Raw genomic sequence first — 50,815 nt, 5'->3', positions numbered from 1 at the left:
TTTGTTTATATTTGGCCCGGCCATCTTTCTAGCCTCACAGTGTTCTGGGGATCTTATTTTCCCCTAAGAAGAGTTTGTTTATTCAGTTATGGAAAAATATAAATATTTCTTGAGTTTGTATTATTATCTCATTAATGTTGTAAATATTAAAATTCTGGAGTTTTCTTACTAAAAACTACATTTAACCTCATTCATTACATGGATTAACATGAAGACATGCAGTATAGCTTCAGCTTATGCTCCAGAAATCTCCCCCATATGGCCATGAAGTCATCCTGCTGCTCTTTTTTTTTTTTTTTTTTTTTTTTTGCATATCCTGTAAGCAACTGAAGGAGACCCACTGGAGCGTGACAGGAATCGATTTTCCTGCATGCATATTTGCATCTGAACAGAACACTTGTGCATGAAAGCCAAAGAGGGCGTTCAGCACAGAAGGTTCCTATGAGTCACCGATGCAATTCATCACCCACTTAGCCCTCATCCATTTAACACACTGCTCGCTATGCAGGGAAGAGTACGACAATTCTTTCTACTAATACTGTAAGTCAAAGATGAGCTTTTCTTTTTTTTTTAACAAGCATCTGAATAAAAATTATGTCAGGAGTTAAAGGAAAGATCTGCTTAATCAGCTCTTTTTGAGCACAATATAACAGAAAGTGGACATTTATTATCAGCTGTGGTAATATTAATAATTACCACAGCTGATCTCACATACTCTAATATACAGCCCTTTAAAGCGGCACTGTGTAGTTTTGGAGAATAAATTCAAACTCAGAATTTGAATATTTACAATATCAATGAGGCAAGAATACAAACTATAATAAGGTAATAAGGTCCCGAGAACACTGTTTGAACTTAGAAAAGTGGCAGGGTCCGCCAAATGTCAACAATTGTGTTGTACTTTAAGGTCAGTTTGTTTATTCACTTTATTCAGTCATGAAAAAGAATAGTGTTTGTTTAAAATGTCTGATTAAAATGTCTTCCCTAAAACTACCCAGTGCACCTTTAACAATATTTGAACCAGTTATGAACCACTCCATCCTCTTGGCTCTTCTGTGAGCCTAAATCCTTACATCAACAGCCATCAATAACACTTCCCATTAGTTTTATGCAAAGCCCAGAGTATTGATTTTCAATGAATGACGCCAAATGCACATTGCATTTGCACTTTTAGTAGCTGACAGGAGCATAAATGACATTTGAGGGCGCTCTGACACAGGTAGGCTGCAGTGTTGGGAGTTAATTGCTGAAAGCTGTGGGGCAGCAGCTCAGCTGGTGTCCTGCCCTCTTCATTTTAACACAGATAACATCTCTTCAGGGACCACAGATGATGATGAATGTGCTTTGCCTCTATTAAACAAACAAATAAACAATCAAGTCAACAAATAAATAATGAAAATGAGCGGAATATATGATTAGAAGTGAAATCCAACTGGACAACTGTCTGCAGAATATGATGTTTATTAAATGAATTGTATTAAATGTCTAAAATAAATGAAAGCGGGCTCAGTGGAAAGTGTGACAAACAGACTGCAGCGTGTGATTTTAAAGTCCTCAGCTCTGCGCTTGACGGTGGGAAACGATGACCCTGAGAGACAGACGCTGCGCGCCATGAGCGGAGCGGTCCTCGCAGATCACGCACGACGTTGAGGAGTTCCCTCGCCTCCACCGTGAAAACGCCCCTCTACTCTCCTCCTAGCCCTTCCCCGACCGTGAGCCATCCCTGCCGGCTCGTAGCCCGTCTGCTGTCCCCCCCCAGCCTGCAGGGCTGCATCTCCCGCGGCAAAGGCGCTCTTGGGGCGGTGGCGGCGTCCGTCTTCCAGCTTCCCCTGCGATCTCAATGGTCACAATCTGGACCGAAGCTTGACACCCGGGACCTGACAGGACAGGTATGCGTTTTCATTTGTTCGTCGGTGACAGCGGAACAGGTGCATGCTGCGTTCGCCGGTTGTTGTGGGATGACATTGTGGGGAGGGATCGGGGAGCATCTTCACACCGGCGACACACACACACAAAAAAACCCAACGCTGCTTTTCTCTGCATGCTCTGCAAAAGACAGCGCTTTGTGCTTCAAGTGTCATGGACGGATGGAGAGGGTGTTGCCACAGATCTTTAATCCGACCAATATGGTCGGCATGCTGCTTTAATGAGCTGCACAGAATCAGGGCATCGTTTATTTCATGCATATCGAGGCCCTGTAGGCAGAGGGAGTCAGCAGGTGCACCTTTCTTATCGTCTTACTGAGCAACGCAGCCCGATCAGCTCCTCTGCAGCCTCCTGCAATTGTTCAGACCTATTCTTGGACATGCCAGCGTGCATGAGGGTTGTGCTTTCTCTATGTGGAGCTGTAGGCTAACAGCTGATGCTCGAGATAATGAGCTAATTGAAGACGGAGGAGTGTGTTGTCGCGGGTGTGGCAGAGGGGGCAGGCGTGGGCGACTCATGCAGTCGCCGGGTCTCTGTGTGAATGTGTGAACTGCACTGTGAGAGAAGTGGGCTTTCAGCGTGGAGCTGCCCCCCCAGGCTCAGAGTCCACAGATTTCACCTCCGTGAGAAAACTTCGTGTTCATGTCAGCAGACAAAGAGAAGGAGCAGCCTGGCTATAAACCAGTTGATCAGATTCATTCTCATGGATTTGACTGTGCTTTCAAAAGAGATGTAAAACATTATGTTGAATGTGTCTGCGGAGGGTTTGAAATGTCTTCAATTTTAAACACCGCAGGTCATTTTAGGATGTATTCCTCTGTTCTCACAGTGCAACACGATCCTCTGCCCTCCACATTCAACAGTGTATGCCTAAGATGACAGACAGAGTTCAAATACAATGAATTTCACATTGGATCCTGACAGGAAATGTAAACTAGAATGGCACCCAGTAGAGCGCATACCTCCGCCAAGTCCCAATAGTCCCCTTTCATTTAGTCGAACCTAATCTTATATCAAACCTGACAGCCCTGTATCACTCTTAAATTTTAAAGCGACCACAACTGCTTAACTACAGGCAACCACAAGGACGACAAAATGCAGACGCAACCACATTCGCCATTGTGTTGCAGAACGAGAAACAAAGTTACGCTAAACACGTCAAACAAATAAAACAATATGTAATTGTACTCATCCATACCAGCCGCCTGATTTTTTTTTTATTGAGATCCATGCATTACTCCCTGAGAAATCAGGGTTAAATGTCAAAAAATGGCCTATCTCACAAAGAATCTCCAATCCGCACTTAGAGGTAACGGGGTCTATTCTGGGACGAGACCCGTCCTCCAGCCAAGCTTTGTAGAAATCCGTTCAGGAATTTTTGTGAAATCCTGCTGACAAACCAACCAGCCAAGAAACGGACACGGGTGAAACCACTACCTCCTTGACGGAGATAATAACACAGCAGAGACAAAAGTGTGCCAAAAAAAGAAACAACAAAGACAGCTGACTAACAATAAAATGCAATATAAGAAAAGTCTACATAATTGCACCTTTCAGCAAGTTTTATAGCAACACCTCCAGACTCTGTCAGACGGTAAAAGTTAGCATTATCAGCAGTGTATCCTTCTGTTCACCCTCCTCCTACTCACACAGACTGTCAGTGTATCTGTCTCCTTTGCTGCCACAGGCTATACAGTAACTCCAGACTCTGGGTTTGTGGGGGCAGAGCCAGGGAGCGAGCAAATTAGACCTAAAACCATCCATCTGTCACTCCATGCATCCTCCAGTCCCATTTTCCTTTCTTTCACCTGCTCCACTTCCAGCATCCCTCGTGTGTGTTACACTGGTGCAACTATATGAGCAGTGCTGTCACACCCCTCGGCTTGTTCACATTAAAAGGCGAGTTGTGGGTGGTGTTGTGTTAAACGCCTATGGGAAAAATTATTGAATATCTGTTTTTGAGGCCGTTGTCAAGGTGGTTCAAGGAGTTTCACTGCACGTAAAACAGTAATGGAGCTACATGCTGCATTTCCCACAGAGCCATTTGCTCTTATCTATGACAGGGAAGATGTAACAGGCATTCAGGCAAACTCCTCAGTTAAAACGAGGCGACTCGCGACTAGCAAGGTTAAGGCGGATGTGCTCACAGGCGGGGCACTCCATTATTTTCCGGTCAGCGTGTAACCTCGGTGCAATCTGTCACCCTACACGTGTCATAAGGGTAAAGGTTAGGTCACGTGTAGGAGGATGCATTCTTGAATGTGTGTGTGTTTCTGCAGCTGTTAGTCCAACGTGCGTGCTTGTTTAAGGTAGCGCACTTCAACACAATTCTCCCACGAGTCCTATTTCAAGTCATCCTGTGATCGATTTGTAATAGCTCATTGAAGCGGGGCCAGTGGTCTGTTCGCAGCCAAATTGGAATTCTCCACAAGACAAACTCACATCGCTGAGAAGCGAGAGAAGCTTTCAAAGGCATATTAAAGATAACAACATGTAATAAAATGTCACTTTTTTACATTATCATCACAAATGATGAGTTGCAGGAAACAATGCCCAACTCAGCAAGACATCCCATTTTCTGTCGCGCCCGCCTCAGACATCATGTTAAAGTTATGTTTGAAGGTTCCTTCTGTTGCCGTCATTAAATGCTAAACTACAAATCAAATGCTATCTTGAGATGGGCCTGACGGTGTTTCAATTTAGAAACTAAAAGAGTGGATTTCCTGGAGAAAATGGGTCGGATTGCTGACAGCTCAACGTTATTACTTGAGAATATATAAATGTGTTGAGGCTGAAAACAACGCTGAGGGTTGTTTGAGGCATACAGCAGCTTGAACGTTCAGTTGTGATGACCTGTGTAGTTTGAATGACTGAATGAAATGAATGAACGTATATGCTGAAGTACTTGAAGCTCAAGGATGAGTAGTTCTTAACAATTGTAACAGTTCTTCCAAAGACTGTCACGGCAAAAGAAAAAGGTTAAAATAAATCTGAATATTTCTTCACCTATCGCCCTTCCATTTTCAATAATAATATAATGTTAATGGCAAGATTCAGAAATATTCTGACTGGTTGACGGTGTACTGTTGCCCACAGCAACAACACGACTTCAGGTGTGTGTTTGGTTGTTTGGTTATTACAGCTCAGATATACAAAACCATGGTAATAAGAACAAAAAGGGGCAAGCCAGCAGACTTAGTTTACCACCGTACCAGTTGAGCCAAAAATCCTACGAGCAGAGCTAAACAGCTATTGTCAGTTCTAAAACAAGCAGTTGGCTCAGCTTAGCATCGGCAAGTCTTTGGCAAGTTGCACTCTGTTGCACACTATAAAGAAATTACTGAAGCCATCACATTTTCTTTTGCTAAATATGTCTTTCCACGCAGCTGAGAAGGAAGGTTTCCAACAGCTGCTGTTGTTTACAAAGGAAAGAACCAAGAAATCATTTTTCCATCCCGCCATACAAACCCCTAACACTTCTTTTGTTGCAACTGTATGTTCCAGGCATGAATAATTCAATATTTTTCACATGGTCAGGAATATCAATACCTGAGAAACATTGTGATAGTATTTTAAAGGTGCATTAGCAATTTGCCATGTTCCTGTCGAGGTTAAATGAAGTGTGTTGAGTTAACAAGGCAACTGAGCATCTTAGTCTCAGTTCAGTGATGAAGAAAAACGTGAATTCACTTTTGGTAGAATTTTTTTAATGCTTTAGACTTAAATTCTTACACATTGCACCTTTAATACCAGCAGAGACAGACTCTTATTTTAAGTTATGAGCAGAGAGTGAATAGCTTTTGTTCCATTTACAAGGTCGTTTGGCATAACTTCACATTAGATATCAGCGTAGTAAAGGTTATAAGATTGATCTCTCTCATAAAAGAGAATCCACCCTACCATTTCTCTTGAACATCTATAGTATACATCACATATTGCATATTTAATATGGACAGTCTGACCAGATTTGTGAGCGACAGATTTTCTGCCCAAAGGGTGTACGACTAACACGATTAAAATCTTACATAACCTTCCTCCTCCACAGTGACACACATATCGTAGATCGGCGTCTTGTTTCACTGACCTTTTTGTGTTCATTGCAAACCATTTAAATGCAGACTACAAGCTGACAGTCTACTGTACATGAAGCTGTTGGGCGTCGTCTTCCACCCACCACAGCTGTCTCCTCTGTCACTTGGGCGCCTCCACCTCTACTTGAACTGTCACATTCTTCAGTACAACGCCATGTGATTGTTCACCTCTTCTTCCCTCTTACGAGTGTGTACGTGTCAACTAGCAAAATAATTTCTCGAGGCTGCTCCCTCTCTCTCCTGCTTTCTTCTTTTTCTTTATCTTATTTTGATGTGCTTGACAGGCTGTGTTAGGCAAGGGTTCCCATGGTAACTGCATGTTAAACAGGCATGCCTGATGTCGGCGTGTTAACCATCGTCAGTGGCGGCACTCTCCTCTTTGGTCAGACAGACAAAAAACTGAACTGCGCTGCAGGCACAGAGTGCTGCCTGTCGTTTTCATGTCACTGTGGTGACGAGTGGGGAGATGTTGTGGGTTTTCTTTTTGACTCTCCGAGGAAAAACCCTTAAAAATGCACCGAGGGAAGTGAGGAATCATCCATGCAGAAGAGGTTTGACTGTAGAGAGATGGTTGTCTTCAGTTTAATTGAGTGTGACTGTTGTGATAAAGTGGAATATAATCTGGGACTTGGAGGGCTTATCTCTTCATGGGTAAATTGCAGATGATGTTGATTTTTCTAGGTAATTCATTATCACATAAATTCAAAAACAATTACCAAAAGTGCATCCGAATTTACTTATTTCATTGTGTTCATAACATGTAATTAGAGACCTGGATGGTGTACATTCAATGGAGGCACTTCCTACACTCTGTTCTTACTTACTCTGTCCAGTCTACTCTGCCCAGCCGACCGTGACCCCATGACACCCCCTCATTTGCATAATGAAGCGGAAATGCATAAAGAAATGTAAAAATTAAATACATAAATACATTTGTGAAAAAAAATAGATGGGAAAGTGCAAAGGGCGTAAAACAGAAAGAAATGAATACATTTAAAAATGAATAAAATGGAAAATTAATTGAAAAAGTAAATAAAAAGGGGAATTACAACAATAAATGGATACAGAAGCAGTTCACACGGAAATATCAATTTATGTTACATTTCATAAAACATTTATTTAAGTAGTATTAATGCCGTATTTCATGGCATATTAATTCATTTATTTAAAGGTGCGATATGTAAGAATTTTAATTGAAAACCCCACCCATTCGGGACCAACACTGTTCACCACACTGTCCTAGCTGCACGGCTAACTGAGCTAACTAGCTAACGGCAGCTACAGTTAGCAGCAATTAGAGGTAACTCGACGGGTGGCCATTTCTGATATACTGTACCGGCAGTGAAATAACAGCAATACCAATGTGATGTTACGCAATCAGTTACATAGCACTGCAAGAAATATATTATATAGAAATATAATATTGTACTTATTATTTGTGAAGCTCATAATGTTCCACTTCTATCCCGGCTGTCTCAAGGAGGTGCTGATTCCGTTTTAATGGGGTAGTTTGAGCCGATGTGTTAAACTGCAGGATTTTACACACTGTAGACGGCTGTATGAATAGAGCTATACTGTATGTAGAGTCCGCAGTCTGCCTTGCTCCGTCTCATCGTATATGTGAGCTGCTGCAGTGTGTTTGTCACTGTGGACTGTGTTTGTCAGTGAGTGTATCAACAGTATGTCGACGTGTCCGACGATCAGTGTCACCCACACAAGTGTCTGCACGGTGGTGGTTCTTAAAATAATCTGGTTGTTTTGATAGAAAAATCTGAATCGGTTAGCAGCCCGAGAATCATGTCATATGAATTCAAATCGCTGTTGACCTTTAATGTAATATTCCCATGCCTTGTTACATATCCTGACATGACCTCCTTCACTAAATGGATGTAAGATTACTTTGTGGTGCAGAATGGAAGATGTGGGATCTTCAACTCATGTAAACTGATTAATTTTTAAGATATTCATCTCATAAATCAAACCATGCGTTTTGACAGCTTATTTTGAGAGATTTCACTTCCTGATTGGTTTTAATCAGTGCGGATTAACTTTACAATGACACCACTCCCCCCTCACTCTAATAATCTACGAATTCTGACACGCACATTTACCACCTTCTGAAACTCCGAGCGATAACAAAGCAGACACAGATAAGTTTGCAATCACGCAATCTGTCTTTTCGTATCAGCTCAAAAGGGGAACTTAGCTCCTCAGATGTAGAAACTTTACTAACCCCTGACATTTCCCCTGCGGTACTGAAGAACCATCCCCATGAGAGAGTGCTTGTACTGTTGATACAGGTAGCACCACCTCCCTCTGGGCTCGCTTTCTCTCGGGGAGGATGAACTTGCAGCCTCATTGGTTCGTAAGTCGCATCATTTATCTCTGTTGTGGTGTGACATGATTTGCAGCAGACTTAACGGTCCTGCTATGCAATCTGCGCCCGAGACTGCTGAGTGCCAAAGGTTTGGAGAATGTGTGTATGTGGTTTCCACTGAACAAGGACATCTTGCCACTCCCACTTCCCCAACCCCCATCACCGTCCCGTACCTGGTTTCACAGAGCCAGCCTCCGCCCGGTGAGGATTGATGGACTGGCTGTGTATGCTATTAGAAGGGAAGAACTGATTACAAAGCTGAGATGTGGAGGGAGCTGCATGATCAAATGGCAAGGCTCATTGAGGAATGTTCTGCGATTGGCTGATACAGTGGGTGGCCTCTGTGGATGTCAGTGTAGATATGCCTACTGTCATTACAGTGCATGTAACACTGCCTTTCTGAAACAGCAGCTGCTTTAGAAATGCCTGCCTACACATTTAAAAGATTGAATTAATTGCTATTTATGCTAATAGTTTTGGTAACTATTATAGTCTGACAGTGCGTTCATAATATTGTAGGCAACATTTAAAGTTTTGGTGATGCTATGACTCAGTTCAAACAGTAAGAACAGTTTACAAGAGGTGAAATAACTACTATTAATCAGGGTCTACAGCCATGCTATGACTCTTTGTGGCTGTAGTTTGTGCTAAATGCTAACAATGACCATGCTAACATGCTGATGTTTAGCAGCTATAATGTTAACCATGTTCACCATCTTAATTTTGGCCGTTAGCATGCTAACATTAGCACTAAACACACAGAAGTACCACTGAGGTTGATGGGAATGTCATTAGTTTTTCAGGTAGCTGTCATGGTTTGGGTTTGTTTTTGGTTTGGTTGTTTTCCTGTTTTATTTTGTAGATCACATCCTAGTGTGTCATGTTTTACTTTCCACCTTATTTCTTTGTCTTCTTCCTGCCCTTTGTCTTTGGACACCTGTGGTTCAGGCACCGTGTGTTAAAGCCTGCTTTATTCCTCACTCTTTGTTGGTCCGTCTTTGTCTTCTGTGATCCCGTTTCTGTTCCCTGATCCCCACGCCTCCTCTGTGTTCCTGATGTGTGTAAGCCATGAGGCTTTAATGGTTTGTCTTTAGCTTTCTTTGATTCTCCTTGTTTCCTTTTTGTCACCTGTCTTTATGTTGTTTGCATCTTGTATTTAGGACTTTGGGACCAGCCGACTGGCATTGCAAAGTTCTGTGATTACAATTACAACAATATCCCAGAAATGTTAAAATTACATTTTACAAGTACGTACTTTAAGATCTTTTCAGAGAAACATTTAAACTTTTATTTACTGAAAGGCCAAATTAGACCTTCTGAGTTTTACTGCAAAAAGCTCATAGATACTGGGTAGATAAAAAATGAAATAAAGCTAATCACATAAATTTGGAACTGATTATTAAAAATCACATTTAGCTTTGCAACCTGTTATGTCGTTAGTGTCATCTGGAAGGCAAACATTTGCCCCGTGCTCGCGAATACTGTGCCTCAGTGACAGTTTTCAGATGCAGGCAGAATGAAAAGTCTCCCGTTTTCTCAATGTCTGACAACTAATGAGACGTCATGTAAAAAGGTCCTGAAAACGACAAAGGTAGAGTTTTTTTTTTTCATTTGACTCTTTGTTGAAAACTGGCGTGTTGCCATTGCAGATCACCAGTCCCTCTGCACTGAACATTTATAATGATAAACACTAAGATTGTTGTTTGTTGTGTCAGTGGCACCATGGGGAGGAATTAACCCCCAGAATGTGCCAGAAATCCATTAGGGCGGCCAACCTGTCCAATTAACTTCCTGGAAAAAAACACAACAAGGTTACTTTTACACTTGGCAGAAGAAGAAGAGACCTGGATCCATTTTTACAGTCGATTAGAATTATCTCTTTAAACGTCCTGAAAACAGACAGGTGGCTCGGTTGGAGCAAACTGTCTTTGTTTCCAAGTGAAAGAGATATCCCTTTAAATCTCCAAATTGACAAATCCTAATTAACAGGAGTAGAGATTGGGGCATGCTTTGTTCACTTTAGTAAAGGATGTAGTCACAAAAAATGTTCTGGCAAAGGAAGAAGACAGCCTGGAGATCACAGTAGGCAAATTATCTACAGGCTTCCCTCTACACCCCATTATACATGACTTAACTGTTGTCACTTCTACTAATGCTACTCCCACTTCTATTCATACTTGTACCAAGATTAATTATTCAGCAATATTTAAACTTAATAAAAGGCTTGCATTGTGATAAGCAAAGAGCAATGATAAAAGGCCTAACCCTTCTATAGAAATGAGAATTAAAGGTTGTAATTTTTATTATAACTCACATCATAATCTTGTAAGTGAGGATGGTCATAAACTGATGCACCCTTATGTGACAAGGCCTTTTTTAGTCAAAATATCCGTTAAATGGGCCATTGTGGGATGATGATAATAACCTCTGCCAAGCTGAGGTAATGTTTCTGCCATTAGTTGGTTTGTCGGCACGGTTACGCAAAAACTACTAAACAGATTTTCATGATAACTTGGATGGAGGATGTGTCTCAGCTCAGAATAAACCCCATTCACATTTGGTGTGGATCTGGTTAAAGTGACAGATCCAGGATTTTTTTCTCACTTTCTTTAACATTGCGAGGCATTTTTCAATTCCCCAGGGAATAATGCATGGATCTTCACGAAGTATATGATTTTCAGGTGGCTGATATCTACGAATGAGTGCAATTTGATGTGAATCCTGATAAAGATCTGGATCTAGCGGATTTAAAAATATGTTTTATTTGATATTTGATATTTGATTAGGCTTAAAGGTGTAATATGTAAGAATTAGCCACCTGGCGAATTCATAATCAAAACAAGTGCATATAGGTGTCTACCGCTGTTGCCCCACAGCAAGAAAGACCTGGGTTCGAGACTGGACAGGGCCTTTCTGTGCGGAGTTTGCATGTTCTGTGCATTATTCTAGTTATTTTTTGTATGTTTTCAACTAAAACTCTTACATATAGCACATTTCATTGAATTGAATGGAACTGTTGGGCCATGGCAGAGGTATACGTTCTACTCAGTGCAATTTTAGTTTAAAATTTTAGTTTATAAATATGTATTAAGCTAAATCAGTTTTTTTCACTTACCCCTTATGGTTTTTCATCACTATTAAGTGGTGTTGAGCACCACAAATTTAACTTGTCCACATCTAGTCCGTGTGTCAGACATTGCTCCACGTGTCTCTGAGTGGGGACATTTTTTTTTGTAATTTAAGTGAGCTGATCCTTTGAGCATCTTATAATAAAAGCACTGTGACAACGGGGGGAAGCTGCTGGAATCACTGGTTTGTTATATGGAAACACGTATTGCGTTTGCGAATAAGGTGACCAAGTGGAAACAAGTAATAATGAGATGCACTATGGGGTCTAAAACTCATGGGGAGATGATGTGAGAAATGCTTGTGAAGAGGATGATGCAGCTGTCAAAAAAAAAAAATAGTGCAAATTTGGCTCGTTCAAGCTTGGAAGGTCGGATCTGCAGAGTTAAATGCTGCACTTTGAGCTAAAAGCTGTAAAATAGAGCAATCAACGGCATCCACAGCGAGAGGGAGGCAGCTCTGTTGTGCTTATGAGAGCCCTAAAACCTGACAGATGTTTTTTTTTTTTAAATCTAAGTGGATTATTGTTTAGAAATATTGGAGGTTATCTACCTAGAATTTGATATACAGCTTAAAACCTTTTTTAAATTGGTTTAAAACACCTCTTGAGTCTGGCACTTTCCTGATCTTACAACACATTTCCTGCAAAGCTTTGATCTTGTGACCTGAAGAGGTGCTGATGACATTGTGACTCCTGCTTTCGTCACATTTTACTCTCCCGCTGAGCACCAGGCTCCCTTTTATTTTCAGTATACTCTGGAGGAAAGCAACACTTGACGCTGTTAGCACATGCACAGTTTCCTGACAGCATGATGTGTTTGAGGAGCGAGAGGAATCCACAATCTGTGTTTCCCCTGCTCCACTGTGACATATTTTTGAGATGCTATATTTGACAGATTTCTCCTGCCCACCTGCTGATGAATGACGGCCCTTTGGCCAACTGACACCTGCCTGACGACGCATCAATTTTTAGGGGCCACTAAATTGACAGACTCTTTGTTTGAGAGATGGCATGAAGACAAATGGGCCCCGGCAGGCGGCGGTGAACGGTGCATCATGGACATCATTCTGCCCTAGATGATCAGCGATCATGTCCGTTACTATCTGGCAATTTATCTGAGCTGCCCCGCTGCAGACATTGAGTGTTTCAGGGCGTCACATTGCCTCCAATTCGCTACCTTTTCTTTGAGAGGAGTTGACGTTGTGCAGTTTGAGACGTCTTTCCTCTTCAGTGAGTGCGGTTTCAAAGTCTTGCCGTTGATTCCAGCTTACATCAGGAGAGCCTCGCTGCTGCTTGGTAATGATCACTGTGTATCTTGACTGACTCTGAAATGTAGAGCGCAGAGGAGGTCATCTCCAGAGATAGACTGACATGGCGACGCTGATAGAGACCTGAATGTGAGGACTCAATGATAGGGAAGTCTGTGTGCTGTGTGCCTAGGAGGATAATGTGCAGGAACGAGGCCGAATCTTGCTTATCTGAGTCTTATCTTGAAAGATTTTTGATGCCTGCAGTGTTTTGTAACACACTTGAAAAGGCGACACTTCTTGTGGCAACAAAGCATATTCATTTGAAGATATTATCTGTTCTTTTTGTCAGTCTTAGACATCACAGACACTGGATTTATCATTTTTAGTGTTGACCTAAAAAGACAGTCAATATTTCCAACAAAGTGTAATGTGATGAGAAATGTTTGAAATGTGTCGGCAAGCAATTTGCCGCAGAAAAATGAAAGTTTAAAGGTGTCATATTTCAATAGTCTTCTCTGGTGTAACAGTCAGCCGACGAGGTGTAAATGACTCGCGGCTCCCTCCCATCCAGAAAGAACTGTGAGTTTTTTTCACAGGTGAATGTGCTGAGTGTTGGTGCATCCTGTGTACCACCATTGGCCAACACGATCAGGTCATGTTCTCTTCATTTTAGGGGGAAATTGTGAGGTTTTAACAACCAGGGGTGGCTGTGGCTTCATTCTGCAGTTTAAAGTGACACATGGTGTGCTGAATTTCATTTCTCGCAGTGAAGAAAACGCTTTTAAAAAAGCAATTTATGTAGGGAAAATGATATTTACAGAAAATATAATTGAACAGTTCACTCAGTGAGCTTTTATGTCTGGTCAGAATGGGACTAGCGCTAATTATTTGGTACATGAACTGAAACATGATGAATTCCAGACTAAACATTCTGTACTGAATGTTTAAGAAAGAAAATGTGTATCTGTGAAGCCGATACAGTGTTGAGACTGTTAATGAGATATTAGGAGGATCGACACCTAACTCAGTCAAGATAAATTAAGGTAGAAGCTTCAAAAGTACTATTGATTGCATGAATATTGCAATTGGCTGCATTTATATTTTATATTATATGATATTTTGGTAGAGTCAAGGTGTCCATCTTGAAGCAGCAGTTTCACAGTTAGAAGATTAAAGCACCTGAAAACTAGTTTTGAATCTTAAGCAGCTATGGTCAATATGTCTTAGAATACCAATGGCTAAATTCATGATTTGTAATGTAAAAGGGTGAGGCTCATGGTGAACTACAAACAAACTCAGCTCTACAAAGCTTTATTGTGTTGTTCAGGTCATTGTTTTTGGTTTTCCAGTCCCCTTGCTTCACTCCCACCACTCTCATATACACTTTGTCCACCTAATTAGCTCTGGTTCTTGAACCAATCAGTTCAAGACTCTTTGAACATTTATCCGATCCAGCGAAATTGCTTGTGTTTCTACTAGTTTTGAGCATTAACTGAGGGCATTGCACAATTTTAGAGTGACGCCGAGATTGAAAAGTGGCCAAAGGTATGTCGATTGCTGCTCAGCGGCTTATACCGATGCCTAGAGCCTTATACCGTTCCTCGGAGTGGTGGCCAAAGGTATGTCGATTGCTGCTCAGCGGCTTATACCGATCCTTAGACTCTTATACCGTTCCTCGGAGTGGTATGCCGCTGTTATGCTGCTGATATGCGGCTGATATTCTACCGACACATGACGGTGTGTGCTGCTAGAGACTGTTATGCTTCTGAATGACTCACTGTGTTCACTGTACATTGAGGTATTTTCTATATGATATTTATACACACACACACACACACACACACACACACACATTGATTGACAGGCATTGGTATAAGCCGCTGAGCAGCAATCGACATACCTTTGGCCACTTTTCGATCTCGGCGCTACTGCAATGTTAACAACATCCTAAATATGACTATATATGTGAACTTTTCGGTTCACACTTCAGGTCAAAGACAACCTGCCAGCTATCTCTTGAACCTGTTGGAAACCACTGTAACTACTGTACGCAACCTGCCCAGCACCAAATGGCAGACAGGAACAATTCGCAACTAGCTGGTGAGCTGTAGTGTTTAGCTGCTGAACAGCCAGATATTTTCTTCAGGAGTTAACGGAGCTAAAAGGAGAATGAATACTGGATGTTTAACAGTAAATGTTAATTAATATTCATCATAAACACCTTAATTATTATTTATTAACACTCAGAAAGTTAGCTAATGTGCTTTGTTAGGACTGTGTCGGTGTCGCTTGCTCAGATTTGACTTTTGACCTATTTTGCTTTGGATTCTAATCTTGCCCAATTATTCTGATTGGTTCATCCAAAATCGTGACATCACCTCTTTCCAACAGTGCCCCGCCCACTTGTAATGAGGCAGAAGAGAACAGACGGCAAAACAACGAAAGAAATGTGAAACAACCAAAATGTTATTACGTTCAGTGAAATAGACTCTAAGATAGTGAGTGGTGTTCATTCAGCAGCGACAATAAACAGTGAAAATGGGCTGCAAAGCTTCCCCTTTTGTTCTATCAATACCACATCGACTTCTGTCTCCTGGTGTCTCCTGCAATTACTATCAGATGTGGTCTGGGACTGCTGCGACCTTTAGTTCGTTATAGGTGCAATCGGTTTTCATCAGGCCAAAAACCCCCCGACACATGCATGCACAGTACAGTGCCCACACAGTTTGAGTTTAATAGACAAGAACAGAAGTAGAGAAGAAGCCGTCTGGGATTGTTTAGGTCTGCTATGACTCAACCAAGTGTTTGAACCTGAAGTACAGTATCACAGTGGTGTGTGAGTGAAATGATATCCATCAGTTAGATAACTGTTCTTATATAAGCATTCTTCCACATCTAGTCTGGCAAGGTTTTTAATTTGATCACTTCTGAAGTAAAAATAAAAAAGTATTTCTGTCTTATTCAAGTAAAGAAAAGTCAACTCAGGTAATGCAACTATTTTTGGAGGCCTCCACAATGTTTCCCGAGCTTCACCTACCCAGACGCTGTCATACTTCACAGAGACTGTCCTTGACATGTGCTCTTTGAAGTTGATGAACCAAATGGCCCCAGAAGGTTTTGTGGAGAAAGACCTGTAATGGGAGTCTGTTTGAAGACAATGACTGTTATAGGAGTTTTGAGTCTAAGCAGCCGCAGCACCTCACAAACCTCAGTCTCCATCATCTCCCTCACACAGATGATTAGTTGTGCGGAGACCAGAACTGATGCGGCGTCGGAGTGATTGAATCACAAAGTGGCCCAAATGAAAGAATTGATTGGCCTCGCGATCATGATGTGTGTGAAACGAGCGCCCTAAAGTCTCTGACACTGATCTATTAAAATTCATCTCAAGTTTGCGCGTGATTCGCTGATACATTGTTCTGACAGCTGCTTCATGGGGGCTGACATTGGCACCGAGTGAGGGTATTACATTGGGCAGATGTGATTGGCTCACATGAGCAGAGTTCGGGAGAAATGAGATCAGATTAGAGATGTCAAGGTAGAAGAATGGAATCTGAATCATATTTGCTGTGTTCTTTAGTGACAGCATAAAATGAGTTTTTGAAGGGTCCAAGAATCATTTCATGTAACCACAGTGCCCCGGATTTGAGTCCAGACAGGGTCCTCTTACAAACATCGGCACTTTACAATTGATCAAGCCTAACAGGATGGCTGCGTTGAACATATAATGTATGCGGACTGTTTGCAACACTACACACCAGGCGTGAGAGCAATGTGTTAGTGATGCCTGTTTGCCGTCGAGATCTGCTTTATAAGCGTAAAAATAGGCCAGTCTTCTATTTATATTTTTACCTGAGGTGTGGACGACCCTTTTATACAGAAATGGGTCATGAAGTGTTGATATTTTATTAAAAGAAACTATTTGTATACAGGAAATGACTCTAGCTGGCTTCCACTTTGGGGTCTTTATCACCCTGCTGGCATTTGACTAGAAGCTGGTGGTTGCGTCGTCACTTTATTTAGCTCACTGTAGTCGGTAGATGTTTACTTACCCATATTACACAAACTTGCTGAAAAGTTTCACAGTGCTTTGCAATCCCATAAATGAAAGCTCCCCATCTTGTTTTGCTGGTGACTCACACAACACTACGCCGTATGAGCACTGCAGGTCTAGACGGTAAGAAAAAAAGACAAAAATTCTGCTGCATCAGCTCCGTTCACGGTCTTCATAAAAAGTGTTCAGTGTCGCCAGTGTAAAAGTCTGAAATGTCTTTAGTTGTGGCCATAAACCAAATGATATGCTGATGGAAGAATGGACCCAAACACAAAACACACAGAGGCAGGCAGGTGAAGGAACAAAAAGCAAGTCTTAATGCTGAAGTCCAAAATCCAGGTAACAAAAGGACAGACAAAGGAAATTCCCCAAAAACTTAAGACAAATGCACTAAACATGATATGACAATTTAAAATATGTCAATATATAATGATGAATTAATCCCCAAATTCTAATAAAATGTGCTATATAAATATAAATAGAGTTGAATTATTGTTCCCACTGAACTCGTGAATCTACACTATGACTTTGAGATCTTTTTTAGACATTTTTTTGATGAGATACTCATCAGTAAGCTCCATGGGATGTTTTGTTTCCCAGCTATTCTGCTTCTTCATAGAGCACTGTACTATATATAGGATGCATTCATGAAAAGTGGCTGCTTCCCTTGTCTCACTTTGACATTGTTTCACTGCATAAACATGAGTCATACAGACAAATCTAGACAACATCTGTCTTGGAGTATATGTAACTTTACCACTCTAATCTGACCCACAAAGAAAAAGAGAACATCCTCTAAAATCTATTATATTATTATTCAACAATTAGAGAAATCAAACACCTCAGGCCCTTCAAAGCTGTGAAGGAACACTGCACGGTGTGAGTGTGACATCTGCCGTCCTCGCCGAGCCAGACTGCACTCCCCTTTGATCCGGCTTCATTATGCAGAGGGAGGCTGACCTACCATGAAAGCTGAGACATGCTGCGTTCCAGCCTCCCAAATTGTACACACAGAGATGTACTCAGACAGCTGTTTGAGGAAAAACTTGTTAATTAGAGCCTTATCGTTGGGTGGAATACTACTATCTCTTTTTCCTGGTTTACAAACACTTTGTTATTATTGCACCACGTTATTAGACCAAATTAAGCTTCTGTTTTGCTCCTCCCTAATGACAGTTTTCCCTGGAAGCTTTGTACTTTTTATCAGCACTACCCATGTCCCCTCCTCACTAATCCCTTCCTCTCATTAACCTCTTGCTTCACTTAAGCTTTTTTTTTTTCAGGATGTGTTTGATAAGGTACAAATTTAGAGCAGGTGATATTTCTCATGTTCGACATAACAAGTGATGACAGTTTGCTCTAAAGTGAAAAGCATGTGTTATATTTTATAGGTTGTCATTAAAGGTGCTCTTTGCAAGAAAAAAATCAAAGACTCAAAAATCTGCTTTTCTTTTACAAAGTGCACATTTAAAGGGTAATTCCACCAATTTAAGAATTGGCCACCAGTCAAAGTCACACTCAAAGCGAAAAAGGAGCAGCATGTCACCTGAGTAACCACTAAATGTTAGCTCAGTTAGCCGAGGAGCTAGCGGTGCTGACTGGGAGCTCGGGGACCAGATGTGTGTTGGTGTTGACGCCACTAGCGCAGGAGCTTTACAGCAGGACGGACTGGGGCTAGCTGGTTAGCATGCTCAACTCTCTGCAACACATAAATGGACGTCATAATGTCAAAACTGTCATTTCTTTACATTCTTTTGATCATTTTAGTTAATTTTTGAATGTTTTTAACTAAATTCTTACATATTGCCCCTTTTAAGTGTGTTTACAGGTCCTTGGGACTAACTGCAGAATCAGAATCAGAATTCCTTTATTTGTCCCGCAAATGGGGACATTTCTTTGTCACAGCAGCCAAAGGACAGTAATTACAATAAACAATAATAAACATTAAAAAATAAACAATATAATAAGAAGATAAGAAATAGAATTGACTCGTATATACAAAATATTTACAATATGAACACTGTAGTAATATTTACAATATGAACAGTGAAATTATAAACAGTGTGAGCAGTGTATTTTTATTTACAAATAATAAATATGGGTATTAAAAATTGTCCAGTTAGTGCAAACCAAAATGTATATGTGGATAAAAGTAGCATAAAGCCTCTTGTGGTTCCCAAGGAAGCTGCAGGTAATCTGATAAACTGCCCCCAAGTTGCATTATGGGTAATGCACTACGCACCATGTTTCCACTGGTCTAGCATTGCACTCCTATAACACTGTCAAATCGATACAGCAGGACCAGCTATACCAGCTTTTTTATTCCCTGATTCTTCTTCTTTTTCAAAATCTGTAGCCTACATTACCCATGATACACTTCACCTGGAGCCATGAAAGGCTTTATACTACTTTTTCACATATGTAGTAGTACTCCCCAAGACCTGTAAACACACATTAATGTGTAAAAATGGCGGAGTTACCCTTTAAGTTGGAGCTCTTCTGCTTTTGAGCAACATTACACATGCCTTAGGCTAACACATTTCCTGGAGTTACTTTGGGAGAAACTGCTACATTATACAGTAGAGTTTACATTTCCAGCACAGAGCCTCTCTTCTCTTAAGGCTGAAAAATGGCGATGTTCTAAGATAAACAATATACTCGAGCAATTGCCACCCATGCTTCTGCAGCGGGACTACTGCACATAAAGCTCTGCATTACTATCTCATCAAATTCCAGTCCGTCTAGAAAAAAATGGCTTAAGTGGAGAATTTAACATGCTGTCTCATGTTTGCAATTTCAGCTGACACATGAGGAATATTAAACCCGTCACCCCGTGCTCACTTTCCATACAAAAGCTACAGATTGACTCTGGGCTTTATCTCGGATAATTCGCTCCTCTTAGCTGAACTACACTTTATCTTAATATCAGCTATTGTTACTGTGTGTATGAGCGCTGTGCAAGAGTCCAGCTCCAGTATAGCAGTGGTCACCTTCACATGACAGGCCTCATCTGTCTCCAGCTCGCCTGAATATTACATCAGCATTGCTATACGTCTCACTCTCCAACGTGACCCTCCCCGGGTCTCTCTCCTCATAACCTCTGCCTTTTATTCCGTGCCACCTCTTCCTTCCTCCTGTCTCATCCTTAGATTGTTGTCACATTCCCGGCGCCCTCTCCTTGTCGTCTCCCTCCCTCTCTTCCTCTTCCTCTCATTCTCTATCTCAGTGTGTCGGCTGTCTTGTGCTGTGCCGCAGGGCTCTCTGGCTGATGTAATTTATGCTATCTCCTTTGCTAGTGTGAGAAGAGAGCGTCCTGAAGCCAACGCTCTTCATGCAGAGTGCTCCTGTGGGAGGCTGTGAGCCAGCACTGCCTGAGCTCACCCTCTTTCGGCATCTCTCTGTGCACAACGCGATGACCATGCATGTGACAAAAGAGGCTCAATCTGCACGGTAGTGCGGGGTAATTAAAAACATACCACGTAGAAGCTGTGCATAGGAGATTGATGTGTTGTCACTACAGGTATCTCTTCTGCAGCCATCCATTACACTAAAATGTCAGTTGAGCTGCGTAGAGATAGGAAAGTGCTTTTCTTAAGTCTCATGAGTCAAATCCAACCCCAGTCCATAGGCGGATTGGGTTTCTAGCAGCAGTAAACACAGCACACTGGTTTTTAGAACAGGAAGAGATTTGATGTTGACTGAATGTGTTTATGTGTGGTTGCAGGACTGCAATCCATTTCAATGACGACAGAGAAGGCTTTCGCTGAGGAAATGAGGAGCGCAATGGAGGGTGACTCCAGGAGAACCAATCAGGTGAGAGCACTGTGGAACTCACAGCAGCTGTAGATCATTTGACTCGGGCCTTTCAATCACTCTGGGGCCTTCCGGCTTTCTGTTTGATATGCAAGGCAGCCAGCCCTCCCTGTCTGAGCCAGTGACTTAACATCTTAACATCTCAGAGCCGCAGCCTCCACCACATCATGCATTTGATGATTGCCTCACATGATCAGAGATTCTGGTTTTAGATCACTCCGCAAAACATAATGCCTCTTGAGAATCACAATTCAGATATGTAAAGTGGAAGACAAAGTAGGGTGATTTGAAGCTCTCTCACTCAGAGGAAGGATTTTCTCTCCGCCAGGTTCCAGAGGATCACGGGGAGGATGATAGCTCAGAGAAGACCCCCAGCAAAGCCTCCAAATCCCCCCAGAAAACCAACAAGCGGCCCAAGACCGTCCCTGTCAAAGTCACTCTACTCGACGGCTCAGACTATGAGGCTGCAGTTGAGGTATGCAACTTACTCGTCATCGTCAAGTACAAAATGGCTGAACAATCCATGTAAACCTTTGACTTACTGTACAGTACCTGATGTAGTTGTGCAACACACAGCAATAAGGAGTTATTATTGGTGTTTTGGGTTCCCTCTCTTTGTGTGTTTCCATCTGTCTGCACATTTTCAAGTGCGGCATACGAAAACCTGAGTGGAAAAGTGTGAAAGAAACACATCAAAGGTGCAACATGTCAGAAATTTTCACCACAAATAGGGAGCAGCCCATCATCAAAATAACCAGCAACTGCTATCAACTGTAGCTGACCTTTCCTGAGATCGTAATATTCCTCAGATTTGTCATGTTTCAGTTTGTAGTTCTGTGATTTCCTGTTTGGTTTTGTAAGTCCACCTTCATGTGTCTCGTTTTGCTTTTCATTTCCTCCTTTTGTGTGATTTCCAGCCCTGTTTCTGTGTTCACCTGTGTCTTGTTAGTTAATTAGCCCTTGTGTATATAGTCCGTAAGCTCCCTGTTGTCTTTCGTCTTTTCCCGTGTCTTCCTGTGTCTGGTTTTTGTTCCCGGCCTTTCGTTCCTGTTGCTCACGTCATCACTGGTTTGTATTGTTTAGCTTTTGTTTATGGTCTTTGTATTTTTGGTCATTTGGGTTTGTTTTTTTTTGGATTCTATGATTTTTGGATTTCGGCTCATCACTAAAAAGCTTGTTTTTTTGTTCCTAATCCCAGCTGCCTCTCGAGTGTTTTGCGTTTGGGCCTGCACTGTTTTACCACACGCCACAAGATTAACACATGAAACATAAGCAAAATGCCATATTCCCATCACACATTTTAAGTTGTTGGAGATTTGACCTGGCACTCTTGAATTGTGTAATCTGGTTGCGCCGCCTTCTTCTGTGATGGTTTAATGCTATTGGAATCACTGTTCCTGTTCCTGATGCATCCAGCTCTTAAAACAGCGGTGAATGGAAACATGCTTTAATTTGCTTTTCTGCTAATTCTCTGGCAATGCAACTGTAAATTGCTCTACATTGATGGAAGCTGGACTAGATTTACATTTACCTGCAGACAGAATGGTTTAGATAAATCTGAATAAACTGCTCAAACTAGCCCTGATCCAGGACTATAATACTACTTACTGTGTCACAGTTTTGCATGACTATTAGTCACAGACCTGACTTTAATAGAGGGGACCGTGCTCTGTTAAATGTTTTTTACTTTACCTTTTTATTTTGTTCATAGGTTGCTAAGGCGATTTCCAACCACACAAGTTTGTATTCTCCTGGATCAGGACTAGTTCACGACCTGTCTGATTTCTTGTTTGGTCCTCCATTACACTTTGTCGTAGTTTTTTATTTTTATTTTTTTTTACCATGTTTCCAGATTCCAGCAATTACTGTGGTGGGTACGTAGTTATCACAACAGAAGAAATGAAGGCCAGCGCTGCGGAAATTAGACCTTTCCTTTAAAGCTGCTGCCAGCGTCACGCCTTAACACAGAGTTTGCTTTACGAAAGAGTCATCCTTTGATAATTGTTTTACCGTAAGCAATCCTGCAAACATGCTGAGACATAATTTGGAAAAATGATTTCGAAATGTTGTTTTGCAGTGCTATCAAAACACAGTTTGGCTGCCTCTCCTCGCTGAAATGCAGACATGCTCAAAACGCATATCTTGCTGTGCGGGGTGTAGAGAAACCCAGCATTTTAAGAAGCTGGTGTACATCTCCCCCACTTGAAAGAGCCCTTGACTCAGCACACCTCACCACGGTACACCTCAGTGGGATTTAGGCTCCCTCGGTAATACACGCTACTGAGTCAGGAAATGCAGCTCGGCTGTTATTCTCCCTGAGAGGGGGAGTAATGGGTGGAGGGAGGCAAGACAAGCTCTACTTTGTGGGGGATGGAAGGCTCACATGAGCAATCCCCAGCTTCCATGAATCGTGACTCTGTAGCCTTTTGTGTTTGTAAACAGACGAATTCCCACCGCCATTGGTTTATTTGAATTTTAACAGCAGCCCACACGCCCATCACGATCGAACCGTGCAGAAAATTAATCCTGGACTGAACGGGCCTCTGAGGCAGAGCGAGGGCGTTCGACGGGGGTGTTCCACAGCAGAGGGAGACCCTGGACAGGACTTACAGAGCTGCCATGAATCACATTAAAGCCGGCGCTGGGAGCCCATTGGCTGCTGCTGATGATGGAGCGTGGTGTGTGACGGGAATGATCTTGTTGGCCACCCGACCTCATTCATGTCAACTATATTCCTTTTATGGCTTAGCGCCTTCCACGTGACCTCACATATTTTACTTACCAGTGACACACACACGCTCTCCTTCAACTCGACCCCTCCCCATCTTCTGTCTTGGTTACACACACACACACACACACACACACACACACATTTCTTCATGTCACCTGGGCAGTGACACTAGAGGTATTGGGCTGTGACAGGAAATCCATACGGCTGACAGATGAGTGCTCTCAAGTTTGACTGGGGAGAAAATAGAACGGCTGAAGGAAGGAGGAGGAGGGAAAGATGAAGATAGTGGGGGAGGAGGTGGGAAGAAAAGGATGGAAGAATGGAGAGGAGGTAGCGCTGGCTTGTCTACAGTAGTATGTATGAGAGTGTGTATGGCGCTCTGTCTGCGATGGAAAAAAGGCAAGCGAGGACACGATGATGAATGCAATGAGGACATTACTTTAATTACAGGCGTTATGTCCGCAGAGTGAGCCGGCCCTGGTCATAAAAGCAGCCTATTGACGTTTGGCTCACAACATTATAGATATTGATTAAGCTCGGTGCATTTACATTGTCCAGTCCTTAACCTAAAGCCACACTGTTGAAGAAAGAGCTCCACCACCTGCTTGCTTACAGACTCGACACAAATCCTTTTTTTTTTTAATCCTGCGTGAAACATCTGGCTTTTTAAATGATATCCCGAGGAAACCATTGAACCAGTATTTTTACTACTTAAACTTTGGCTGAATGTAATTTACTCTGCAGGCCCAAACCATGAAATGCTAATGTTCCTCGTCAAGGTTCCTTCATTTTTGCTGGTTAACCATTTTCATTTTATAAGAGGCAGGGCTGTTTGGTGTCTGGCTTTCCTGAATTCAAAGAATTCTGTGGTAGTGATTCGTATGTCAGAGTTCAGCTATTTAAGAGGTGTCTTATTAACAACGAATTAAATGCAGTTGCTTTTATCCGTAATCAATCCCGCACCGCCACTGTTGAAATGTCTTTTTCACTGAATTGTAATAATAGCACCCAAACAATGGATACGTCTGTGTATGCACAGGATAAAAGCATTACAATCCCGAGTGCTCAACATTCAACACATCAAACTGCCCCCGCAGAGAAAACTCCCAGCTCCATAAATGTTTGGTTCATGAGATTGTGTGGTTAACAAGTTTAAACCAGATGAAAGATTCATGATACTTAGACCCAGCTGGGCTTCCTTTGAACGAACTTAAAAGACGATAAAATCAATTTATCTACAGTAGATTCTGCATATTTTCTTTCCTTTTTTTAGCACCCAGTGAAAATGTTCCCCTGCAGCATCACTCGCTGCTTCCTCTGCAGACCTGAGCCTCTGAAGGTACAAATGAGCTCAGTCTCTTGCCCAAGGGAACTTCAGTACATACAGTATACTTGCCAAGACAGGAGCACAACCTGTCTGGTTGACACTGTTTGACAGCTTGTTGATAATGTGCTTAAAGCTACAGATGATTTTGGATAATAAACTGCCAGGGAACACGAACATAATAGCTTTATCCCCACGGGTCATGAACCAAACATGAACGAGTCATTAAAGCTTTTTATAAGATTGCTCTGGAGCCAGATAAAATCTAACTCTGAGTATTAAAGTTTTAATGTTTATCGCAATAACATGCGCCTCCACGGCTGCTTTGAATGTAATGCTGCTTAATGTATCCAGTGTGAAGTACACAACTCTAATGTTTACTTCAGCTAAGATGTGCTTAGAAAAGTGTCATGACTGTGAAATCAAGAAAAAAGAGAGATTTCTGAGCCAATGTCTGTTTTATTAAAGGGGCATTCCACATATTGATCACACATAGCTCTGTTTAAGTCATACTTCAAAGTCTGTGTGGCCTGGTAATGCCAGTGGGCTTCACTCAGCTTGGGTTTTGAGGCAGGATTATAACTCTATTTATTATTATTTATTTTTTTATTGACCATATGTGAGCACATTGTAAGGTGACGTGAAAAATGAGGCCCTCCTCCTCTCTCTCGGTTGCCTATATGAGGCTGTGGATGATTTGTTTACGTTGTTAATGCTGCTGGACTTTGTATTTCTTTGTGAAAGACTCGGGTCGTTAGTTTACGTTAGTGGACTCCATTCCTAAACTAACGACCCGCTTCCAGCACAACACAGAAATTCTGCAGAGCCCCTTTTGATTTAAGTAGATATCGTAGCATTTCTGTTGCTATTGCGTCAGATTATAGAAGCTACGCAAACACGTCTTCACAGTTTCTCTCTAGTTATTTGAGTCCATCCTTCCTCTTGCATTCTTTAAAGTGACTAAGTTCACTGGATTTACTTTCTCCTCAGCCAGCCATTAACCCCTTCACACATAGACACACTCTCAGTGTCCCCCCTCATCTTGTTTGCATGGGTGAGGCGCTCGGCTAAATGGATTTCTAGGATTACACCAAATGGCTGCTAATACAATCAGCCCAACAGAACTAGTTACAGAAATGTGATTGGAGCCAATTGGAGCGACAACGAAATCTCATCAGCAGCTCCTGAATAGGTTGCCATGCTTGGGGGCCCACCTTAGGTGTGTGTTGCAATTTCATTTTGTTGGAAAATCGAATATAAGAAATATAAAAATAAACTCTCTGACTGCAGCCTCTGCCTGTTAATCAGCAGTGGTCTGTCACTCCTTTGCTCATGGCAGCCTCAGTGCAGCGGGTCGTGTGTTGTTAATTTTGTGATTTGGAGACAGATCACTTTATTATGGTTAGTTAGTTAGACATCCTTTAATTTTTAAGAGGTGTGCAGACTGTGCTGAACAAAGCTTTGTGGTGGCCTTGTAGCATCCAGAGACAGAGGAAGTGAGAGGGCACACACGCACACACAGAAGAGACCCATTACTTCTGTTTCCATGGTAACAGCTGCTTGGTTGCTTTTCCGCCATTGGAGCCAGGTTTCCCTAGGAGATGAATCTGGCGTGTGTGTCCGTGTGTGTGTGTCTGTGTCTGTGGGTGTGTCTGTGCATTTGTGTGTGTGGAAATAGCTTTTTTGCCAAGGCCGTCTGTGCAACCCACAGAGCCCTTGTTCTCAGCCCTGAAGGACTGGATAGAAAATAGGTGTGGTCTTTGAAACGCCACTGAGGCGAAAGGCAAATGCTCCCCTTATATAGTCATAGAGAGAGTAGCTCCTCCTCCTCCTCAGCAGGAGACGGGGAGCATCTCTCAGACCACACTCAGGGTGGATTATTGTGTCCCTGATCATTTTTGTCTCCTTAGTATAAGATATGAATAAACAAAAGACATCATTGTTGAGTTAAATAGTATCCAGATATTATTTCACTTGATAACCACAGAATTCCAGAATAAATACACATAGTGCTGATAGTGAAGATAAAAACACACAATGTGGGGAGAGAAAGAAAAGATTCAACTCACCACTTAGCGAGCAGATGCATCTTTATTAAATTACATTTTGCACGTGGTCCTCTTCTTTGTCTATTATACTGTATGTGACGCTCATACAACCTGAACCTGCACAATGTCACCTGCCCACTCGCTGTGTGTTCTTATGTTTATATGCATGTTGTGTGTGTGTGTGTGTGTGTGTGTGTGTGTGTGTGTGTGTGTGTGTGTGTGTGTGTGTGTGTGTGTGTGTGTGTGTGTGTGTGTGTGTGTGTGTGTGTGTGTGTGTGTGTGTGTGTGTGTGTGTGTTTGTGTTTGTGTTTGTCACAGAAATTTGCCAGGGGCCAGACCCTGCTGGACATGGTGTGTGGCCATCTGAACCTGCTGGAGAGGGACTACTTTGGCCTGACTTTCCAGGACACGGACAACTCCAAGGTCAGACACACACAAACACAGACACAAATGCCTGATTACTTTTTGTTCTTTTGACTGCCTCTATCTCTATTATTAAGATTTCCCACTTAGGGACATTACATATGGATTAATTCATTCTAAGATCTGTGACTGAACCTCTTGATTCACACTCTCATTTATACAGCGCGCAATAAAGCATTTATTATGAATATAGGAACCATCAGAATTCTAATCTGTGGTTTACTGGATAGTATTCATATTATGATTGTCATTGTTATTATTAATAACAGGCCTATTTTGGGGTAATTTAGGTCGTCGAGCTTTATAAGCAAAATACATTCAGAATGATGACGACCTGCTTTTAAGGGGAAACACATTATGCTCATTTTCAGATTCATCATTTTATTTTGGGTTACTGCTAGAATAGGTTTACAGGCTTTTTAGGTTTTTATTGCGTTTTCTCATACTGTCCAGTGCTGCAGCACTGTATTCTGCCTGTCTGAAACGCTGTTTTAGCTCCTGTCTCTTTAAGGCCATCCTCCCAAATACCCAGTCTGCTCTGATTGGTCCACTGACAACAGCAAAGCAGCTGTGCTAAATCAATTCTTATGTGTCAAACTAGCCTCTAGGCATAAATTACGCAAGTGTGTGACTCTATAACGTAGTGATGTCACTAAGTCACTGAGTTAAAGGTGGGACTACTGACGAGGCGTTCAGGAGCAGTGTCTTCTGTGGGAGAGAGGAGCTTCTGTTGGTGTGAACTTTCAAGACCTTTTACATGTACAGGAACTTATATAACAAACTGAAGGAAAGAAAAAAAAAAGGCATAATATCTCCTTTAATGGATTATTAAGATTTTGTCATTGATTTTAGACCAAATGTCAATCACCCTTCCAGCCAGCCAGCCAGCTGTTTTTCCAGGTGTTATAAAGCAGTGAGTCCCTGGTTGCCCTTTTAACTGTGCTTAGGCACTTACAGCCTGAGTGTGGGGTACATGGCCTTTAACCTTTTAAAATGTGATTAGACAGCATGGCCTTTTAAAAATGGTGCACAGGGTCTACAGTGCACCTTGAAAGCTCTAGTGACATTAAGCAGAGGAAGCGGATTCAACTGGCATTTATATCCCCAATATTGATGCTTTCAGTGTTTATAGAAGCCTTTATCTATTCTCTAGTATCATGAATATATTTCAACCAGGGAATAAATTTAAAAAAAGGGAAGAGCAGCACTTTAAAGGAATCTTAAAAATGTGAGGGTGGAGGATTTTGCAGAGGTTGAATTTCTCAAAGGCAATTGTCTCTTTCTCTCCTTATCAGAATTGGTTGGATCCCTCCAAAGAGATTAAGAAGCAAATACGGGGTGAGTGCAGTAGACACACACCCACACACGCACACATACACACACACACACAGTCCAACAAATTCAAACAGAATTTTAATGAATAGCAGTCATTTGCAAAACAACCTTGCCGGTGGTTTGTCCACAGTTGGTTCGTGGATTCTTGGATTTTCTGTTAAGTTCTACCCTCCAGACCCGTCTGTGCTCATCGAAGACATCACCAGGTAGGTCTGAATACAACAACTTTTGAACTTGTATTTAAAAAAAACCCCTGACTTGTTTTGGTTGACTGAAGCTAATATGTTGAGTTGTAATGAGGACGTTATAGAAGGAACAGAACAGCTAGAGAGAGTAGACAATGCAGTCAGTTTAACACACTTAAATAAATCACCAACTTTTGTAGTCTTTGGAAGATTTTTATAAAAGTGTGAAAACCAATTTAATGACAGAGTGATCATAAATCAGAAATTAATGAGATTTAACAAACACACTAACTTTACCTATTTAGTCTAAAAAGATCCTGTGTTTTTGTATTTCCATTTACTTCGAAAGGAAATCATGGTTTGAGTTAAAGGTGCACTGTGGAAGCATATCACCAGAGCAACCGCTTACTGCTGCTCACTGTAGCTGCCATTAGCTAGTTAGCTCAGTTAGCCATGCAGCCAGCAGTTCGGACTGGGTAGTAGTTAATGTACTTGAAACCTTGATCTCTTCCGAAACCTAACCAAGCAGTTTTTGTGCCTTAACCTGACCAAAGTACGACCATTTCACAAGAATAACCACGTAACGTACGGAAGGTAAATACTCAATCACCAGTGACGGATCAACATAGGAAGTACTGGACACACTATTGTGACAAAACATTATTTATGTTGAACAAAACAAAAGAAAACAAACAATGAGATAAAAGCTTTCATAAAAAGAGTCAAGTGTGAGTGTATGTGAATGACTGAGCATAGAGATATTGTGAGACACTTTGTATAGGAAGTGCTGTATCGCTCCTGATGAGCATACCAGCCTCTGCCTTCACTGTATGAATGAGTGTGTGAGTGGGTGAATGTGACAAGCTTTGTAAAGCACATTGAGTGGTCGGTAGACTAGAAAAGCACTGTATAGATACACGTCCATTCAAAACACTGTCATTTATCTAGCAATGAGACGTACAAGAGTAAAAGAAGAAAGAGCAAAATATCTAATAGTCAGTCCAGCAATAAATTAGCAACATATCAGCCTCAGACAGACAAGTTAATATAATGGTGGTTAATATAATCTTGGTTAGCGGTCTGCTGTAGAAAAACACATGACCAAACAACAAGAACAACACAGCCATGAAGAAAGAACATCTGTTGGTACTGCTCCAACACTCTCTTTGGGGAGTAGATAAAAGATGCTTGTCAAGGTTTGCTTCGTCACATTTCTTCCAAGATGTAACGCTGTTAGAATTAAACTGCTGTGCCAGCAACACAACGTCCAACTGAGACCAACCGCTGGTGGCAGAACAAGCTCTGATTTTTAGGACACGTCTGTTATGTTGCATGACTGTCTTTGTTCTTGTCCATATGGGCCGGGCACGATCTCGTCGAGCACAATTAAATTACTAAGTGAAAATTCATCAACATTTGAATCACTTTCTACTGAAACTGTAGTCTCTGTGAAAACTGTTTATTTTTATTATTATTATTTTGCCGTTTTCACCACGACAACTCATTTTATGCTGAAAATACAATCAACGGTTGACAGGGAGGTCTGTGGATCATATTAACTACCTGGAAAATTGTTTTTCTGGGAAGACATGTTGAGTTTTTTTAATTGAATTTCCACCACAATTCTGTTGGACTGGCGCTGGAATTTCTCAGTGAATACAATCTGAAAACCTCAACAAGTATTAGGAGAAAGTGAAAAAAGAAAATCCTTTTCGGTAATTTGAGTGAGCTGTCCAGCTGCGTTCTGTTACATTTTTTTGTTGGCTGGACAAAATAAATAAATAGACAATGGCCAAGTGAGAAGAATTTAATCTTTTGTAAATGTTCGCACAGAAGTGAGTCTGCAGTCAAGCTGGCCTAAAATGAAAATTCAGTCATTATTGAGTCACCCCCATGCTGATGAAAAGAAAGGTTGATTGTTGTATTCCCGAATCATTTCACAGCAAAACAGCTTATTGATTTCAAAAGACATTAATAATGCTATTTTTTTTAGCTGCACAGCTAAAAGTGTTAGCACACACCCTTTCCAAAGTAGGTGCACAAGCTCGTCTGTGCATCGAGGGCTAACCCTAACCCTATCCTTTATCAATAGTGTGCTAACACACAATGACAGTGCCAACGATCTGATGTTCAGCAGGTTCAATATTTAGCCCGTTCATCATCCTAGTTAAGTGGGTTAGCATGCTATCATTTGCTAATTAGCACTAACCACATACAGTACTACAACTGAGGCTGAATGTCATAAGTTCTGCAGGAACGTGTTCATACACCAGTCGAAAAGGAACAGTAGTTTGGTGGGGCGCTAAATGAAAGGGGGTTTACCAAAGTCATTCTCTGAGTACCATAATCTATCCAATAGTTGTTGAGATATTTCAGTCTGGACCAATGTGGTGGACATGCATACACATGGACATTGCTGTCTCCAGAGCCTTGAAGTGAAGTGTCAGCAGCATTTCCACCTCCTGTGTCTCTTCAGGTACTACCTGTGCCTGCAGCTGAGGGACGACATCCTGTCCGGTCGTCTGCCCTGCTCATTCGTCACTCACGCCCTTCTGGGCTCCTACACCGTCCAGGCCGAACTGGGAGACTACGAGCCGGAGGAACACGGCCCCGACTACGTCAGCGACTTCCGCTTCGCGCCCAACCAGACACGTGAGCTGGAGGAGAGAGTGATGGAGCTGCACCATAACTATAGGTCAGAGAAAATATGACTCCGCTAATTAAATTGAATGCCATGAGGATAATGAGAAATGCTGGTATTGTTGATTTGTGGGATGAATATGAAAGAAGCGATGAATCTTGTGTGGCATTTAGGGGAATGAGTCCTGCAGATGCCGAGGTGAACTTTCTAGAAAATGCCAAGAAGCTCTCGATGTATGGCGTGGACCTGCATCACGCTAAGGTACACAGATAAAACTTAAGTGCTCACTGACTTTTTATCAGTCAAAACACTTTTGTCAGAAGTTTGGTGATGCTCTTTGTTCATCAGGACTCAGAAGGAATCGACATAATGCTCGGCGTGAGCGCCAACGGTCTGCTCATCTACCGAGACCGCCTACGGATCAATCGATTCGCCTGGCCAAAAATCCTCAAGATCTCCTATAAGAGAAGCAACTTCTACATCAAGATTCGCCCAGGAGAGGTAAATAAAAATGATCTTGTCTGTTGCACCTTGCCTGACTGTAGAGTTCACTGCGCAATTATTGCATGCACAATCCCCCTAGAACAGCTCACTCCGGTAGAGCAGATGCAAGTGGAATAAAGGATGATTTGGTAAAGAGCCAACTCCACATTTCTATTTCATGGTTTCACAGTTGTTAAAATTACATCATTGTCTCTCTTGACACGTTCCGGGCAGCATAAATAGCCATTTCATGGTTTGATAAAAGTGTTACTTCTGTGATTTATCTGCAGCGCGCCATGTGACAAGTGACGAGGAGGATTTTTTTTTTTCCAGACGGTATTTATAGCCCTCACAGATACAGTTCTTAAAGATTAGGCTGATAGGTCATGTTTTCATTCTCCTCCTCCTCCCCTCTTCCTCCTCTACGGTGACTTTAAAGTGATTAGCCAGTCGTGAGGATTTGCACTTTCATCAAGGATTTCACTTGCAAATGTTTGAGCCACATTATGTGTGCTCTGATTTTATACTTCCAAAAATGTGTTATGATTTGCTGTTTTTTTACTTCATTCTTTGGCCTGCGGGGCATGTGCAGTGTGTTTTATATCCACTGTTAAACTGACACTGACATCTTCACAGTGAACAGCGAGTCCACTCGGTGCATCTGCTTTGTTCTGCACATCTATCCTCTTAAGTCAGCCGTCACTTCAAATTTGCCTGGAGGGTCGTCATTGTGTTTTAAAGCTCTTTTAGTTTAAACTGTCCCCACAGATGTTTTTGTGCGTGGAACAAAAGTTGGCTTTGTCTCGTGAATGGACCATCTTAATGTTTAAAGACCTGTTATATTGCTAATAACATATTGATCTGAGAGCGTCTTTTTCTGTTCACGCCGCTGAACATTTGATGGAGCGAGCGCAAGAACGTCTAATTTGTGGGTTGGTTAGAGATGGAAAATCTACCTGACGTGGCAGCAGGAGACACAGGAATATATCTCCAAACAGAAAAACAACATTGATTTTTCCATTGCTGCGGAGTAAACACAATTTACCCTGCCACCTTCCCGCCATCTTTCCCCTCACTCGCTCCCCTCACTCTCCTTTTCTTCTTCCTCCTCCTCCTCCTCCTCCTCCTCCTCCTCCACTCCTTCCCCTCACCGCTCAGTACGAACAGTTTGAGAGCACCATAGGCTTCAAGCTGCCCAACCATCGGGCCTCAAAGCGATTGTGGAAGGTCTGCATTGAGCACCACACCTTCTTCAGGTAGGACCGATTCACAGACCGACACACGTTTTCTGTCCCTGCATGAAAGTGTTAACACATCGCACAGTGTAGCGCTCACTCATAATGCAGCTGTGGCGATTTCTTCACTATTAACGCTAACACTTTTCCCTCACGGGTCCAGTTCTGTGCAATTTCCTCGAGAGGAAGCGATTAAACATCGTTAAACACATATGGCACTGGGTTGTAGTCGAGGGTAAGGTAAAGTGCTTTTCAATGTACTGTAAGTAAGTGCAAGTGCCTATCAATTTAACAAGCTGATAGCTGTTGGAACAAATGGATGCAGACTAGCCTTTACATAAAGGTTCCTGAAGAGGAGAATATCATTGGCTAATAATTATAGGGAAAATGGAGACTTGTACATCTGTAATTCATTAATTTCAATTAACACCTATAAGCTATAGCCCCTTTTAGTCACACTTACATACAGCCCTTGTACTCAGTTGAAAACTCTGCAAAGACTAGAGCTGTGAATCTTCACTAGCCTCAAGATTTGATTCGATTATGATTCAGCTGTCAAATGATCCTAAAACACAACGATTGTCGATGCATCTGATGCCTCTCACTGTGAGGCATCATCAATGTTCTGTATTACTGCACATGGCTTCTTTCTCATCATTTAATACAAGTAGAAAGATAAATCTGACTTCCCTTTTTATTTTTTTAGTTTACGAAACTGCTCCTGATCTCTGCCTCCCTCCGACATATCTCCTAACATGAGTAACGTTAGCCTAATGTCTGCACACAGTACAAAAGCATGAGTGCAACAGTGCGATGTAACTTTGTAGGCCAGCCGAGAAATCCACAAAAGTTTTCCAATAATAACTGATTATTGTTAGTTTAATAAAAAGCGCTGGAGTCTTGGCTGGCAGCCTCACAGTGAGGACAAGACGTGAGGAGACTTCAGAGGTGATGGTTGTGGGATTTGGCTGTTGTTGTCTCGGGACACAACCAGACTGGCTGTTTTCCCCTATTTCCAGTCTTTGTGCGACGTGAAGCTAACCAGCTGGTGGTAGTTTCATAATTACTGCACAGACATGAAAGTGACATCTTTTGTCATCTAACTCTTGCCAAGAAAGCAAATAGCATATTTTCCAAAATGTCAAACTAAAATATCTCAGCTGTTCTTTCAAGGGAATCCCAAATCCCCAACTAAAAAACTGAAAAAAACAAAAACTCTACTCTCCTTATTTTCCCTCAATCATACACGCTGTAGTTTTCAGGAAATTAGGGACCAGTAAAATGCAGCTTTGTGTTAAGTGAAAGATGTTAACGTGGGGGATTTGTGGTAGATTGACACAATCTGAACTCTCCTGCAGGTTGGTTTCCCCGGAGCCGCCTCCCAAGGGCTTCCTAGTGATTGGCTCCAAGTTCCGCTACAGCGGGCGGACCCAAGCCCAGACCAGACAGGCCAGCGCTCTGATTGACAGGCCTGCCCCACAGTTCGATAGGTCCGTTAGCAAGAGGTACCTGCTGCCCCGCAGCATCGATGGAGGTAAGAATCTCGACTATTGACCCTTTTTACAGCAGCCATTTTGACTTGCCAAAGCAGGAAAAGCACCTGTGTGACCAAAAACGTTAACAAGGGCTCCATTCCATTAAGTGTCCCAATAAGTCATCAGTGAGCGAGCATGCACATTACCAGAGCCCCACTACTAGCTCGTCTGAATGGAGTGCAGTTGATCATTTTCCTGCTTCAACAAGTCAAAATGTCTGCCATGCAAAGGGTCTATTCCACTCTCCACACTGATGTTTACTCTTATTTCCTGGATTGGCAATAAAAGGGCCAAAAAACCTGGCTCCAGGTTTCGAAAATGGATTAATTGATGGATAGAAAAACATACATGAAAACACACTTTTAAAGGGAGTACCTACTGACAGCCTTCTGTTGTCAGAGCCTGAAATTCCTTTCCAAAAACAGAAATGAAGGCAGTTCTTAATGTGCGATTTCATTTTGGAGCAGAGCCCAGTGATATATCTGACACCCGAGTCCAGGTGGTTGATGTTTTCCTCTCTTCATACTTCACCAGCCTCAGCCCTGGGCGACAGCATGGACCAGCTGTCGCAGCGAAGCTCCAGTGAGCGCACACAGTTCATGTCCAGAGAAGACCTGGACCAAGAGGGCAGTCTGGACCTGGAGCACGAACAGTACCACTATCAGGACCAGGATCAGGACCAGTACACAGATCAGGAGCTGGAGCAGCATGAGCTTCAGGACCAAGATCCATTTCAGAGGCAGACTCAGGGTGCCAACATGTCAACGCCCACCAAGACTCTGGAGCTTAAGGTACAAGATGAGAGGATAGGACACTGTTCAAATACACAGAAATCTGCCTTAAAACAAGAAGCAAATACTTTTACGGTCACTGAGCCACAGCCAGTTAATTAAAGGGATAATGTCTAAAATGTCCGCATGAAAATGTCAAAAACAACTAGATCTATATTATAATTTTGTTGAGTTTTGTACTTGCATTAAATTGGCAATCTGTTTAATTTACACTCAAAACAAATAGGGGGCAGCACCTCACTAGAATAACTGTTACCTGCTGGTAGCTGTAGCTGCCATCAGCTACTTTGCTCAGTTAGCCTGAAGCTAGCGCTCCTGACTGGGAGCTCGGGGCACCAGGGGAGTGTTTGGACGGGCCAGGACTAGCTGGTTAGCATGCTAACTTCAGTAAACATCTCTGCAACTCAGTAATCAGATGTCACACTGTCAAAACTCTTATTTCTTCACACTGTGTTGACAATAGTTAATATTGGATGTTTCTATTGTGAATAAACATGACTACACATAACCTGAATAAAACTTAACGTTACCTTTTCCATGAACATTTCTACCATCAGCAGCAGTGGTCGTTTAACAATGAAGACTACAACTCCCCTGATCCCACACAACTCGACAATGTTATCAAACTCACCTGATAAATGAAATGTTTCCTTTCAAGTGTGAAAACTTTTTTTGTGAAATTTTGTGAAAAGTACAACAAAACATAAAAAAGAAGCTCTTTTGGCTCGTTTGAACAAATCCACAGCAGCTGTCGCTCCCCAAGTCGCAAAAATCCCTCAACTTCTAACTAACACTCTTCATCCTTCGCCCTCACATTCCTTTTCATTCAAGACTGTCGTCACCGCCCCTACTTCTTCTCTGTTTGGCCTAATTTCCTCTTTCTTCTGCTCCTCTTTAGACTTGTAAGACTTCTCAGTATGACTCCTCTTTTCTCTCCTCCTAAAAGACTCTAACGGGATAGTTTGCTGCAGATGTTATTCTTTCTTTCTTACCCAGCATCCTGCCTCTAACAGTTCTTCTCTTCTCCCTGCTGTAATGTTAACACACTTTGCTGACCTCTGCTCTCTTCTCTCTGACCCCGTCCTCTCCTGCAGGGTGAGGAGGCAGGCTCGCCTAGTGACTCAAAACCAGAGGTATTTTGGCCTTGGACCTTAGTGTCTCTCTATGTGGTTTTGGTTGTTGTAGTCATGCACCCATACTCTGTGTTTGTTAAACACAACTTATCCTTTTTTGATTGTTTGTCTCTGGAGGGAATGTTATTTTTTCATGTCACGACTTCCTGGATTCTACTGAGTATTATCCATGGAAACTGCATGAATCGATCTACAGATGAATGGACACAAAATGTCTGATAAACAGGCCTTTTCTTTTCGTGTTGCGTGTCCGCCCCGCTGGAAAATAGTTTCCGTGGAAATTCATATTAGGTTTTCTATCCACTGTGATTTCAAGCGTAGCACTCCAGTGGAAGAAGCTTTCCAGCTTTTTTTTTTTCAATCGTCAACACATGTTCGCACTTGTGCTTCTTTAACAGTGTCCCTGTGTGAAATTAGAGGGATTGATTGTTTTTAGCAGGATAAACAGATGGCCCTCGAGCACTGTTGGTAATTCAGTGAATCGGTTGCTCCCCAGACGACAAATCTCCTGGTGCCGCGGCTGAGATGCGTCGAAATATCAGCAATTTATTTAATTATTAATTATTTTTAGATTATTTTCATGCCACAGCCTTTCTAGATTTACTTGTACAGATGCACACATTAATATCACTTTCTTATTCATCTGGTTCAAGTGATTCCAGTCTCGTATTATTCCTGTGTACGTTTGTGTGGAAGTGTTATTAACTACTGCAGGAAATGGTGGCGTTGCATTAGCCACTAAACGGTCTGTTCATTTGTGGTTTTGTAATGCCTTCTCACCAAACCTTTGGATGAAGAAGTATGGGAATAATCCCCCTCTCCAAGCACTTCTGTTCAGTCAATACGAGAGTGCATTAATTATCAATTGGCCAACGCTGAAATGGATTGTCCCTGTCTTCTTGGCAGAACATTAAACGGCTTAACAGCTCTTAGTCTGAAGCCCCGATGGTGTCAACTGTTTCTGTTTGTCTGTCTGTCCGTCCGGCCGCCTGCCTTTTTGACTCACCTGCAGCACTTTACCTCTTTGTCTCTGCACGCATCTGTTCTCCGACCCTCCCTCCCTCCCCTCCAACCACTCCAACCCTCCAACCCTCAACCTCCTGCTTTGCTCAAAACCCTTCACTTCATGTCACTTGCCCCACCTCGGGCTCCCTCGTCTGTCGGACAAGGATCTGGCCACCCCTCGGCCCAAACAGGAGGTACTGCCTGTCCTCTCTATTTGGCATGTGCTGTGTGTGACCCTCATCAGGCGTGCTGTGATTTCTTATTCGTAACTGTGACTGTCACTTACTGTTAGAGCAGCAGCGGCAGCAGTGGAGTTCATGTTGAAACATTCAGGTTGTTTATTCGTGTGTTTTGTCTGGCGCACCACTTTCTTTGATGCAATATCATAGTTTTGCATGTCAGGTTTATATTTTCTGAACTCTTTACTCAGTTAGTGTGTTTTTTTTGTTTCACGTCTCGACTCACAAATAATTACAGTGTCAAGGAGTCTGACACTTTGCTCTTCATCTTCCAAAGACTGTTAGGTTCTCACTCGGGCAGAGTTCAAATGGTTATTTATTATACAGTTCTGACGGTTCACCCCAAAATCACAACAACTTATTTCTCCTCTTTTTTTTGGTGTGAGTTGCTGAGTTTTGTAGATATTGGCTAACATTACAGCTTAGCTAGGGAGGACGCCATTAATGTTTAAATTCTATCACAAGCATGAGTCCCTCGTCCATGAGTAGATACATGCTTCCTGATACTGTATAGAGAAAATAGTTCCTACTTGAAACTGCTGACAACAAGGTCTGACCCCCTGATTTTGAGTAGCCAGGTCTAGAAAAAGACATTGTTGGTGAGTCTCCTTTTTAAGGAGACGTTTTATGCTCAGTTTTAGGTTCATAATTTTATTTTAGGTTACTAATAGAATAGAATTACATGCTTTAATGCTCAAAAACACATCAGCGTTCTCATACTGTCCAGTGCTGCAGCTCTGTATTCCCCCTCTGTCTGAAACACTCTGTTTAAGCTCCTGGGACTACTGACGAGGCGTTTCAGGAGCAGCGTTTTCTGTGGGAGAGAGGAGCTTCTCTCGGTGCTGACTTTTACATGCACAAGAACCAATATAAAAACTCATAAAAGGTCTCCTTTAAGCACCACGAGCAGGGTGCCATGTAGTTCTGTTATATTCAAGATAAGGCCGATATCTCTAAAACTCTGCGATTCACACCAGAACTATCTAGAAGGATAAACAGCACTTCAGGTAAGAGGAACAATCTGTAGTCTTGATTTTGGGGCTGACCTGTCCCCTTAAACCTACAGACCTTCAACTGAATGTCTTTTTGTCTACAAGGCTGCAAGGTAATAGAAAAAAATGTCTATAAAAACTCATGAACTCTGTATGCAATGATAAGGTCTGTATGTATTTCTGGTCATCATGCAGCATTTAGTTCATCCTTCAGCAAAGACAGGAAAAACAAACAGAAAACACACAATCACACACCACACCCTCATCGGAGCAGTTAGAGAATTATCTACAAATGAGTGTAACTAGAATGTAAAAACTTCAGATCATGTTAATTTGTGTCCCTGGTGTGACTGTGTCCACTGTGTAAGCAGCAGTTCCTGGATAAGCCAGAAGATGTTATACAAAAGCACCAGGCCAGCATCAACGAGCTGAAGAGGGCTTTGAGGCAGCCGAACAGCAAGATGGCCCAGAGGGAGAAACGCCTCTCCTCAGTGACTCCTCCTGGAGGAACCCCCGAGCGCAAACAAGTAAGAACGACACCCCATTCCCAAGTTACTTAATACAATTAGTCTCTATGTGTAATGATTTTCTATAAATGTTGTTTTGGTCAACCTTTCCCCAATCTATCTACTCCTTTGATTCCATAGAGCCAAATCTCAGAAAATCACAACAAACATCTTAAAATCTTTGCACAGTCGTAGGTCTGTAGGTCCCCCAGTTAATCACTGTGTTTATTCCTCTACAGTAATTAATTGGGGTATCAATGGCATCACAAATGGTAGCGCAGTGTATCTAGCTAGGCTAATGCAACTGTCTACTCTATGTCAACATAGGCGACCGGTGAGACCAAATTGATTGACAAGCAGGATGCTTATGAAGGAGCGCTGGACTCTAAACTGGATAAGAGTAAGACCTCCTCTGTGGGTAGAGGCACGTTCTCTGTGACGCCCTGGACTGAAGCGAATGTGAACACTTGTCAAACACCCAGGGACTCTTTAAAAACTAGACCTGGAACATCTCCCAAACAGGAAACGGACTTTAAAAAAACAGGACAAACTGATATGAACCCGATGGATGAAATGGTAGCAACTAATGGGCATCATGATTCTGTATTAGGGAGGAATGTCTTTCAAGAAAATGGATATGGATCTCCACCTGACAAACAGAGGAGTGCGATGATCAGCAGAGATGTGAGGCATTGTCAGTATGAGCCTCATCGAGAGAGACCGAAGACCTTTGAAACTCCGGCGGCTGTCGATTCTCTCCCACAGGGCAACGGTGCTAGACGTGAGAGTGACGCGATGCATTGTGAGAAAATTGAAGACAGGAGCCCTACAGGAGCGAAAGATTACAGCAAGACAGGGAACTCGCACTCAGAGGTTGCCAAAATAGTGCCTCTCAAGCCACAGCGATCAAAGAAGTCTTTGAATAAAGAGAACAAAGGTGTAAACCCTCAAACTCAAAGCCAGTATGATAGAGGCATCTTCGCTGCGACGGGGGACGTACATATGACAAAATCAAAAGATGGATCCTGTGAGGCAGGAAGGAGAGGGGATGATAATACTCTGGCGCAGTCTGCCACAGATGCTGTCAAGGAAAATGCAGGTGCCGCCAGATACCACGATGAAGCCGTGACGTCGTATCAGCAGCAGAGTCTACATCAGCAGATCAAGAAGGAGCTGGCAGCAGGACAAAGTCCCTGGACGCGAGGAGGCATGACACATGAAGATCATTTTCAAAACTCAGAGTTCAAAGAGAGTCTCCTCTCAAGCTCCAGATTTCCGACGGCTCCCCCTCGAACTCTCCCTCTGAAGACGCAGTGGTCCCGAGACAGACAGAGCAACACGGATAACAGCCACGTCCACCACAGGACGCCCGGCCAAGAAACAGCCAAGAGGAAGCAAGCGGTAAACCATCTGCCCCCCTAACCTGTTTGTCCATCATCGGAAAGTAAAGCATTGCATGAGCTTCAGGCGATGTCGATCTTGTTTTCACCATCAAAAAAAACCCCTCCCCCCAAAAAAATCACACACACATCTTCAGAACTCATGTGGCTGTGTATGAGAAAGCAAAAGTTCACGTTCCTCAGCATCGCATCATTGGCCCAGAGGGCTTTTTGCTTTCCTCCTCCGCAAAAGCTTGACATCTGCTTGGCCATTTCAGAACGCTGCGGGCCTTTAAGCAAAGATCACAATGCTTAAGCTTCAGGCGTCCCCTTATTTACCCCCACCTAAACTTTGTCACGTTAACACCTGGGTCTCTCCTTCCAACATCCTCACGGGATAAAGGTGGCTGCTGTTGCAAGGAGCCCAAGACCTTTCCACCATTTTTCTTTGAAACCTCTTATTCACATAATTTAGATCCTTTTCGTAAATGGCTGAGAAGGGCATTTGATCCAAATGTTCTGCCTTGGCACCTCTGTAGCAATAGCAGAAAATGAAAAAGGCGATTAGATGTAATCACAGGCTGCAGAGCTGCCAACCCTCTTCAGGGCTCAGGCATTCATATGCTGCATTTACGAATATGAATACCTCGTTCCTGCAAGGGGTTCTGAAAAGTCTAACCTCTCAGTGCATGGCATTTCTAGAGCACTTGCAGTCATTTTAATGATGTCAGCGTGTGAAATATATCCTTTGTGCATGCTTCAGACGGTAGCCTTTAGCTTTACAGACTCTGGGAATTCTCTGATGTGTTTATTGTGCAAGTTTAACATGAGCCCTGGAGTCTGGGGGATACACTTTGTAAGATATATCGCACTGAGCTCCACCCAGTCTGAAAACAACTCGTTTAAAAAGTGTAAGTACAGAGACCATATTCACAAGATGGCCGTTTTCCCCTGACACCACGCTCAATTTTGTTCTGCTGTGTTGCCAGGTTACATGTCGAATATACGTCAGAAATCTGAAAAATCGATATCATTTCACTGCCTTACAATTGATCAGCAACTAAAATGATGATGCCTAGTGAAAAAAGTAAAACAACATATTTGATAATATCAAGTATGTTGTTTTACATTGAAATATGGCCACTTGTATTAAATATTCATCATCTCTTCCTTTGCTGATCAATCGGGAATCGTTGAAATGAAAACAAACTGTCAGATTCCCAACGTTTATACGATTTGCGATCTAGAACACAGCAGCGTAGCATTATCCCAGCATTTGAGGTTCCCCGCCCTGAGCGTGATGTCAGAGGAAAATGGCCACCATGTGAATATGATCTATTGAAAACGTGGTTCTTCAAAATCTGACAGACTCTTCTTTAATCAGCCATGAGTTGTGCTGCAGACAGAACGTTCCTGCTCTTTTTCTGATACAATTTAAGCACACGTTAGCTACATATTGTAGAGATGTATCACAGTTTGTTGTTGTAATTTCTATACACTCACTCGTGCTCTAGTTGTTTTATATTAACGTTTTCTTGCTGTTTGTTTTTCTTCTATAGGAGACACCTCCCACACCTGCTATTCATGAGGAGCCTTTCAACGAAGCTTTAGTGAGTCTCTCTTCTCTCAGCTCCACACGTCTCTTTACTGCTTTCCTCCTATTTTTGGAAATAAGTTGTTCAACACATTGTCTTCAAGATGTTCTCATTAGCATGTTTGTGTTAATTTGCAAAATGTGGAAATGATGATGCTGTTCTGGATTCATTAAAAGGCCGTCTTTAGTACTGCTAATATTTCCCAATAGCTTAATCTGATTTATAATGTTTTCTGCTGCTGTTACAGATTTTATTCATATCTGTATTTATTGGAAAACAGACTTACATGTCCAATTCTGATCAATGATTTAACTGATTTAATGTTCTGTATCTTTCTCTGCAGATGGAACCGTGGGAGAGACGCCTGGGCTCCGTCTCAGAGGACGACCAGGACCACGAGATCCTGTACTTGAAGGAAACCCACCTGGGCATCGAGCGCAAATGTTCCAGCATCACGGTCAGCTCTACGTCCAGCTTGGAGGCCGAAGTAGATTTCACCGTCCTCACGGACCTGCACACGGGGATGGAGGAGTTCTCCCGGGGCATGTCAGAGCTGGGAGACAGGGATCTGTCCCCTGACGGGGGTCTGTGCTTTGGCATCGACTTGCTCCAGCATCAGGGCCCCTCTGAACCGCCTCCTCCATTAGTGTCCGCGCCTCTTTCCAGAGGAGCCAGCAGCAGCCCTCCAGCCAAACACATCCAGTCTGAAGAAGTCCGACCAGAGGTCAAACATGGGCAGGTACTGTTTCCATGTGTGTGGAGAACTTTCTCCTTTAGTTTGATTAGTTCATAGGTTCAGCGTTATAAGTACTTTTCTATTTTTAGCCACCTGAAAATATGCATATATGCAAGTGTTTCACACCCATATCTGAGTTTTAAAAGGTGCTATATATGACATTCAGCAATATCTAGCGTTTGCAGTGCTCGCAGAACAAGTATATAATATTAGTAATTAGTTGAGTGTCATGCCTACTGCAGCCAGTCACTAATGAAAACAGACATGGAGATTATGAAGCATCAAAGTGTAGAAAAGTCAGCTCTGAGTACAGTTGGAGCCCTGTAGCAGCTTGTAGCTCAAATGCACGGATGCCATTACTCCACATTACCCAGTGACTGTCACAATTAGCTAAATTTTGAGGAGCCAAATGCAAAACTAAAAGTCAAAAAATCAAATAATTCAAACAAAAGGCAGGCAGAAAGTCAGGCAACAAAACAGGAGCAATCCACAAGCAAAAAAACAAACTGAGTACAAATAAAAAGCAAATACAGACCAGAATACCAAGAGGACACAGACAGCAAATGCAGGAAAACGCAACAGGAAGACGGCACCAAGAAACGCAGCAGACGAACCAACAAAGAGTGAGGGGAAAACACAGACTTGAACACATTGAGGTGAATGAGACGTAGGTGTACACAGAAAAAGAGCAGGAACAGACAAACACAGGAAGTGGAAAGTGAAACATGACACACAAGGATAAATCTACCGAGCACCAACCGGGATTTCAGTGTTGTTTTTTATTTGCTGATATTCAACATCCAACACGTCTTTTCATCGAGATAAAATGTGTTTACAACATCAACGTGTCACAACGCAAAAAGTTGTGATCATCTTAATAATTTGTTCATTTGTAGGTTAGAAGAGAGACATCGATCACTTTTAAGCTATTCATGTTAAGCTATTCATTCATGTATTCACGGCTTTCATGTTTCAAATGGAGTGTCGTAAACACAGAGTTATAGAGGCTGTGAGAAGCCTCCAGGACATCATAAGTCATCATCATGAGTCCTTTATACATAAAAGTAAAATAAGAAACTGGTGGGGCAAAGTGCACAAGCGAGAGTGAGTGTGTGTGGCTGTTGTGGTGAAACAGAGTGGCCAGTAGAGTGGTTGATGGTTCAATTCCTTACTCCTGCAGTGAAATTTGTTATTCCAGGATTTACTGTAAAGACGTGTTTTATCTTATACAATGTGCAAAGAGTCCATCGTTGGTTTTCACATTTCTTAGTTGACAGCCAGTATTCACGCTGAATAACTGTCTAAATACGAACGTTCAAACAACAAAAAATGTTTACTTTTGAACCATTTCCGAACGTCTTTCCACTCGTGACCTCAGGCGTTTTTTTTTTAAGCATTTTTTTCAATGAAAAAATGCTCACTGGGTAACTTTGTTTGCTGCTTTATATTGTCCTAAACCTCATATAGAACCTTTAACTAGAAGCACATGGGAAATATATTCAGCAAGTGTTTGAGCAAAACAACATGAAGTGGGACTGGATCTCCATCCTCCTCCACCACCATATCCACTTCTGAGTGTTACCCAATCTTTTAACAAAGTGCGACTGAAGGCCACCCAAAACGAGCTGTTAATAAGATCGTGAAAGTTTTGTTTTCTAGCTCGAGTTTGCCTGCGCAGAAGCTGGTCAGTGGTAACGTCAATGAAACATAAAAATAGATCATTTCCACTGTGGTTCAAATGAAAACAAAAAATGATGGTGCGATCACACCCGAAGTGTTTGTCACAGATTTTAATGTGTTTGTCTAGTGTTGTCAAAAAGCTGTACAATATAAAGGGATTAATAATTGTCTGCAATAAAACATTCTGACAGCATTCGAATGCTCCAAGTCATGAAGAAAGACTCTTAATGCTTGTTTTTCTTTCCTCTTTTATCTTGTTTCTAATATAAAATATCTCTAAATCACTGAGCTCAAAGCACATTATCCATCAGACGCTTCAATAAATGCCTTCGTTGTCAGAAAAGTGTTTTTAACTTACATCAGTTAAAGCCGTTTTCCCATTGATGTCAAGTAAAACAGATGTTGAGGCTCATCTGTCGCACGTGTAAGAGCTTAAACTTCTTCCTTCCTTTCTTCCTCACTTCAGCCTGTGGTCCCCAAAAAACCAAAGAGGTCAGTGCCAGTGTCATCGTCGATGGACAGAGATCATTCGCACAGAGAAGCCGGTCGCGTCTCTGCCGTCACCCCGCTGAGCCGGGAGGCCAGTGATGTCATGCCCACACCCACAGTGAGGAAGACGGACGTGAGGACGGAGACTCAGCCGAACGGGTCGGAGGTCACCACGACCATCGTGGAGTTCACAGACCAGGTTAATTATATTATTCCAGTGAGAAATATTATGGCTAAAAAATAATAATTGGTACAAAAACCGCTTGATTGTGTTTGAAAAGTCCCCTAATTGAATTTGTCTTTTTCAGGATCATGGTTTAACTGGCCTGGGTGAAGTTTCTTACTCTACGAGACAGAGTGTTTCCCCTGTGAGTACAAACAGAAGGACCTGTCCAATTTTAACTCAACCTGCAGCACACTCCGTCCGGCTCTCCTGGGTTTAAACCTACTTACAAAAGACAGGGGTTTATGAAAATGAGCCTGACTGTCTGTAATGATTTGGAAACATTGAATGTGTGTGTGATCACAGTGTTTGCCTCGTGCTTACAGCTGTTCTGCTCCCTCAGGTGCACATGGGCAGTCTTGGAAGGGAGGCGTCAGGGTCGCCCATCCTCGTCACTGAAAACGTTACCTCGGCAACCACTCATGTCACCAAGGTAGAGAAGCAGAAGCAGAACTTAACAAGAGCTTATGATTTCAGGCCTCTAATCTCTTCTGTCTAAATCGAGTTAAATATGGACTCTGCTTCTGAAGGCTATTAAAAGAAAAGCCACTCTGTGTTGCAGACGGTGAAAGGAGGCTACTCAGAGACGAGGATCGAGAAGAGAATCATAATCACAGGAGATGATGATGTAGACCAGGAACAGGTGAGACCAAATGAACTATGTGCAGGGTCGTTACAGGCTGCTGGAAACACGGGAAACCTTTATAAGCTGTATTTTATGGAAGCACTCAGTTTTAACAATTGTAGCCAATGAAATATACAAAGAAAATCATCTGTTCTTTGTAAGCAGGGCTGCAACTAATTATTATATCATTATGGGCTAATCTGTCAGTAATTTTTTAGATTTACTATAGATTAGAAATATCCATTTGCAGGCATAAAAAAACTTCTTGTGTAGAAAAATCTGTCTTTCTGGAGTTTAATTTGTGTTACATTGAATTTCATGATAACACTGAAAAGGACCTTTGGATACTGGACTGGTATTCAGTCATGATCCATAAAACGACAAAAATCTTTTGAAAAGTGAAGCATAGGCGAAGCATGTTTGTCTAAATCCTCATCATAAAATCTCATCACACAATTCCTTAGAAAGCTGCATTTCAGTGAGATAAACGGGACTTGTTTTTAGACTAATTTCACGTGCTCCATTGGTGGATTTTCTTTTACTTATTACAAGCTAGTAACACCTTGTATTCATGTTTGTGTACTTATTTCCCAAAAGTGGCATTTTTGTTAGTGCCTGTGTTAATGTGATTCATCCTTTCCTTGCAGGCTCTGGCTATTGCAATACAGGAAGCCAAGCAGCAGCATCCTGACATGCAGGTGACCAAGGCGGTTGTTGTCAGGGAAACAGAGTCATCCACTGAGGATCGACACGGTGCATCAGAGGTATGGGGGGCCATTTTAACTCCAAATAATAATATCTGGCTGAGACTTTAGCCTCACAACCCTCCCATTGAGCACCAGGGATTAAAGGTTGACTATCTTTTCTTTCTCTCCTGCAGTCCTGATTTCCTGAGACGAGAGTGCCCCCCTTTGGACCAGAAGTGTCAGTGCCCTAGTATCTGAAATTGCCACCCACGATCCCGACTGATAGACTACTGCCAGTGGTGCTCAAATGGAGCCTCTTGTGCACATTCACACAACAAAAAAAGACTCCTTTTAAAGTCTTTTGTTTTAGTTTCATCCAAGCATTTCATCATTTAAATCAGTCACGTCCAGCAAGTTGGTTTGGTCCTTGATCGGTCGACAGTATGCCACCAGAAGTCCAAACATCTGGAGCAATTAAAGAGATAATCCAACTAAATTCCCTGTAAACCTCTCAGGGCCTCCACATTCAAAACACTTGCTTAAGTATTCCTCAAAGGTCAAAGGGAGTTAGTGCAGAAGGGGTTTGTTTAGATGATCTGTGCACTCACTCACACTGTGGAATAATCCAAAGTCATGCTGACAGTTTCATTTTTTGGAATATGAGACAAAAGATGTTCACGCGCATATGTCTTCTACATGTCTGTCCTGCTGTACTGAATAACAAGATGTTATCAGATCCCTGCTGTGTGTGTGCTGAAATAATCCTCTTGTGTGTTAAAAGAATCCATTACACGTAGCTCCAGTACTGTAAGAGTCCATAGAAGCAGGCTTTAGTGAGAGCAGAGGGAATCCTACTTTTAGTTTAAACCTTTGCATAGCCATAGTCAACACACTGACCGATGAGAATGCACTGAGGAGAAAGCGTCATGTAGGTCCTCTGGAGTTATACATCCACTTGTGGGAGCTAGTCCGATCACTGCACTTCCCTCTCCGTCTCTACCTTAAAGATTTTACTTCTGTAAAATGTATGCTACCATGATGTGCGAGTGACACGTATGAGGAAGGATACGATTTGAGTTGCTGCATCACGATGGACTTTGATTGGACTTTCTGAGAACTTCTGTGTGTGTGCGTGTGGATATTAGGTGCTTTTAATACACACAGTGTACCTGTTGTATTTATTCAAATGGTGGCGATTGTAGTTTCTGAGCATGCTAATGTTTCAGAATGAGCCCAGTTTCTCTTCTTTTTTAGATATGCTTTCAGAATCCAGCTGGATAGAAAACCACTTTGTGTAGTAAGTCCTATAGAGTAGGCTCACACCCTTGTTCAAGTCACAGAACGGGCTGCCGCATCAGTAAAACTAGTATTTGAGATAATGTTTGCATGATAATTTCTTGCATTATTGAATTGTAATTGAGTAATATGGATATTACCTTATAAGAAAGATGGATATCCAGGACCAAGGAACAGTGAAAAATCACTAAGATGTAAAGGCCGAATTATTCTCAATCTTAAATCTCTTATCTGAAATGTAAAAAAAAAGGAAATTAAGCTTCCTGACAGGAAATTAAGAATATTCATCAGGAAAAGTGGGGAATTTAATTTATATAATCATTAATTCAAGATCCAATGTCACAACAATGGCTACAGTTTCCTCCTTCAGCTACAACCTTTGAACAGCTCTGTCTCATTTCTACAGAAAAATGTTTAAGGGCCACTGAAAAAAAATGAATAGAGTTCTGGCTTCTTTTTTCTCAGCACTCTGATTTATTCATTTTTTTTGTCTTTAATTCTGAGATTAAAGTAGTAAGGAAAGAAGTCAGAACGCAAGATATTTTTTTACACTCGCCCTGATCCTCTCCCGTACATTTCAAGCTGCTGGTGCTGTTCAATACATCCCACATCTTACATTAGTCTGCCTAAAATTTAATTTCCCCGTGAAGAAACATGAGGCAGGCCTTTCACCTTCCCCCGGTGTTTAATGTACAACCCATTTTCTTCCATCTCTCAACAAAGCCTGCAGAATTATGCTGCAGAGCCCTTCCAATACTCTCTCGAGCAAAGTACAGTGTTATAACTAAAACCCACATTAGGAGCAGCATCTTTGAACTTAGTAGTTTTGTGTGATTTGGTACATGAATGTTAGAGGGATGCCATAGACGTGTAGTTTGGCAGTCGAATTGTACAAACTCTGATTTTGTATGAAATAACTTTATATGAACAAGCCACTTTTAATTACAGAAGTGCCGGAAAGTCAAATGCATGAACTTGACATGGCAAGGTTTCCCTTTAATGACTGTGTTTTTGACATGACCTGCATAATTTGTGTCTCCTCGCAAATGTCATATTTTATACACAAATGGAAGCACACGCAGCTGCAAATTCATTCGATTGAGAAAAACAATGTCTAAAAACTGTCATGTCAGGTTTATGAAGGGGTGGTAAAGAGGTACAATTTTGGCTTTCAGACACTAAACTTTACTGTCAACGTTCACGTGTAGTGTAATTCCCGTTGTGTTTCCAAAATCCTTTAAAGTGATGGTTAGTCATGGATGTGGGTGTCAAACTGGACGATGGAGAAAAAAAAAAAAAATAATGCAGCCATGCATACCTTGTAGTGTATCTTTGGTGCCGTTTGGTGGATTGTGAAGATGTGAAGTAGTTAATGACCATGGGCTTGAGGTACACTAGGGGGGACAGCAGTTACCTAAAAGAAGCAGCAGAAATCCTCCCTGACATTCTTCACTAAGGGGGCAGAATTGTCCAAGTCATCCTTGGATCAACGTTTGAGGTCAATCTTCCCTTCCTCTGTCCAGAAGAGGCCTGCCCATGGACGTCTGACAAGTAATAACCAGACTGTGATTAATCGCAGACGTTTGGCCCGTGGCTGAGACACCTGGTGCTCAAGCCTGATTGGACGACCTCTGGTTGACCCTTAAACCTGGCCCTCTCCTCTCTGTACAGCGCCCTCCTCCTCCTCCTCCTCCTCCAACAGCAGCTTCATCTCTTCTGCTCTCCATTGCTTGGTGCTGTGTCTTTGTTGTACATTGTACTTGCATTCCTTCCAAATGAATAAAGAAGAGAGAAAAAAAAAAGATTTGAAGGGAATCTCTTCCATATATCTTTGTTTGTCTCAATCACACCTGGTATGTTGCGTTCTGTTTGTCCTCACCGCCCAACAATAAGGTGCAGCTACTGTATGATTTTTCAATCATGAAATAATAATGCAGTATAAAAGAAGATTTGAAGTTTTACATATCTATACTTGTGTTTCTTTCTGAAGATGATTTTTTGCTTAACTACTGTCAGAAAAAAAGCCTCTAGGAAATTATTGTAGTGCAAAAGCTATATAATCTGTAGTTAGTGTGGTAAAACTCAGACATGGCTTCCTCGTAACTGATGTAAGACACAGCCCAGTCTTTCCAGAGGCACGACTGCTAAGTCTTATAGCTCATAATCAGACTGACACAGCGCATGAAATTTAAAAAAAAAAAGAATCAGCATTGTGTTTTCCTCCCTGTGAGGGTGGTGAGTGTAAACAGATCCAAACAAATTTGAAGGGGGCAACAAATACAAGCACTGCAGATATTGATTGCACTTAAGAGCATCTGTTGTCAAAATATTGATCAGGAGCATCAGTGGAAAGGTGCTGCTCTTTCTCTCTCGTGTGATTTGAAGGTTTTGGGACACGGAGTGACAATGAAATAAACAGAAATAACTTTAAACAACAAAAAGGCTTATTGATTAACATTTACTTCTTGAATTGCCAAGTGAGGTCCTAACCTCCAACTGAAAGGAATACTGCAGCAGTCTTGTGGAGAGAAATGCGCTGAAACACAACTTGTTCGTTAAATTCTGCACTAGTTTACGCACTTATTCCACCCAATACTGTGAATGTTTTAAAGGTCCAGTGTGCAGGATTTAGTGGCATCTAGTGGTGACTATGCAGATTGCATCCAACTGTAAGCACCTTGTCTCACCCTCCACCCTACGGTGGCCGCTATAAACATGAAAGGCCTTCTCTAGGGTCAGTGTTTGGTTTGTCCATTCTGGGCTACTGTAGTGATGAAATGTAGATAAGTACATTTACTCAAGTACCTTATTTAAGTGCAATTTTGAGGTCCTTGTACTTTACTTGAGTGTTTCCATTTTCTG

At 42.1% G+C, this 50,815-nt stretch overlaps 1 protein-coding gene across 3 annotated transcripts; it reads left to right on the top strand.

The window, feature by feature from the left end:
• Nucleotides 1-1,517: 1,517 nt before the first annotated feature.
• On the top strand, nt 1,518-49,256 carry LOC311265202 (band 4.1-like protein 1). 3 transcript variants are annotated; one of them, XM_084366599.1, is made up of 23 exons: nt 1,518-1,889; nt 20,550-20,638; nt 20,967-21,113; nt 27,060-27,164; nt 28,460-28,502; nt 28,630-28,705; nt 31,161-31,379; nt 31,499-31,586; nt 31,674-31,826; nt 32,967-33,064; nt 34,402-34,577; nt 35,113-35,369; nt 36,464-36,502; nt 37,672-37,701; nt 39,110-39,265; nt 42,183-42,233; nt 42,562-42,957; nt 45,101-45,322; nt 45,432-45,491; nt 45,690-45,779; nt 45,909-45,989; nt 46,619-46,735; nt 46,852-49,256. In XM_084366599.1, exons 2-23 carry the CDS (start codon nt 20,567-20,569, stop codon nt 46,855-46,857), a joined length of 2,682 nt encoding a protein of 893 aa, XP_084222725.1. In that variant the 5' UTR covers nt 1,518-1,889; nt 20,550-20,566; the 3' UTR covers nt 46,858-49,256. The 3 variants fall into 3 exon arrangements, with proteins under 3 accessions (XP_084222725.1, XP_084222726.1, XP_084222727.1); XM_084366600.1 differs by lacking the exon at nt 37,672-37,701; XM_084366601.1 differs by lacking the exons at nt 36,464-36,502; nt 37,672-37,701.
• Nucleotides 49,257-50,815: the final 1,559 nt, after the last annotated feature.

Source organism: Pagrus pagrus (genome assembly GCF_965226575.1).
Source record: "Pagrus pagrus genome assembly, chromosome: 11".
Lineage (NCBI taxonomy): Eukaryota > Metazoa > Chordata > Actinopteri > Spariformes > Sparidae > Pagrus > Pagrus pagrus.
The sequence above is the reverse complement of the archived record's forward strand: the minus strand, read 5'-3'. Positions and strand labels throughout refer to the sequence as shown.

Excerpts from the sequence above, each read along its gene's own strand:
- LOC311265202 (XM_084366599.1), top strand. The coding sequence starts at position 20,567 with ATGACGACAGAGAAGGCTTTCGCTGAGGAAATGAGGAGCGCAATGGAG. Across the intron at positions 31,587-31,673 it reads TGGACCTGCATCACGCTAAG|GACTCAGAAGGAATCGACAT; the intron begins GTACACAGATAA and ends TTTGTTCATCAG. Across the intron at positions 42,958-45,100 it reads CAGAGGTCAAACATGGGCAG|CCTGTGGTCCCCAAAAAACC; the intron begins GTACTGTTTCCA and ends TCCTCACTTCAG.